We start from the raw sequence: 72,089 nt of genomic DNA, 5'->3' as shown, positions 1-72,089 counted from the left end.
AATGCCAACCAAACAGAGCTTCCAGGGACTAAGCCACCACCCAAAGACTATACATGGACTGACCCTGGACTCTGACCTCATAGGTAGCAATGAATATCCTAGTAAGAGCACCAGTGGAAGGGGAAGCCCTGGGTCCTGCTAAGACTGAACCCCCAGTGAACTAGACTGTTGGGGAGAGGGAAGCAAGGGGGGAGGGTTGGGAGGGAACACCCATAAGGAAGGGGGGGGGGATGTTTGCCGGAACCGGAAAGGAATAACACTTTCGAAATGTATATAAAAATACTCAAGTTAATAATAAAAAAAAAAAAAAGATGTGTGTGCACAAAGGGTGTATTGTATGACACACTGTGACACACTCTGGCTTCTATGACAAGATTTTTTTAATATTGTCTTAATTTTCTTTTCAAGGGGAGGCTGTAAGGGTGGAGGGTGGATATGATGGGATGGGGTACATGTGAAATTCACAAAGAATCAATAAAAAGTAAAAAGGAAAGAGTTAATTTTTTATGAACTAGCAAGAAATGGAATAAAGTCACATTGGATAAGTGTTTTCTTCTTTGGAGCAGCTCAGAAAACTGCCATTGCTCTATGAACGACATCTTATAAACTCTGGGACTCCAAATCCGGGCTGAGGTAAACACAGAAAACTGGAAAAGACAGTCTCTAACTTCAGTGTCCTTTCCTGTCTTACTGTGCAAAGCTGGAATCTCTCCACAAAAGTAAATCAGCTAGCATTTCCTCTAAGCCTCCAGGCTTTCTTTCTGAAGCACTGGGTCTCTTTTCTTATAACAATCCTCAGTCTTACTAGAGAGTCAAAGACGCTAGGGACATTGTATCCGTTCTTCTCTTCCTTTCCTTGCTACAACGATGAAGTATCCAATGAAGACAGCTTTATATATTTAAAACAGGCATTTAGTCACAGTTCAAGAAGCTGAAAGCCCGAGATTGAATGGGCCCATCAGTTTGATCTCTTGGGAGGCCTAGGGACTGTTGGCATCATGACAAGAGTATATGCAGGCACAACGGTTCAGTTCCAAAGACTGAAGCCAGAGACCAAGACTGGGGTCGCTTTTATTCTTGAATGAAGTCATTCCCTTGAGAAGTGACAGGGTGGGTGTCCCATGAGAACTACATTAATCCCTTCTATGGGATTAAACCCTTCATGTTCTCAATGATCAGTTTTATTCTTGTAAGAACTCATTCCCACGAGAACTACATTAATCCCTTCTGTGGGATAAATCCCTTCATACTCTCAATGATCTAAGGGCCATCTTTTAAAACTTCTTTCATTTCTCACATCACTACCCTGGGGACCAAATTACCAGCCCACAGAGGACAAACTGAAAGGCATCCAAACTCTGGCAAACTCTGTGTAAACAAAGGACATGCTGTGCTCCGATCAAGCTTACTTCCACGCATGGATGCAGGACTGATCTGGCCATAGCCTGCTGACTTCCGTTCCAGGGTCTGATCCATCTGCTGCCATCTGCTGAAGCTATGGAAGTTATACTTTAGCTTTAGTTAGTGGTCCTCTGGTTTCTGGCCTTTATAAATCTCTTAATCCATTTCTTTTGTTGTTGTTGTTATAGCAAAAATGCCTAAAACAAGTAAAGAATATAGGTTTACTAGGTTTATGTTCCTGAGGGCTGGTGGTGGAGTAAGTAGAATGGGGAGCAAAATGTTTATCATTCCTCGAGATCCATGGCTAGGATCCATCACCCTAGTGTTATATGAGGACACACCCTATCATCTAGCAGATGTGGAGGAACCTTGTGTAGAGTCTGAGGGGGTCTATCACGTTTTCTTATCCCCTCCCTCCTGAGAGGCCATTCTCTTGTTAACGGAAACCTGATAACATGTGTGTGGTGGTCCTGCTCAGAGGGTTCCATTATGTAGTATCCATGGCTTTTATTCGCAACTGGCTTCATAGGTGCCCATTGTGCAGCTCCTATAAGGATTCTTCATACCTAGCAGGTAAGCATGGATTTGGCACCAGCCACACTGTTTGCAGAGTTTGCGTGCTCTAAGCCAGTTATCCCTTAGGGCACTTTTCAGCTCCCATTTAAAAAAAAATAGTGGCCATTCTTGCATTAAAAATCCTGGACATCCGACTGCCCATTTTATTGGGAAACTTTTGGTCATTCTATTTCACTGATAATGTCACCTATATCGTTCTACTCTTTCTTTTCTGACTCAGAGAATGAAGCGTCCCTCTTGCTGGTGGAGGCTCTGGCTCCCATCTTCGGCCCCTCCTTTACCGTCTCTGCTTGACCTCACTCCATCACTTAATCTCTTCTCCCTTGTTTTCAACCTGTCTTTCCTATGGCTTCTATCTTAGCACAAACACTGCCTGTCTTTCTTATCATTAAAGACCTTGTCACACAAATCGTTCTGGTGCCCTCTTTACTCCATGTCCTTTCTCCTTTTAGTCTCATTCGAACTTCTTGCATGGATTATGTTTATTAGTTATCCACTCCCTTCCAATTCAGTCTTCTTTTATACAGATCGGGCTTGACCTCTAGTCACCCAGCTTCATAGGCGGTGAGAGCCTATGAAACCTAACTGTCAAGCCCAATGGACACGTTCTCTTCATTATTTTCCTTGACCCCTCTGCAAAGTTAAACCCCATGAGCCATTTCTTCCTCTTCCTGGCTTCCATGACAGAGAGATATAAATGTCCTGCTTCCCTTCATTTCATCTGCGGGCCCTGCTTTCTTCATTCTTCACCTTTCTGTTGCTGTAACTCAAGATCAATTGCATCTTTTTCTACTTTCTATGCATAATTTTCTCTGAGAAGTCTAACCCTATCAGGTTACCCATTACTCTCCACCTCGTACCTCCAGCATGAGCGTTTCTCCCTTCCACACATTCACTCACCGCCTGGAAGTTCCAGAGGGGCCTCAGATTCATCATTTTCTCCTCCTGGGATTCGCTATCTCAGGTGTTATCATTCACTGGATATGTACGATAGAAGCCATCCAGCCATCTTAATTTCATATGCTGTTTCTTTCCAGTCACCAAGCTCTATTTCACCCCTAGACATTTTTCTATTTCTGCAACCTGTGCTCTTGTGTTGGTGTTCCCTATTCTTTTTGGGACGATTTCGAAAGCTGCTAATAGGTCTCCCTATGCCCATCTTACCTCCAACAAAACCATTAATTCAACAATGTTTATGAAACATTTATATGTTCTAGGGGGTGGGAATATAGTGAAAAACAAAAGAATGTCTCTATGGTCATAATAAAACCTCACTGTTCCAAAGACAAGATACTGGACTTGAAGGTGACAATGACTGACTAGTGGCCCAAACTTGAATGTTCAGAAGAAAGCTGTCTGAGCAGGTGGATAGGAAAGGGCCAGACCCTGGAAAGCCAGGAGACTGTTCTGGGCAGGAAGGGCAAGTAGATGTCTCTTGGATGGTCTGGGTCCAGTGTGTTGGAAGAATAGCTAAGAGTCCAATACAGCTAGAAGATGTAAGTTGAAGGGGAGAGGCCGCCAAAGCACCAGGATTGTGTTGGACTACATAGGTCATGGAGTGGATTTTACTGGGATTTTACAGTGTTATGAGGAATGAATGGAGGATTTGTATAAGGAGATTTTCTCCATGCATGTCTATAATTCTGGAGTTGAACATATTCCATTCTGTTCATAATTTTATATCCGTACTTGACATCTTGATACTTAAAATTTAGCCTTGGACCAATCACCTAGCCTCACCTGAGAGCTTGTTGGACATAAGAGAGTCTCATGGTAACTTATAACAGATCAATATATGATCTGTAATACAATCTTGGAAGCAAGACTCCTAAGGGATTCATTTGTACTTTATAACCCCCAAATCTGGATACAGTAGGCTGTCATTGAACACTGAATTGCACAGAGATCCCTTGGGCATGCTCTTTTCTCTCCCTCTCTTCTATAAACTACACACACACACACACACACACACACACACACACACACACACACACACACACACATATGTGTGTTTGCTCAAACAAATCCAAGTCATAAAATCAGTTTTACAAGGATGTTTTGAAGATGTCTCCAACCACACAACTGTGCACATAAGCTGTGTAAAAAGGCCACACTTACTTCAGACATGGGAAACAAGGACATCAGTGATGTCAGAATAGAATAGATCTAATGTACTTTTCTTTAAGAATATTCTTTTAATTTTTTGTAAATTCATGCATAAAACATAACACCTAACTTTTTGCTTTGAATAGTGAATGCACTGTTTAATTGAGTGTTAAGAACAAATATCTAAGTATCAAAGGCAGGTTCTCTGCTCACATGTAAACTATTAGCAAGCGATGCCCTCCTGCTCATTAGTTCATTAACACTCTCTGTTAGTTTTTGAGGTGTTTTCAATTTTCCCAGCAAGGATCTATTACTCTCGGTGTTGCTGTGTCTCTCTTAGAAACATGAACAAGGTGCACTCTTTGGTCTGCCACATACTATGGAGTGGGACCAATGGTTCATTACCTTTTCAATTCCTGAGAGCCCTTGTGTTTTATGAAGACCTCAGATTCAGATATTGGGATGCATTCCTAGTTATTGTGATTACTGAGTTGTAAAAGTCTCTTTTATTTCCTCAGATAAAGGGATGAGATGAGAGCCGTACCTAGGCTGTGTGAATATACAGTTTGTGCTGAGCCCAGAGCATTCTTTCTCTGTTCTAACTATCCCTTGGCCTAGGCCAGGAAGTTCTAGCCTCCATATAATCTAATCTTCCTTTAACTGATTTAATCCAGTTTTTCTCGGCTTGCTCTGCCTGGCCTCATACTAACTTTGGCAATATGTTCTAATCTGACTCTTTCTCATTCTCTGGTTCATTCTGTCTTTTTGTGTCTAGCTTGTTCCCTCTGCAACATGTCTCTATAAAATTGTCCTGGTAAAACTCCCATACACACACACCTCCACACCCCTTATCTCTCTTTAATCAGCCTTTGTTTCCTGTCCTGTCCTCCTGTGAGTTGGACGTATCCTCTCTCTGACTCATTCTGTCAAATCTTTCTCTGGTTTGTCACTTTGTCTGCCCCTCAATTAGACATCACTTTCAAACATGGCTGCTTCCTTCTACAAACTAACCTTACTTTCATTGTTAGGGATTAAAGGCGTGCACTAAGGGTGTGTCTGCTTTCCAATCAGGCCATGTCTACATTCTGGCCAGATCACATAAACCTTGAATGTCTTTGGATGTAATTTCTTGCTAGAGCAGCCATGTTGCTGGGTTAAAATTCCTTTATACTGGGTATCCCTTAGACGGATCCACACCAAAGCCTGAGGACACCCATGCCTGGACACGTCTCTGTCAGCCTCTGTCATGCTCAGGGTACCTAGGCTGCTTGAATTCAGAGCCATTCTTTTGATTATGATCTCTCAAGAGTCCAGATGAGTGAAGTGCCCCATCCTCTGAATGCAGACACTTCCATTGCTGGGCATGGGAGCTTCCTACTCAGCACAGCTCCCTGTCCTTCACTGGAAGCCTTGGGAGATGTCAGAAGTAGCTCCTTTCAATGAAGTGTTTGGACCTCCCTCTTCCACAGTGAAGACGGGCTTACACTCGCTAGACAAAAGTACCACCTCAGAACTGTAATCTCCAGCCTGGATCTGGGAAATTCTTGAGGCGCATGTTTTCTCAGGTTGAGAAAATTTCAGCAAAGTGCAGATTTTCAGTTTTCAACATGGCTGAACTTATTCCTGGGGTGATGGAGTAAAAGCAGTCGATCCCTTTGGCTGTTGTAGTTCGTGTAGCATCTGAATGGAGCATTGCAGAATACTGGCCTGAACATAGACACTCCAATGTTTTCCCCCTCTATATTGGGCAGGGAGATATTCCTTTCTCTACTCTCGGTCAAATATTTTCTCCGGGTGAATTTCTGATGTTTGTTCCCCACACTTTTAGATTCCCCATTTCTGCCTTTCTTGATCTTTTCTGGGGGAAGAGTTATGAAGCGCATTGGAGTTGGGTGTGACAGCTCATGCAGGTAGCCAGAGAAATAGGTGACACAGAATATCCCAAATGTGGGCTAGGAATATAACTCCATAGTGGAGCCTTTGCCCAGCACATGAAAGGCTCTACATTCACTTCCCAGTATGGGAATTTCCCAAGTGCTTTATGGAAAAGATCCACTTCCTGCATCCCTCAAGAGTCCCAAGGAAGAATCAGTGCACCCTGTAGGATGCCTCTCAGCAAGGTGGAGTAGCTACCTATAGATGATGACTATTCTGGAGTTTTAAGGGATTACTGTCCAAGTGACACCTCTGAATTCAAGCTGCCAGGGGACTCTGAGCATTGTGGACATGCACAGAAACATGGCCTTAATCACTTTTCTGCTACCAGCTGATCTGTCCTCAAGCTCTGATGTGGGTCTCCAATTCCTGAGGGAGTGATACTTGGAAGACTCAGGAAAGAAGGTCAAATGAATTCGAAGTCAGTTTTGGCTGGGCAGTGCGTTCCACCTTAGCCTGGGAGGCAGTGCGAGATCTGTCTCAGGAAACAAAGCAAGCAAATTGGCTCGTTTGGAACCCTCCTAGAGTTATCTATAAAATCTCAAGTACTCAGTAACGAGTGGGGCATGCTAGTCCATGCTTTACAGCCAGTGCTGATGTGTACAGTCTGACAATTTCCATGGTGCAAATATTTTCAAGTTCTCAGTGAGATAGGACTTTCTTCCCAAAGTTCCTGGAAATCTAGCAGTCAGCTTCTGGGATCTGCTATGAGCTGGTATGAGCTGGCTCCAGCAGGGCTTTGTGAGCAAGCATCCCTGTTCGCTCTTGAGGGAGATGGACCAACACAGAAGGGCACGGATGGTCACTTACCATCTTGGCTCTATGCCCAGCTATTGGGATGTCACTGTAGATATCAGACAATTGCACAAGGGTGGCATTGGGATGTACAGTCCGACCCTGAAAACAAGGATGATTCCCATTTATCAGGAGGTCTGACAACTCTTCAGGGCCCCTTGCCAGCAAATCATCATTCTTTTATGCTTGTAGAAGGGCACACAATGACACTCAGAAATTGGATTGCCAGTAAGAACTGTCACAAGTAGAGAAACAGACTCCGTTCCCATTCGATGGACAGGAAACACTTTGGGAGTAGACTGGTGCTTGATAATGGTGCTTGGTAGCCTTACACTCATTAACTGATGTCAGCTTTTGATTCTGGACTGGTGTCTCCTTTCTGTAGGTAGATATCCATCTCTTGTTGCTACTTCTGTGGAGAAAATACTTTAATTTTTTGGCCTGTGTTAAAAGAAAGAGAAAATCTTTTCATTTCTAAGGCATGCTCAGGGATGAATGCACTCATTTCTCATTCTTATTTAACTGTAATTGAAAGCGTAACGGAGAGCACAGGTTCAATTCTGCAGCAGCAAATGAGCTTTGCTGAGGGTACACTCATCTCCTGGCCACGGGCTGTGTGCTCCTCCAGTGTAAGAACCTCAGGTGGAAAGGTGCTCTCAGAAAATTCTCCTTCTAAAGGGGACATGGGTCAGATGGGGCATGAGTGTACCTCTGTGTGGTTGAGCAATCCCTTAGAGCTCAGCTGATGTGGCAACACAAGCCTACTGTGCAGATCATGGGACCTACTAGGAGGGTTTGGTGATGGGCAGGGACTCTGGCCTAATCCACAGCCCAGCAGTTCCAGAATAGCATTGGGTAGACATCAGGTTCATGGCCAGGGCTTCCTGAAAACCAAGTAGCTGAATCAGGCTTCCCCATCCAGGAAGGACAGTGGCAGGGACCAAGTAGCACTGAGGGCAGATCTGAATCAAACCTCAGGCTTCACCTTGCTTGTGCTACTTGCTTTGACTTACAGCTTTAGAGCTCATACCTTTAGAGGTACATCCCGCCCTTGTACAATTGTCTTATCTATAGTGACATCCCTACAGCCAGGCATAGAGTCAAGACGCTAAGTGAGCATCCATGCTGCGCTAATCCTGTTCCTCTGTCCTGTCTCTTTAGAGCACACTCGTCTCTGTGTCACCATTGGTGACACCTCTGGTGAGCCTGTCATGGAGATAACTGCTGATGTGTTATTTGGCCTGAACTTGGAGGCTACTTCTCTTTATCTCAAAACCAGCTGAAAACACTGACCTTGGGCAGGTATCCCAGGGCTGACCACTGGACATCAGAGGGCTGGAAACTTTACCCTCAGATCACATGAATGCCACCACCATTCTGAACTTTTCCCCATGAAGAGCCATGGAGTTTGATTTCTCATACCCAGGCCATTAGCGCCTTCACATTCACCTTTCTGGTCACCTTGACTCTAGCTACCTTGATGCTTTGTCCCACAAATACCACTAAATCCTCACTGGGGAAGGAGATTTGAGACCTGGGGCTCAAATGTCCTCATATTTGTGTGCTTCACAAATGAGCTTCTTTTAAAAAAAAATTAATGAAAACTCATTCCCTTGATGACTTGCATACTATGTAGTGGTATGGTCCCTCCTTGGTAAATGAGACTCAAAGATGCTCAACATAGCCTTGAGCATCTGTCTTACAGATGAATGCTGTTGAGCTCAGGGGAATTTACCAAGACGAGATGAACAAGATTGGAATATTTCATTTTCTTAGTGGATAGACACACAAGCCCTCCAGAGGTTCAGAACCAGTATGATATATCACCTCCATCATCTGTCTATCTATGCATGCCTCTGTACATCCGTCTGTATACACACAAAAATTTATTATCAAAAATAGCTCAAGGGAATATTGAGACTGAGGAATCCCATGATTTATTGTCTGTTGGCCAGAGCTTCACGGCAGCCAATGGATAATTTAGTCTACGTTGAAGGCCTGGGAACCAGGCAAGATGATAGTATAAATCCCAGATTGAAAGCTAGAGAAGATGGGGGGTGAGATGTCCTAGCTCAAGCAGGAAAAAAGGAGATGAATTCTTTCTTTGCCTTCTGTTTTCTTGGGGCACTAAATGGGCTGAGTGATACCTACCAACACTGTGGAGGATTCTCTGTCTCATATAGATCATGTTTTCAAATGCCAATCTCCTGTAAAATGTCTTCACAGAAATGGCCCCAAATAATATGCGACCTAAACACTCCATGAGCTGGGCCAGTTGACATAGCACGTTCACCCTTGCCAGCAAAAAGAAATCCGTCCTGTCTCTGAAGCATGAGAAAAGATTATGCTGGAAGGCACGCACACTGAAGAGGATTTACCAAAAGATGAAGATGGCAGTTAATTTGTAAAGGAGTGTTTTAATGAGGAAGAGAGATACTACTAAGTGGTATTTAAGTTAGGATGGTGTTTATTATGACTATGTATACATGTGGTTAAAATGTGGAAGAGGATCTAGAGAAATTAAGATAAAGTAATCTGGTAGGCTTAGGAGTGAATATTCTTCAAGCCTTCCTTTCCTGATTTTGCAACGTTGTGAAATGATACTCTTGGCAAGTATCTTTCTACATGAGCTGGAATTTTCCTGGAGAAATTAAAATTCGATTTTAAAAAAAAGTTCAACATGGGCTGATAAAGTTTCAGGGGACCTGGGAAACTGCTATCCAGAGAAGGTACGCGCTGTGCACCCAGAGCAGTTTGGTGCCAGAGGACGTACCTGGGGGGGATCTCTGTGTCATTTGCGTTTCACAGATGGTTTCCTGGTTCACAGCATTAGTTGAGATGGAGAAAATGGCTGGTGTATGTATGGTCAGCAGAGTCAGAAGTATGCAGATTTATGAAGTTGGCTAACTTTAGTGATTGACTCAGGTCTTCTCAAGATACGTTTCTCCATTCCTGAAGCTGAGGCACAGCCTGCCAGCGGTCACATGTCGCCACCAGGCACAGCATTTAGGTACTAGATCCATCCACCCTTTCCCAGGACTCACTCTAGTGAGGCAACCTGGTGGAGACTTCTGAGAAGGGAAAGGGGTCTTGTTGACACCGTGGTGGGGGCACCCCTAGCCACAGATTCTTCCATTCCCAGTTCAATGCTCTCTACACTAACTTCTCTTCTTTCCGGAAACATTGCTGCTGTGACTAAGAGTGCACTCAGGGCACGTCTGATTTGACAGACGTCTCTGAAGTAGGAGCTTTTCCTGGTTTGATAGGCTGGACCCTTCCCACAAGGCTCATCTGTGTACTGGTGAGTTCTTAGGAAAATAGACTCAGGCTGAGAAAAGTCTCCTATTCACCAGCTCTGTGAGGCTGCCTTTTCATTTGTAAGGAACCTACCAGTATCCAACCATCGAGTTAGGGAGATGATGGCTCCTGAAAGGCTCCTGGTCAGATGCCTCACTGACCCTGTTTTCTCCTGAAGCCATTCGTGAGAAGATAAACATTTGTTGTGCCTCCATTGCTTCCCCTCCCACCACCACCACCACCACCACCACCACCACCACCACCACCACCACCACATATCCTCCCTGTTTATTAGTGCACAGAGGTGTCAACCGACAGCCTCACAAGCTCAAAATAGCCATGGTGTTTTGATGACTAACATCCCTCAGGACTGACAGTTCAACTACAGGCATTACCAATGAATATTTCAAAGTAATTTTGGGGTCTGTTTCCCTGTGAAATCCATGAATGTGCCTTCTCCTGTTCCTTCACAGGGACAGCTCAACAAATTTTGGCTAGCTTGATTTTTTTTTCTCTTTCCTTTTTATTAATTCTTCATGAATTTCACATCATGTACCCAAATCTCACTCATCTCCTCATCCCTTTGTATCTGCCCTCTGCCCTTCCATCCTCCCCCACAAACGAAACAACAGCAAAACATCTTGCCACAAAAGTCGCTGTGCGTCATAGTATGTCAGACAGTATATCCTTTTGCCCAAATGGCTGCACTTGTCAATGTTCTTTGCAATGAGTCATTGGTCTGGTTTGAGGCTTTTGGCTACTGCTCTACTATCAATACTGGATCCTTACCAGGACTCCTTTCAGATATTCTGTTGTTATCTTTTGTCAAGGAGATTTGGTTCTGAGGGACTAGCCTCTTTATGCACTCTAGCGATTCATAGACAAGGTAGATGTTGGGTGGGGTTGGCCAACTCAAAGCCCTGGATCTGGACCTGGGTGGTAGTTAAATTGGTCAGCCCCCCTCTCCCACTTTGCCCAGGCAATGGATGGGGCCAGCTCTCTGCCTGCAGCAGCCAGCAAGAGGTAAGACCAGATCTCCTCATGCTCACACCATTGGGGCCAGCTCTCCTGCACTCATGCCACCAGGGCTGGCTCTCCAGCACTGCCTCCGTGAGGGGCAGGGCCACTGGCTAACTTAATCTTGTGTATAGCAATTATAACTACATTCAAGGCACTTGGAGTGTAGGAATAGACATCAACTAACCAACCAACCAACCAACCAACCAACCAACCAACCAACCAACCAACCAAAAACAGTTGAATAAAACAAGAGAGGTGATTGAGTACATGAAAATAAAATTTAATTAAAGAGATAGAAATTCTGAGGAAAACCTAAAAAGAGAATGGAAGTTTCAAAAAGCCCAAACAGGGTTTATAGTATTCCTGTCTAATGTTAGTCATCAAGGCTGGCAAGGTGTAAAAAGCTCTGTCTTCTATAGAGATACATGGAACACCTCTTTGTGCCCAAGACTTGTTAATTTGTGGGACATGGTCTCAGGGTATCCTATCATAGAAGAGTTTCCAAGACAAGAAGCCAGTGGGGTGTGTGTGAAGGCTCCAGGCTGTAGGTGGTGTGCTGGGGTGGCATTATATAATGCTGACTCACATAGACAATTAGTCCTTTCAAGTCATTTTCAATCTTTTTTGATTACATCAAAAAGCATAACAGACTGTGCTGCTCCTTAACACTGACCTCATGAAGGTGAACTTTCTTTTATGATAGGTTCTAGCCTCCTAGCTTTGGGACACCAGCAGAATTCAGCAAAACTTGGTATCATTGCTTCATTTGGTTTTATTCTGTTTATCCCAGTTGATAGCTTTTTTTTTTCTACAATGAATTTTTTTAGCAACCGAAGGATAAAAAGTGACTGAGTTTAATGTGAGTATTAGCTTGTAAGTCTTTGGCAGCTGGGTACAATCTATACAACCACAGAGGTTAGGTAAAGAGTAAGGGATTGGGGGAAGGAAAGGCTCTTCCTAGGAAGGTAGAATAGAAAATATAGCTACGGAGAAGCAGGGTAGTGGGGAACGGAACAGGAGGATTAAATGGAGCGGCAGATGAAGGAGCAGGAAACCCAGGGAACATGGGGAAGGATGGCTAAATCAAAGGGCCATTTGAGGGGTCATAAGGAAACCTACTACAATAGAAGCTTCTTTAAAATAAATACATATATAAAAGAAATCTAAATGGAATCACAAAAGAACAGGGAGTCAAAGCCCTAACTAGACATTTCATGACATCAAATGAAACCTCCAGTGCCAGAAATGAGTTACATCTAAGTGAGATTTTGTTCAAAGGGACCCAGTGGAAACACCCAGGCTATTTCCACGGGTACTGGTTACTCTCCACAAACTGACAGTAGGGTCCCTCTTGCTGAGGACAAAAGCTACTCCATGAGAAGTTGAGCTGGTACACGCCTACAGCCTTTACCCCTCCGTGCTCGTGGCACTGGAAGGTGCTATGCACATTACTGAAGGAGGAAAGTAAGCACCAACCCAGTTACAAACCCTTCCGTCTATAGCGGTGACCTGTCTTCATCATACGCTGGGGCAAGAGCGGCCCAGAGGTGACAGTAACTAAGCACTGTCTGATTGGATCTAAGGCCTACTTTATGAGACGGAAGCCTCCTCAGGTGGCCAAGAACTTGAGACTAGACAGGCCAGGCACCTAGGGGAAAACCAAAGACTACTCTTTTGCTAAAGGAATGTAGCAATAAAATGGCTCCTATTGTCATTCTGTTATACTCATAGATCGGTGTTTTGATCAGCCATCGTCAGGGAAGCTTCTTCCTAACAGTAGATGGGAACACATACCGAGACCTATAACTGGACAGTGTGCAGAGAGTGAGACCTTAGAAAACTTAGTCCTAAATGGGATGTTAACATCAAATCCCTCCCCTCAGGGTTCAGGGAACTCTGGAGAACAGGAGGTAGAGACTGTAAGAACTGGTAGGGATAGAAGACACCAAAAATCCAGGCTCTAGCTACAATAGGGCTGACACACATAGGAACTCATAGAAACTGTGGCAGTGTGCATGGGCTTGCACAGGTCCAAGCCAGATGGGGTTCCTGGTGCTGAGAGGGGACATGGACACAAGCCAAATCCCTAATCCAGAAGCTATCTATAATTGGCAACTCATTAAAAACGAAAAATTAATTTTCTTCAATGAAATTTCACTGGGCATACAAACCACATTTAAAGAAGGCCAACAGAAAACACACACAGAGGGGCTGGAGAGGTGGCTCAGCGGTTAAGAGCACCGACTGCTCTTCCAGAGGTCCTGAGTTCAATTCCCAGCAACCACATGGTGGCTCGCAACCATCTGTAATGGGATCCGATGCCCTCTTCTGGTGTGTCTGAAGACAGCTACAATGTACTTACATATAATCAATCAATCAATCAATCAATCAATAAATCTTTAAAAAAAAGAAAACACACACAGTGGTATTTTTGGAGTTTTGTTATTTCTTTGTTTCATAATATTTTGTCTAGTATTTAAAAAAACCTTACAGGTCATTTGCTTATATATTATGTGTTCCAATTTTGTGTTTTTATGGGATTTCTGTGTGTGCAAGTACGTATATCTCTATACGTCTCTTGTGCTTTTATGTCTTTGTTTTGTTTTATATTCTACTCTGGATTTTCTTTTTTTTCTGTTTAGTTGACTGTTTTCTAATGATAGAGAAAAAGGAAGAATGTGGGGAGTTGGGTGGGAGGATCTGGGAGGAGTTGGGGAAGGGGAAACATGATCAGGATATAGTACATGAAAAAAGTCTATTTATAATTAAAATCTAACATCATGATTTTTTTTTTTTTGTTCTTTTTTTTCGGAGCTGGGGACCGAACCCAGGGCCTTGCGCTTCCTAGGTAAGCGCTCTACCACTGAGCTAAATCCCCAGCCCAACATCATGATTTTTGACAACTGCATATAATGTATAACTTAATGAATATAAATGCTACAATTCTTCTTCCTCCATACATTTATAGAAAAATTCAAAGAATATTTCCACATTTTAAAAATTGCAATATGTACGAAAGACAAATACTAAATACGAAGTGTGAGTGAGACTTTGGGGGAGATTAAGCTGTTGTTTTAGAGAAAAATATTGCTTTAACCAAAAACATGAAATGTAGACTATTTTGGTATGAATATTCTAGGAACTGACCATCAGTCAGTCTGCTGTTAAAGAGTCTATGAGCTTAATTTACTCAGTTCTGCATAAGTGCATAAGCTTAGTAATCTTTAGTCTAACCAGGGTCTATGAAACCAGATCATCAATAAATGCTTCCCGTGACTCAGTTTAATAAGTGAAAATTACTCCGAGTGTTCTGCGGCAATACTGAGCCTCCATGGTGGAGTGTGTATGGTGGATGTTTTAGATAATGGACATGTACATTGCTGCCTTTGGGCATGTGGACTGCATATGCTTTCCAGGTTAGAGATCACTGTCCCTTAGGGATGTGAAAACACTGTTCTATCATCTGTAGGGAGAAGTCAGGAGACTCCCCGACTCCTTTCTTTTCTCTAGAAGTCAGCTGGGTCTTCTGCCAGACCCCGGGCTCTGCAGTCTTGAAAGGATTGTCTACACGTGCCTCCTCTGTGCTTAGCTGGCCCCTTCTCATGAGCATCAGCCCTGGGACAGCCGCTTGCTGCTGCTATCATTATTATTATTATTATTATTATTATTATTATTGTTATTATTATTTCTCGTTCTTTTTGTTGCTGCTGTTTTCTCTCACATCCGTGGCACTTCATGTCCAGATGCCAGGTCTCTTTCCCTTCTCTATTTTTCTTTCCTGTTTCTCATCTTAGCCTTCCTTTATATTTCCCAGGTGACCTTTTTCAATGTTTAGCATTCGTACCTCTTGCGCTGTTCCCTTTTATTTCTGTAAGATTATTTTCTATTCAGCTAATATTTTTTGGTTTCTAGGTATGTTTATTTTTCTGTTTGTTTTAGAGCAAATTCTTATTTCATAAACAGTATTTTTCTTGGGACACACACACACACACACACACACACACACACACACACACCACACACATGTATATACATACTTTGTCATACTTTTTCCCTGCTGGTTAATCTTTGTTTCCTATGGGGTTTTCATCTATTTTTTTTTTCTGTTTGTGTTTTGTTTTCCATTAAAAATGTATTTCTCAAGTGTCCGTTGAGCCCTGGTTTTTACTAGGGGATTGTAAGGAATTAAAAAGTGATTAGAATATCCAAAGAATTGAAGAGGTATTCAGATACCTTCGTGCTCAGATGGGTAATTTCCACTGTCATCTTGAACAGAGTTAAGACCCTAGAGACATACGTCTGGGCGTGTCTGCAAGGGCGTTTCCAGGGAGAATTAAGTAGGTGGACAGTCCATACTGGATGTGGGTGGATCTACCCTGTGGGCCCAGGGCTATTGAATAGAAGAAAAATGAAAACTCCCGATGAGTGTCAGTTTCCCTTGTTCTCTGCTTCCTGTGCCTCTGGGAAACGAGGCCTCTCAGCCTTCTGTCGCTGCTGCCATGGAACCACTTGCTACCGTGCCTTCCCTGTCCAAGTGGATTGTATCCCCTTTAATCATGAGTTTCAATATCCCTTTTTTCTGACATGCATTTCGTCGCAGCAGTGAGAAAATTCACAATGGCCAGAAGTGGAAAGAAGTCTGTCAACTGACGAGCAGATAGTAAAAATATAGCATCGACATTAAAATTCTTTGTAAGTTATAAAAGAAATGGAATCCGATACATGCTACGGCGTGGACGAATCAGGAAACATGCTAAGCAGAATAAGCCAGACACAAAAGGGCAAGCATTGCGTGACCCTGCTTATCTTGTGTAGGAAGAGTCACAGAGGCAGAAAGCGGAATAGGGATTACTGGAGCTGGGGGCAGGGTTATTGCTTAATGGTTTGTTTGGGGTGACAAAAAATTGTGAAAACAGGTAGTGGTAATGATTGCACAACTTTGCGAACATATTTCATGCCAATGAAACATAAGCCTAAAAGTGATCCAGATGTTATATTTTATGCTGTATATCCACAATAGGTAAAATAAACGCACACAATAGAGAGGTCAGGGAAGCCCTGATCTTATGCACGGGTTTATCAACCATAAACTCTGTTTAGACCATTTACCAGAGGAGCCCAGGCTGCAGACTTCTGTACTGATGGTCTCCAGCACAAGCTCCTCTAGGCTCGCCTGAAGCCCACAAGCTTGGTTGTATTCCCAAGTTTCTCTGGAATCTACCATGCTCAGCATGGCTAACACCTCCTTGCCTGGTACTTCCAGTTAAAGAGACTTCTGCTCCTCTCTCCAGATTCACCTGCAGGCTGCCTCCAGGAGAGAAGGAGGCTCCTCAAGGCATTAACTTTCTAACCTGACCTCCATCACCTCTTCTTGGTTTCAGAACAGTCTCCATTTTACTGATTCCTACTGTGTTCAGATCTCTTGGGAGACCTGAAGTGAAAAACTGGCTGCAGCTATGGAATCGGGTCTTATGGACCTGGATTTTTATATATTTTTTATGAGATAATTTCTTTAGCTCCTGACTTATTTATAAGCGCATCCAGTTTGAACCAATTGCAGTTATCTTGTAAGTCTTCTTATTTACTCGTGTCATAGCCGAATGTGTATTCTTGTTCTATTAGTCTCTTAAGCTTCATATGACTTCATCTATAATCCACTGCATGCTGGACTGTGCATTTGACTCTTTTGAAAACGGCATGGAGAGGTTATTATTCCCTACTATGTAAGCAGGTTATCAAGGGCCAAGGCAATTCTAAAAGTCACATAAAATATATATATATATATATATATATATATATATATATATATGCCTTTTCTTGATTAGATTTGTTCTTTGACAATTTCCTATGTGTAATAGTAAATTCTCATTAGTCTAACTACCCTTCCTAGTTCTCTCCCACCCCTATTATCCTCCCTCCCCACCCCTACAAGTCTCTTTTCCTGTCTTCTTGCTTTGTTGTGAGACTCACAGATCTTAACCCAGACCAACTGTGTGGCAATAGGTTTAGAACTATTTATTAGAGTCTGGTGGGCTCCCAGTTTGACAAGTAACTGAAGACTGTTCCTTGCCCAGGATCTATCACTAGTTGACCAGAGGAAGAGTCCCATGAACACATTGCTGGCTACGGTTGGTGATTGGTTGTTGACAGGTTCAACCTTACGCTGGCCCTGTATAAGCCACTACAGCTGCTGTGACGTTAACAATGGCTGTATCATGCCCTAAAGACAGAGTTTCACAGCCTTTCTCCCGTCTGCTAGTTCTTCTGTTCTTTCTGATTCATCTTCTGCAGGGCTCTCTGATCCTTAAGTGGGGGGGGGGGTGTATAAAGGTCCTTTTCAGAACTGCGCATTCATTCGCCTGTCACTCAGCACCACTGAACAGCCACGGGTTTCTGTATTCACTGCATGCACTGAAAAGAGAGGCTTCTCTGACTAAGGCTGAATGCTATCTATGGGCACAAACATAATCAGAAAGCAGTTTGGCGCCACGTCAATTTAGCTAATCAACAATAATGAGTTTCCCTCTGTGGCCTGCAAATTCCCCGGCTATGGATTTTGACCACATTTACAGTACCACGTGTGCATCCCCCTCCTGTGGCCTTAAATCCAATCAGAGTGGTTAACCTCCTAACACTTGTGTGATGATTGCACCATTGTCTGCCATGGTGAGGGCTGAGGCTCTCCATGAGCAACATTCCAGCTACCTCAGAGATAGGCTGTTAGGTCTGGAAGATTACGTAGCTCCTTGTTAAAAGTCTTCTTTAGATTATATGATGTAACATTACCCAACAGCGAGTTATCCATGACAGGGGTTCAGAATGGCCACAGCTAGCAGCCATGACCCAGAGGCCAAAAAGGACTTTGGAGAGGAAGCAAGTGGTCATCAGCAACTGGTTTTTTTTTTTTTAATTACTCATTTTATTTGTTTACATTTCAAATGATATCCGCCTTCCAAGTTACCCTTCTACCCCCCACATGCCATCTGCCTTCTCTCCCCTTCCCTTTGCCTCTATGAGGGTGCTCCTCCATCCACTCACCCACTCCTGCCTCACCACTCTAGTATCCCTCTATGATGGAGCATCAAGCCTCCACAGGACAAAGGGCCTCTCCTCCCATTGATGCCAGATAAGGCCATCCTCTGATACACATGTATCTGGAGTCATGGATCCCTCCATGTATATTCTTTGGTTGGTGGTTTAGACTCTGGGAGCTCTGGGTGGTCTGGTTAGTTGATATTGTTCTCCCTATGGAGTTGCAATCCCCTTCAGTTCCTTTAATCCTTTCATTGGGGTCCTCAGGCTCAGTCTGATGGTTGGCTGTATCTGCATCTGTATTGGTCCAGTGCTGGTAGAAACTCTCAGAGAACAGCTGTATCAGGCTCCTGACAGCAAGGGCTTCTTGGCATCAGCAAGGTGTCTGCAGATGGGATGGATCCCTAGGTAGAGTGGTCTCTGAATGGCCTTTCCTTCAGTCTGTTCCATTTTTGGACAGGAACATTTCTGGGTTAAAAATTTTGAGATGGGTGGGTGGCCCCATCCCACAACTGGGGGCCATGCCTATCTACTTGAGGAGGTCTCTACAGGTTCTATCTCCCTTGTTGCATGTTTCAGCTAAAGTCATCCCTGTTGGGTCCTGGGAGCCTCTCGCTTCCCTGGCATCTGGGACTTTCTAGCTGCTCCAGTTCCTCATCCCCTACTGCTACATTTTTAGTCGATTTCTGGACCCTCTGTCCTTCTCTCCTGTCCCTTCCAATACCTGAATGTCCCCCCACAGGTTCCTCCCTCCTTCTACCTCCTGTGATTATGTTCCCCCTTCTATATGGGATTGAAGCATCTGCACTTTGGCCTTCCTTCTTCTTAAGCTCTTATATGGTTTGTGGGTTGTATTGTGGGTATTCTGAACTTTTTGGCTAATATCCACTTATCAGTGAGTACATACCATGTATGGTGTGTGTGTGTGTGTGTGTGTGTGTGTGTGTGTGTGTTACATCACTCATTTACCTGTGAATTTCATTAAGTCATTGTTTTTAATATCTGAGTAGTACTCCAATGTGTAAATGTACCACATTTTCTGTATCCATTCTTCTGTTGAGGGACATCTGTGTTGTTTCCAGCTTTTGACTATTATAAACAAGGCTGCTATAAATAATGTGGCACATGCATCCTTGTTGTAGGTTGGAGCATCTTTTGGATATATGCCCAGGAGTGGTATAGTTGGGTTTTCAGGTAGCACTATTTCCAATTTTCTCAAGAACTGCCAGATTGATTTCCAAAGTGGTTTAAAGACTACACATTTCCTTAAGGCTGAGCCCATCTTTCATCCCTTCCCTTTACATTCCCAAGTGCACTCTTTTGCTTTTTCTTTTGGGATGGTGAAGAATGTTGAGTATTTTGGATCAGACAGAATATAGGAAAATAAAATCTTGGCTACCCTTGAGAGTTTGAGCCTCCACAGTCCTCAAAAATCACTTAAAAAATGTGCTTCTCTGCAAAACTGAAACAGATTTGGCCTACTCCTATGACTTGTGCCATTAATTGATCCCTACTGTACTCTTCTCCCTTGTTTTAATCATTTATTCGTTCCTTCCTCCCCCATGTGCATCTGTGTATGTACGCACACATGGCAGCACACATGTGGTCAGAGGGTAACTCAAGGATTCAGAACTCTTCTATCCCATGGGTCCAGGGGATTAAACTCAGGCTTGGTGCCATGCGCCTTTAACTGCAACACCAACTTACTGGCCCTGATTGACTATACTCTCTTTTGACAAAACATATTACACTTTTAAAAAATTTAAACATTGCTTTAGTGTGTGCGTGTGTGTCTTTGTGTGTTTCTATGTTAAGTGCATATGTGAGAATGTGCTGAGATCTGAGGATTACTTGTGGGTGTTGGTTCTCTCCTTCAATTAGTTAGGTCCCTGGAACTGAACTGGGACCTTTAGCCTTGTTGTTATGTTGCCGCCCACTGAGACATCTTTCCTTTTGCTTTTAGCTTCGAGGCTAGACTTTCCTATACTATACCTCTTTCCCCCTGTCTCCTCTATTCAGTAAGGGTTGTCTCTTCATTGTTAAGGCAAAAGAAATATCCCAGTAGGAGAATGGCAGGAAGAGGGGTGGGGAAAAACGGTTTTGGAAGTAGTTGGAAGAGCAGCCATCTTCTGGCCTGTTACCTGACTTTGATATATGAGTGGGTGCTAGAATCATGGAGGACGGACTTAACTGATAAGCTAAAGTCCTCTGCCCTGCTAAGAAACTTTGAAAAACAACCTGAATGGCTGTCATATTTGAAGACTTGTCCTGTTTGGTGGTTCTCTGAATCACCAAGCATCTGTGCGAATGGGACAGGGCTCTGTCAGTTGGCTTTTGCAGTAGCAAATCCTGTCTAGGAAGGCTGTGAGAATTCTCAGCACAGACAACCTCCTAGGGTAATGAGACCAGCTGACCATCTTTTATTTATGCCTTCAAAGGACTCTGCAAGCCCAGGTAACAATGGGTGGAAGAACAAGCCTGTCATGTATTAATAAACAGGAAGGCTGATCATGGGAGGTGGGTTCTCTTCCGAGAGGGATCACCGAGGACTAATGGGCTCCCTGGAGCTTCAGGCCAGGACTCTTTCTTCTAATGACTTATTAGTTGAGGTTACCAGGAAAGAAAATTGTATTTCCCCCTCTTTTGTCTGGAGAAACTAAAGTCATTTTATCAGTAAATTCTTTAAAGAAGGCAGGGCTACATCTACCTGGGACGCACCCAGCACATACACTAGGTTCCTGGATTTTTAAATCAACTATTGAGCACTATGAAATGCCAGACACCATGCTAGGCCTGGGGCCACAAAGATGGGGACAGTGGTGGTCCCTGAAGTGTGTAGTTCAGTCTTTCTAGGCCCAGGGAGAGTTTGAAGACTACTACTAGATCAGCTTGCTTACAAGGACTTTTAGAGAACTTGTGTGCTCCCTGGAGACAAGTCTCCAGGTGGCTTATGGGCAGGCAGAAATCAAACAGCGCAGCAGAGACAGTGGCAGGAGGATGTAATGCAAGATCCTTGGGGGGAGGGGGGAGGTTGATCCCGTGGGAATTCGATCCCTAGTGCTAAAGGATGGGATGCAGAAGTCAGGGTATTGGCAGGGCTGGGTTCCCGCTGAGACTCCGGCCTAGAATCCTTCCCCTTCTTCCTCACTTCTAGTGGTGGCTGTCAATCCTTCGCTTTGACAGACAGCTGTGTCACTTAAGCCTGCCTCCACCTTTACTTGGTTAGAGTGTTTTCATGCCTTCGAGTTGTCTTATAATAAGGACCCCAGCTGTTTACAAATAGAGTAACGTTTTGAGGTCCATGAAACAGGGACTTCAATTTCTTTTTTTTTTTTTTCAGATCCTGTTAGGGGTTGCTAAATTCTGAACCCCAAGATCTGGCCCCCCACTCCCACCCCTCCCCTCACCCCTTCCAGACAAGTGCATCCTTGTATACACTGGCCTTTATTGTGTAAACTTTGCTGTCCAATTCAAGGCTATTGGTGAAAAAAAAGGATATAGGCTGCGATTGGGTGATAAAGGCGGGACCTGAGAATTCAGTGAGACATCCTGAAAGGGACAACAGGGATGGGGGGAGGGAAGATGAAGAGAGGAAGAGTGGAGGAGGCTGCCATGAGACTGGACGGATCAGGAGTATGTGGCCAGGAGAGGTGTACCCCGAGGACAGGCTGATGGAGCAGAAACAGTCCAGATGACCGAGACAGCAAGTAATAAAGGGGTTTATAGTTTGGATAATAGCATATTACCTAGGCTTCCAATCTAGGCTTTCTGCTGGGAGCTGGGGCAGTATCACATCCTGCACCAGGGGTAGCAATATGAAAGAGACAGTGGTAGCTTTTTGAGGGAGTCAAGATGAAACACAGGTTTTAAATTTAGTTGATTACAAGAATAGTGAACATAAATTAAGCTTAATAAGCAATTTGGAAGACATGGTTAGTGTGGGTGGCTAGGTGCTGAGTGCCCAGACACACACGGCAGTTGGGGTAAGGGCCCAGAACCTGGCTGAGAAGTGATCTGGAGCACTGTCCCTAGAAATGATGTACCTTTGCAGCCAGCCAGATGGCCTAGCATCCTTGTTTCTGGGACACTGTTCCCATTTCCACACTTTTAGATCCCTCACTTAAGGCTTGAAAGCAAAACGCTCTTAGGTTTCTGAGAATCTACAGCTGCCCTCTCAAAACCGATCACTGTAAACAGCCTCAACACCATTTCCTGTTCTGTACTCCAAACTTGTGAGATCAAGGTTCTCGGATCTTTCTTCTGGCTCAAGGACATTTATCACTTTTTGATCCCCTTAATATAGCTGAAGCCAGAGTCACTGGGAGTAGGGCTGAGCAGAGAGAACTTTAACTTTCGTTGGATGCTTTACGGACACCAGAAACTCGGTCACTGCTGCCAGGATTTCCTCTGTGTCCGATAACAGGAAGGGCTGCTCTCAGGTTGTGGGCTGAGTTTGAAGGCACGTGGTCCACAATCCTGTATTTGGAATCTGTTTCCACAGCTCCCTGACATGATTAGCCCAGAGGCTTATTAAGAAAACCTTTATCCTCTTTCATGAGTAGACAATTTCAAAGAGAAAGAGTGGAGCCAAAACATGCAGTTTTTAGAAAAAAATCCTAAGGGTTGATTCACAGCATGATAAAACGTTGATATCAAGAAACACCAGGCAAACCCTTAACCGGATAGCTCTGGGAAGAAAAAACTAGCAACTACGGTTAGTTTCCTTTTGTTCAATATTATCCTAGCAGGCATGTAAGGATATACCTTTAGTTCACTAATAAAGTGGGCATCTTGAGAGAAGAACATGTACTCCAGATGAGGATTAGATAAAAAACTGTTTAACCAGCTAGACTTCCTCTTAAGTCACGTTAAAGGCAATGTCTCATTTAAAAAGATCTTTCATATCTACTTATTTATATCTTCATGCTTTTCTTTCTTTGAACCGTTGGGTGGAGACATTTAAATGTTTAAGATAATCTGCTTCCATCAGGACTAGTTGTCCGGGGAGGAATTCCTTGTTTCTCTCTGCAGTACTGAAGTTACACCACCACCCTGTTCTGTTGCCTGCGCTAACTGGCCACATTTCCATTGGGGCTTTTATTGATTATTGTCACTAAGGGAAGTGACATGGGACATTTAAAGTTAGAGAAGATGAGATGAATTATAGAATTTATTGAAAAGTACAGTCACAGGAGGGAGAGAAAAAAAGATGAAAACCAATTCTTCATGCCTTCATTTGTTTTGGGGAGGACATACTAGAAAACATTGTCTTCTTGGTGTTTCTATTTGGAGAGCAAGGATGGCCCTGTCCGTGAGTCTAGAGGCATATTAGGCCCCTTGAGTGTTACACTTCTGTCTGATCCCATCAGGACAATGTACCAGTGCTCAGAGCAGAGCTCAGCAGGTCCCTTGCCAGGCTGGGGCTGGTGAGCAGCCATGGCCATGGAGGGCTACGTGGCATATGTTCCATTCTTAGTAGATCAATCTGAGTACTACTCTCAAGTGCACTGAAGCCTGACCAGCAAGTCAGAAGCCACTGCACACAGGCGTGGTAGCCTGCTGTGGGGATGAATGCTGAGCACTACCAGATACCAGGAAGAGGACATGCAATACATAATACCTCTTGAGATTTGTCAGTTCAAAACCTTGGAAATTCTTTTGAAAATGTAGTTCCCTAGTGGCATTCTCAAAACCATCATGTACTAACTAGAACTTGTCTATGTATGATTTTCCTTGGTACAAGATGCTGGTGCATGACTATTCTAACACTGACCCCCTGTGCTATGCAGAACTGTACAAACCAACTGTCCTTACTGTCCCGGCTGCAGCTGGGCCTGTAGAAGCTCTTAGGGTGGGTGTATGGGCCCATTGTTCTGCTGTGTCAGTGACAGCTGTGCTTTCCCATATCCCACAATGGCAGAGCGGCCTGCATCTGACCCAGTAGTCAGCATTTCCATGAAACAGTGTGACTGTTACCAGTCTATTTCCGTCTCACCCATTTCGGGTTTGCACTAGTTTTATTTAGGGGCTCCTTGGTCAGGAGGTCAGGACCACTGACTGTCAGGTAATCTCACAATTCAAACAGCCTGCCTTTCTCTTCAGCAGTACTCAGTGAATCAAAACTCTCATGTGCACTCAGAACAGGGTTTCTTCTTTATCAGCAACTGTATTTCTATGAAGTAAAAAAAGCCTGGAAGAAAGCCGATGTGTGCTGATCTTGCTCTTACCTGGGAAAGATCACTGGGGTGGGAGTGGTGGTGGTGGTGGTGGTGGGTGGTGATGCCATCCAGTAAGGAGGAAAAGACCATTCTGCAGTGTGGGTGAAGGAAGATATTGCATCCTGGAGCCCTTGCCACAAGGGCTTCCTGAGCTAGTGGCAGTGAACCCACAGTAGTGGACTCCACTGAATACACTGCAGGGCAGAACTCAGCCTCAGAGCTCTCCTGCTGGATACAGGTTTGCCGCTAGAGCAACCCCGCCTGCACCCGAGGACAGGAAGCATGGCGCCGGCTCATGATCCCCAAGCACTCCTGGGTATTCCCTTATGGGGACTGGGAGATTTAAAAAAAGGGAGGGGGAGCTTGGGTAAGGCATAGGTCTCAGGAATGCAGCTGTAGAGATTATAACTCTAGGCTTATGAACTAAAAATTCTGTCCAGACAACTAGTATGACATATATTATTACTAAAGAAAACAAAGAATCCTTCACAGCGGATTATATTCTTAGGTTCATAGTTAACCTTTCAACCAAAGGATAATCCTGAAGCTCATTTTATAATCTTCTTGGGTGTCCAGAACTTCATTTTCCAGTGGGCATCTATTCCCTAACCCTGGGGAAACTATGCCTGAAGAATATCCTATTTGATGATTTCTCTCCTTATGGTTATTTTCGGGGTTCTTTCTCTTCAGTGAGCATCAAAATCCCCCAGAAGTCCAGCCCTAAAGTTGACTCAATAGCTCTCAGCTAGGATTTCACAAATTTGCATTTATATCATAACTTTTTAAGTTATGGCAACGTGGCTGGCTAGGCACGACATTCAGAGACCACAGATCCTGAAGACAGGTGGAGAAGTCAGAAGTATGCTATACTGTGCAGTGGGAAAGTTCTGAATAGCTGCTCTCTAAAGACAAAAGAAATCACGTGTTACATTCACTCTTCTTTGCAGGTATGCCTTCCACCCACATCTACCGGTTTGCTCTTTCAGTGTTATATAAAGGGGCTCCATTCCCTTTATATATAGTATATCTACTCAGACTAAAGTATCTTCTTACAGATTTTGATTAAAATGAAAATTTTATCTGAAAAAATTTCTGTGAATACATTTCCTTAAAGCCATATATCAGCTGTTTATACTTTAGTCAACAATAGGGCTTGATATATCTTAGCCCTGACAAGCTTTTGTTTCTTGATTTTGACTAATGAATACCTTTAAAAAGTTTTCTAGTATCCAGAAGACTTCAACAGAATCAAACAAATTTCATCTATAATCAGCTTCAGTTTTGAGATTCAAAGAGATCATTCACCCAGAAAAGTGCACTCTGAAGGGTAGCTCTCCAAGAAACGAGCGGAACCTGAGCAATCAAAGGCACGCCACAAACACAGCCCATGGTCCTATTTCAACATGGAGCAAGACTCTGATGCTCTGTCGCCACGTCTTGCTCCAGTTAATTAGGAGCTTTCCTGGACCTATCTACAGCAACAATGTGTATCAGAAAACTCACACTGAAATTAAAAAAAAAAGCCTCTCTATGAGCAGCACAATCTATTCCTGTTAGATCTTTAATATTTGGTTTCTTTTCCCACTTCTTTCTTCTAGAAGTAGGATAAAATTGTATTAAAATCTCCAGTTGTCAGGGTTTTCATAGAGTTAAGGAAGTCTGGGAAGGGAGGCAACAGTGACTGGGGATAAATATGTTGCTAACATGTTCTCTATAGCACAATTCAAGTTTATTCCATTTGTTCTTGCAACACGAAACTTAAACACAGTATTAGTTAGCATTCGGATGTACATGAACTAGGATACTTATGAGAAACCCAACCGTGTCAAAGGGAATGACATTGTGGAAACATTAACTCAAATATACCAAAAATGCACAAAGCACTAGTCTTCCTCCATACTGCTTAGAAAGATTGTTTCTCCATTTACAAAATAGAATCAGGACAATTTAAATTTTTAAAATTTTGCATGCAAAACACTGCAATTGCTTATTTATGAAGGAGGGCACTCTTACCAGCTTCTTCTATACACAACCAAGTATACAATATTACATGAAGAAAACAGCAGCTCAGCTGAAGTTAATAAAAATCAAGTACACATATATTGAAGCTCCTTTTACCTGGGGAAAGAAAGAACTGAATAGAAGGCTACTTGTTCGAGCTTTCACATGCTGCAGTTACTGCCTTTCTTCTGCGCCCAGCTGGTTCTGCAAAGGTGAGCTTGTGCACAGAACTACATGGGATGCAAGTGCTGTGTTAGAACTCAAATCTACATATGCTGGCATGAAGCTGGGGTGGGTGGGGTGGGTGGGCAGATCTGTTAGTACACTAACCACCGACAGGCAAATTACCTGTTTTTTACTTGATACAGTGCATATGAAATGATGGATTTAATATAAAACTATAGAACATGCAGGTTTTTTTCTGAGATGTTAAATAGTACTTCAGTGGAAAACAAAACTTAACCTTTTATTAATGCGTGTAGTACCAAAAGCAGACATTTTAGCTTCATTTATTCAAAAATATTAACATTAAGTGTCATGAATTTCTCTGCCAAGTGGTTCAGAAATACATTATAAATAACCTAGTTTTTTTGTTTATTTTTCATTTATTATTTTTTAAAGAAACTGTAAACCATCCTGGTCAGTCTATGCTAGTTATGTTTATATGCTATTTTCTCAAGCAATCACTTCATAGCTATGAGTTTACAAAATGGCCAACAACGGGGGGAAAGGCAAAATAGCCTCTACTGCATTACAAGGAACACCGGGATAACCTGTACAAAGTATCATATGGTTTGGGTACCATAATGACGGTAGAAAGCAGACCCAAGTTCAGGAATGATAAAACAATACACACTCTGCAATAGCCAACTATAACAGAACACTTTGAAAGAAAACTTGAAAACCGTGTCAGGGGTGAGACTCAGGCCTTTACAGTAGTAGCCAAGAGGTGACAGCAAAGCCCTCCAAACACCCTGCTGCACCACACGGACTCAGAGTCTGACCGCGTGCCTTCCACTCCCCATCACAATGTCCAACTCTGTAGCTTCTTGGCCTTCCTTTTAGCTAAGATCAGGTGTAGGATGTTCAACTCTAGTAGGCTGCACTAAGACAGCAGAGTTAGCCAAATATATCAAAATATTTAAACTACTGTTTTGTGATTGTTTTCTTGGACATAGAAAAACTACAGGGGCAGGCTAGTTGAAAGTGAAAAAGCCACAGGATAAAAAAGAGTTCATGGGAGAATACACATACACACACGCACGCGCACACACGCACACACACGCACACACGCCCCAAACAATTATCAACTGATTAATAGTTATTAGCCAGGCTGACTGTTCTTGGTAATAGTTTAACCCTGCTATATAATGCTACAATGCCTTAAAAAAAATCATTGTTAGGTTTATTATTATTATTATTCCTAATGTGAATATAAGTCCCTATTCCATCACCTGCCCTTTAAAAATTTGAGGTACATTCAATTATTGCATGATTGGCTAAGGAAAAATTCTAGTTGTTTTTGTAAGCCTGTGTAGATGGCAAATTAAAAGCCAAAGACATCTTAATACTTTAAATGTCGGCCATCAAATTTAAGGTTGTACGTTTTAATTTATTTTATTGTTCATGAAAGAAAAATTTAGAGATAAGTCTCTCTTATCTGCAGATCCTAGAACACCGTTTTAGGGCACTGTATTGTAAGAACACAGAATGCATTTTGAAGTTGTCACATGTATGCAATGAATGATTGTTAAGATAAAAACACCATGCAGGTGCGGTGGTATTGGCCCAGCAAGAGTCTATTACCAGCTCAGGGAAACCTGGTAACAAGAATGTTTTTGAAGGGATGAGATTCCATCTGTCCAAATAGAGTACATCTCACCCCAGTGATACCTTTGGTGCACTACAAAATCAGCATCCACGGTGGGTCTTAGAGAGGCATTCCAAAGAATATTCTTCATTCTCCAAACACAACTAAGGCTGGTTCACTCAAATAGCAAATGAAGAAAATCCATAGGTACTAAGACAACTGTTCTCTCTTTATAGGATACTAACACGCTTATGGCTATGATTTTATTTTTAAATCTCCTTTACTACCAGAAGGAGTCTCAAAGTGTTTCAATGTTATATAAATGTCTGAGTCTAAAGGAGAAAAAAGAAATCAGCCTACTGGAATGGTTCCTCCTTTAGGCTCCTAGAATTTAACATTTTATAAATAAAACTAGTCAGTTTTATCTAAAAGAGACATGAAATTGATGTGAAAGGGGAGAGAAAATCCAAAGTTTAGTCATCCAGCAATTGAGGAGTGCGCTGCTCCTAACCTTATCTAAGCTCTTACATAAAGACTAAAGTCATTCGAGAGAGGTTTTGGTCACTAACTGCAGGCAGCGCTCTTAACCAGCCAGGAGCCCCCAGGAGAGTGCATTCTTAAGGCAGAAGGAAGGCTGGAGCTAATTGCTTATCTCAGCACCCTAAGTTGACAGAACAGCAGCCACTACTGTTCACAGCTAGGGCCACCAAATAGGAAGAGTTGGCCTTGTGTGGCCAGACCTTCAGTACACTAATTAAGAAATCACTAGGGAGCTGAGAAGGTCCAAGGATTCCAGCAGACGGTATTTCTGCTCTCCCTTGGGTATAAGCTGTATATTTTACTGGAAATGAAAAACAGGCTGGTTTGATCAGGAATCCCAGTAAAAGTCTCATCACATTCCCCACTGCTCCTCCAAAACATGTTTAATTCCCCCCTGGCAGTCTGATTTGTTATGAATTTCTCTCTCCCTTCACCCTCTTAAAGTATTTAGCTGAAGAAGCTGGCAGATAGAAAGTGACAGACAGACAGGCAGCAGTGTGAGGCCACAGGAGAGTCATTCTTCCCAAGTTATCAGTCCATCCATCCATCACTGGAGAAGAGCTTTGATTGCCTGGTTGTCAGTGGCTTCAAGGGCGGTCAGTCCATCTGGGCCTTTCACAGTCTTATCAGCACCCTGAAAAAGAGAGGAGAGAGCTTTCCTTAACTGAGCTCGCACTAGGGAACAGCGAGTGCCAGAGGTGGCCATGTGGCATAGGCCTTTGTTTACTCTGATCCTGGAGTTCATGGTGGAAGGCCTGAACCAACTCTGGACAGTTGTCCTCTGTCCTTCACACTGAGCTATGACATGTACATGCCCACACTTACATACATACAATAAGATAAAAAAGAAAATTTAAATGTAGTATTACTTTTTAGGTGTTAGAAATTGTAAGAAACAAAACAACAGCCTTAATTACTCTTCTATTGCTGAGAAGAAACACCAAGGCAATTTTTAGAAGAAAGTATTTAATTGGGGGCTTGCTTAAAGTTTTAGAGTTAGTCAATGACCATTTTGGAGGGAAGCAACAACAGCAGGCATGACACTACAGCAGTAGCTAAAAGCTTACATCTGATCCACAATCCAAAGTAGAGAGCGAGGGACTGGGAATAGTGTAGGCTTTGGAAATCCCAAAGTCCAATTGCAGTGACGTATCTCCTCCAAGGCCACACATCTAATCCTTCTTCCACCAAACAGGGACCAAGCATCAAATATGAGCCTATGGGGGACATTGTCATTTAAACCCCCAACAACTCAGCATCAGCACTGAAAACCAGTGGCTTAGTTTTACTTATCATATTTTGGAAGGTCAGCTACTTTCTAGTAGATGGCCACACACACACACACACACACACACACACACACACACACACACACACACACACACACACACACACACACACACACACACACACACACAGCATGGGGAAGAGTTATGGGGAACAGGGGGGGTGACCACAGAGAGTTGGAGCTCACATAACGGTGGCTTCACCTAGATCAAACAACTGAAAGATTCCAGCTCCTTAAAGTTCCAGCTATCCATCCAGCTTCCACTTCTCAGGCTCTCAATTCTCTCAACAGACCAACAGCTTTTCAAAAAGTTTATATTAGAGCAAATTTCTATTGTCCCAACATTTAGCTGACAAAATAAAAATACTTTTAATGCTATAGGCTAGATACAACAAATATTAGTATTTTACATGACACTAAAAGTCAATCGTATAAGAACAAGAAACAATGAACCCATTTCAACATGGGTGAGAATATTAAGGAAAGTAGTTCTTGAGACAATAAAGTTACCGAGAATTTGGGTATATCTGGCCCCATTCCTTTCTTGAGAAAGCAAGTTGTTCTTGTGAATTCATTTTTAGTTATGTGATCATTTCCATAGCTTTAGATAATATATTCCTGTTACTATTTGAGTTACTAGCTTTGATTTCCTGCTACAGCTGAATCTTAGCTTACCAACACCCTCTTCCTCAGATTCCTACTTTCATATACTTAGTGCATCATTTTCTTTGCAAATTTAAATAGTTATTTGAATCTAGGCTTCTTCATACATTTTCATGACATATCATTTCCCATAAAGTACTATCATTAGATACTTTCCTGGCTTTGCCTGTCATTCTCCCTGGAGATCTTTTAGCTTGACAAATTTTGTGTACTTTAGGATTAACTATTATATACTTGTCTGTAAAAACCGGATGTGGACTCTCCAAGTTAAAACGTACTGACAATGTTTAACTACTTGAGGCGAGTACTGCTTACTGTGGCACTGAGGAACTACTAACCTTAGCTACGTTTCTATTATTCCAATACTGCTACTCTGTGCAGCCCTTACAAACGGAGGGAGTTGTACACAGTGCAGTGCAGTGATATACCTTGGCTAACAGCCTAAGCCTCTCAGTCTTATTCATTCATCTGCAAACAAACTCTTAAACCTCTTCATTACTGTTAGGGTAAACTGGTAAAATAGAATGGAGGACAGATTTGTCTCAGAAGGCTATCTAAAGACATAGGTTCTTTTGTTTGTTGTCCTCCCATGGGTACTTTTTTGTCCCTTTGATGGAAAGATGGTATACATCTATCTACCTCCAGCTTAAGGGATTAGGCATGATGGCAGCTGGGGCAGGGTGGCTGGTTGGCAGCTGGGGTGGGTAGCTGCACAGCTGGCCTACTTCAGGTGATAATTTGTAAAAGCATACACTGTCTGTGCCCATGTCACTAGCCCAAATTAAAAGGATATTCAGCTGTAGTCTCTGAAAGACAAATGAAATATGAGGACTGGTTGGGTTGCTACAAATAGTACTAAAATCTGAGATCCTTTTCCTTTAAAAATAAAAGAGGAAAAATTAATCCAGCATGCAACTGGCAACTGACCCAAGTTGCTCTAAAATTACTTTGAAATATAGTAGTAATGTTCTCTCAATGCTGAGTTCCCTGGGTAACTTCCTAACTTAATACACCATCCTCAACTCAAGCCAGGATCTCTGCCCTGCTGGTCGCCAGCCCTTCCTTCCCTTTTCTAAGCCCGCCACTTTCTGGCTGTGCTGTGTATATACCCGTTCTATATGGATCGCAGCAACACTTGCTCAGATGCTTTCCATGATCGATCTCAAGTATCTCCAACCTTTACTTCCATGCTGGAGAACTTACCCTAAACCAAATCTGTCACCTTCCTCTACAGGCATATTCCTTTTCTGTGTTCTCTCATGGTGAAGAACTCACAAAGAAATGTAAACACACTAAAGCTTTTCTTGTTGACTTTCTACATAAGCACTCCCTACCTCTGCACTGTCTTAACATTTCCCACCCATCCTTGCTTCTCCATTGCAATCATTACTTTCAGGATCTGCACTGAGATGCAACCATTTCCTATCTGGTTTTATTCTTAATCATGCCATCCAGACTACTCATATCCATCTGGGCAATCGTTCTCAAACAATGCAGACAATCTTCACTTTCCTAAGAGCCTTCCACTTATGGCAAGAGCCAGAGAGACAGAAAGCAGTGTCTTTCCGTAGTTTCTGCTACAGTTCCTGCTCTTGAGTCTGCCCTGACACCTCTCAATGATGTACAATGACCTGGAAGTGTAAACTGTAAAATTTTTCCTTCCCTAGGTTGATTTTGGTCATGGTGTTTATCACAGTAACAGAAGCAAACTATAATATTACCTGTTGTTCTTGGTACAGGTAGCTTCTAAAACCCTATTGTACCTCTTGGTGTCTCCATCTTGTACCTGCAACTTCTTTCGTTTAAGCTTCTGCCATGAATGACAATTCCCTTTTACACTTTTAAGAAGACACTCTCTAAGTTTCTGAGCTCCTATTGACTGACTTACAAGTTCTGTTGTGGTACATGGTATTTTAATGCTACCCTTTACTGAACATAGTTCCCTGGACTCCAAGAGAATACTTGACTTCTTTTTTCAGTTCCCTCCTTTCTTACATATTAACTCTTGCCTAAGAAAAATCAATCAAGAATTTCCATCTTTATTCTTACCCCAAATAACCTACCTTAACATTTTAAGCCTCACTCTCCCTCCCTCCCTATCTGCTTTGGAATTTATCTCCATCAAATCTCACAATATCTCCTAAAATAAGCTGACATCTTGCCTTAAAACTTGCTCCTTCGCCCTGTACATACACTGTAGCAGGAGCCAATCCTATTAGCCTCTGCATTCTCATGGCCTAGCAAAAAGTCCCAACAGGATGATATTGATGATAAATCTTCAAAGAAATATTTAAGTATGCTACATTTTGCTTAAGAAAAACATATATAATACCCTCAAAAAGTTTTCTACTCTAATAATGAAAATTTTTAAAAAACATTATAAAGGCATTTTCCATTTTCTCTTTCTGAAGTACTTGTTACTATCTGAAATGAAGGTTTTAGAAAATGAGGTCTCTGAAATCTGAGGATGCACTTCACTTTGTTCTATATATTCCTGATGTTTAACAGTGCATTTTCTTTTATTTGATATTAAATATTCCACCAACTAGAAAATGCAAAGGAACAAAAACTAGTTTGTTCTTCCCTTTAATGGGCTCCTACTCAGTTGTTATGTCTGTGGAGTCTGTCTGGGTCTGGGAGCTGGCTCTTGCTTCTGCTGTCTGTCATGTATTGTTTATCATGTGGTAGCATGTATATTGTGCTGAACACTGCAGGTTGGCTCTCTTGGAGACCAAACTTCTTTATCTCTATTTTTCCTTCACAGAGGTAAAAATGAAATGGAATTCCAAGTCTCCCTTCAAGCTAGAGGTAGCCATTTGGTATAATTTCAGTTTCTCTTATGCCTTTTTTTTTTTTTTTTTTCCAGTAAAAGCCCAGAAGAACATTCTTAATCCCTTTCCCCATCTTTCTTTTCAAATACAGATAATCCCTGCAGGTGTAACATTCACTCTAGAACCATAAGGACCACTGGGTTGGCAGGGTATGGATGGTGGGCTGATGACTGTGTGTGCGTGTGTGTGTGCGTGTGTGTGTGTGTGTGTGTGTGTACATATCACAGAGCCAGTGGCTCAGCCTTGAACTGTAACCACTAGGCATCTTATCTTGAGACAGTGTTGCTCAGAGTCTATTAACAAGGGTGTGGTGGTGGTGGGGGGATGGATTTTGTTACAACTGAGCTCCACTCTTTTTATTCCTCACTGGAGGTAACAGACAACTTTATAGACCCAGGCTGCATTCCATTATGACAGAGTCTTTACTGTAGTCATTTTTATAACATGACACCTTGGACAGTACCTCATATTCACTAATGCTCATATTTGTTTAATGAAAAAAACAGTATGCCTGTCTCATGGTACAACTACATATTTAGGAACAAGTACACCCTTGCTAGTACACGTTACTATGCCGTAGGACACTGAAGAGACAGAGGGAGAGAGAGATGATTTCTCCTAGTTCACAGTCTAGCTGGCACAGAAAAGGATCACATGTACAAATATATCAGGGAGGCAAATACTGTATTAAAAACAGAATGATCACTATACTATATTCTCTGATCCTCAGAGTGTTCAAAGCATGAAGACTATCAACTGGGTTCATGTGTTCATTGATTTACTGGTTTTATGCTATTGATCCAGGTCTTCAATGTATGTCTCTGAACTTTAAGGCTAAGAGTCTCCATTTGTACTACCCTGCCTGTAACAATATACTCACTGTGGAATGGAGAAATGACACACATTAATTACAGTACTGGCTGAAAGGTCACTTTGACCTGGTGGGCTAAGTATTGCTGCTATTGTCTCAGCTGTTCTTTGTCTTCCTACACAATCATCTCTAACAAACTCTAACCCTTTAAAATTTGGTATGTGCATGCCGAATATGTTTACATGTACTGTGTAGATGCCAGAGGTCAATGCTGTATGTTTTCCTTAGCTGTTCTACTTTCTTTTTGGAGACAGGATCTCTCACTAACCCTGGAACTCACCAAATGGCTAGTCTGACTGGCTAACGAGTTCTCCCCAGTGACTGAGATTACACTTGAGCACTGCTATGCCCAGCTTTTACCTGGGTACTAGGGATCTGAACTCAGGTTGTCCTTAGCTTTGCACAGCAGGTACTTTACTAATGTCTCCCTCCAGCTCCAACTTCATTTAGCTTTTAAGAGTCAAGAACTTCAAAAGCTTACCAAGTAGCTACTTATGCCTGTAAGACCCCCACCCCCAAGACACCATTCATAAGAGCAATGTTGCACAATCTTACATTTCATTTTATTTATAATCGACAGAGTGACTATTGTCAATTTACAGTTACAGATATAATGATGTGCATTAATTCTGTTACTTCTTGTGAACTGAGATGTTACTGTCTCTAATGTAAACTTTTTTTGTTAGGAAGAATAAAAAAATTAGAAGGTTTCACATAACTTTTTTTTTTTTTCATGAAAATAGAATGGGATAAGTACAAATGCATCTCTCAGTTGTTTTCTCCAAGGACATTCAGTATTGAGCTCTTTCAGTAGTCTAAGCTCTAGAGAAAATTGTGTTAATCCTTGAAACAAAGTCCTTTCATGTAGTATGCTTCAGGAACCCTCACTCCTGAGAGCAGCAAGTCTTCCCAATTCTGAAAAGTCTATCAATTCCCACTAGTCTTAGTATTTACTGTCAACTCATAGTGCTAGGCACTGCAGCACATAGCTTATATACATGGCACACTGATTAGGCTAACATGTAGTAGAGGAGAACTGGAGGCAAACTGGCCTGGTTACAATGCCCACAGTGTTACAGTTTAAATGCATGGCCCCGTGATGGCTAGTCTTGTTTATCAACTTGATAAAGGATGATGGAGCACAGTGGCTCTTGAAAGTTACTAGTACCATATGCTTATACTTCCCAGCTCCAAAGCCAACAGTCAACTGAATTCCTATTCATTATAAACAAGTTCTGCCATTTTGTTTTAAAACCAGCAGAAAATGAACTAACACACCTTCTTACCAGCTGTGTGAATGTGGGCAAGTTTCCTCACTCCTCTGCCATTTTCTCAACAAAAATATGCGCTCTTTCCATCATTTTTAGTTTGAGGGATGGTTGGAATAAATTAGGTGACCTGATGTATTTTAAACACTCAAAACAGTATTTGCACATTGCGAATGTTATTTAGCTGTGAATTATTATCTCCTCTTATGGGCTGCATGTGATGAGTACTGGGCCTATGCTACAAAAGACAAGACAAAGAGCTGCTAAGGAATTTTCTTTTCTTTTTTTTTTTTTTCAGAGCTGGGGACCGAACCCAAGGCCACTGAGCTAAAGCCCCAACACCCCCCACAGGAATGTTCTTAAAGCCAATCTACTGAGAAATAGAACTGAGAATAGGTGTTACAACACGCAGTACATGTTACCAGCAGAAACCATCTAGAAGAATGATGTACTCCAGCTTGAAAGAGCTAAATGGATGAAAGTAATACATTTATCATGACACATTTGTGTATGAGATTTATAAAGATATCATAGTAGTTCTTCAGTTATTACAGGGTAAATTCTGAAACTAAAGCATGTTACTAGTCTCTTTATGGTGCAACCTCTCCTTAAAATAGGGCAACTGAGAAAGGCATGGTAAGATTGAGAGTCAGTGGTCCTAAAAATTATTTGAAACTAAACATATCTACTGGGTTTGAGTTAGTGAATAATTTGAATAAAAATGGTCCTCCCTTTGGGCTCATCATATATTTGTTTGTGCTACAAGGGTAGATTTCCAGCCCATTCTTATATTGTATATTATCTATTTCTCAGTTCAAGTACCAAAATATACCAGATACTTTCCTGATGATTCAACTATACAGGGACTTGAAATGAACCTAAGTTTCATGCTAAAAAAAAAAAACCAAAAACAAAAAAACCAAAAACCTAAAGGAGCACTACTGATTGAGAAAGAGAGAAACTACAGCATTTAAAAAGCTCTTACAATAATAAAAGCAAAGTAATTAATTTTGAGAAAGCAGAACTAAAATTTTCTCCATTGCTTTACAAAAAAATTCTTTTTTTAAAAAAATATTTATTCATTTATTTTATGTACAATGAGTGCACGGTCTTCAGACACACCAGAAGAGGGCATCGGATTCCATTACAGATGGTTTGGAGCCACCTCGTGGTTGCTGGGAATTGAACTCAGGATCTCTGAAAGAGCAGCCAGTGCTGTTAACCGCTGAGCCATCTCTCCAGCCCCACAAAAAAATTCTTAAGACAACCAGTTCCACACAATTGTAACTAACCCGCCAATACAGACTTCTCTAAAGTCATTTGACAACGAAACAAGGAATACAAAAGAATATAAAATAGCTAGTCAAGATAATTCAGTAACTTTGCAACATGGCACATACTTATAAACATTTATTAGGACACCAAGGTGTGGCCTAATAAGTATGTGAATCAAATTTATCTTTTTTAAGAATTCCCTGTTGTAGAACATTCTTTACCAACAGAAACTTACAAACACACATCTGAGTTGAAGAAGTATATTTGAAATGAAAGAATATGGACCAGAGACTGGCTCCTCTCTAGATAACTATATCTTGCTTTGTTTTCCTATAAAGAAAAACAAGTGTATGGGAAAGAAATTCCCATATTCACCTATTCAAGAAATGGCTAAGAGGAAAGAAAGAACATACTGAATTTAATAAACAATCTTATCTAAAAGGATCCCAGAGGTTTTTCTTTTCAGAGAACAAAACACCCACTTTCTTTAGCTATTTTACTTAGCTAGAAGACCAGAGTAAGCCATGGATAGTCGATGCTGAGGAAGAAAACATGAAAGAAACCATCATGCTTTGTGGTGTCAGTCCAGGACTGAACTTTGCTGAATTGTACAGTTACACAAGCCAGTAATACTTTCCTGAATTTTACCTAAACTGGGTTTAAGTCTCTTCACTATAAACAGTTTAATTACTATTAGAATAAATCTTTCATGAACCTTGATTTGGTATTTGTACCCTTTAGTGGTAAGTCTTTGAAACAGTAAGGAAAAAACCCCCAGGGATGAAACTAGACAATGATAGTGGATGAGAATCTTTGAGCCCACACATTATTACTGATCCTAGATTCATTATAATGGCACAAGGAATACCAATTTTATTTACTTTGGTTTTTCAAGGTCTGAGTTATTCATAGCAAAATATGGTTAAATATTAAAGTGTTTAATAGACATACAGAGTACAAAAGGATGAAAACCACACAATTACAGATACCTAGTTTTTGTTTGATATGGAACTAAGGGTAGAATTCGACACTAATGTTACAAGTCACACTGCAGAGCTCTAAGGAGGTAGTCAGTGTTAAGATAAAAGTACTTTATCATCCCTAATTCTCTGTTATATTAAAACTCTAGCAACAAAAATGTAAAGCTCACCCTCCGCCTAGTTTTAATAAAAATCACTCTTTACTAATAATGTAGATATTTTGTGTCAGGAAATTGGCAAACCTTTATATGCACTTACCAACCTATTTCCTCTTTTTCCTTGCTGCTTTCTTTCGGCAGGCAGTAATATAAGGTCCCATGTATAGTCATGAAATGCAAGCTCGGTAACTTATTCTATAGATATTTCTTCCCTTACAGCATATAACACAGCTAGAGGTTGCTACTAATTAGTTACTCCTAAGCCTGGATCCTATATCACAGTTTATATTAACAGAGATGAGAATATCAGAAAGCTCCTAGACTCATCACCATCTCAATCATGTCAACTAGGTGTATAGAGATTACCTCTGATATCTTTTATAGTGTAGACTACAGAAAATAAAGTGTAAAATCTCAAACCCATGTTACTCAAAGTGGGGTCTATAACCCTGTGTCAGTGTGCAATTGCATTCTTCCACAATGATGGCATTTTTTACATTACTTACTTTAGCTGACTTCTTTGGCCTAGCAAGATTTTCCTATGAAGGAAACTAGTCCAAGCTCCTTAGCCATCACAAAGTGGAAGCCGACAGTCTGTAGCCAGTTATTATAACTAACACTATTCTAGATCTCAATTTTGTATACTGGCTTTAGTTTTCTATCCCTGCAGCCACATTTAGCTTAAATAGTTACAAAGTAGCGAGGGTTTTAAAATAAGCCATAAAAATGAACATTGACCTTACCTTTGACAGAAGCAATTTCACACAGGAAACATGACCCTCATAGACAGCAGACAGAAGAGGGGTGATATGATGTTTATCTGGAGCCTACAGAATATCAAAGAGATAATTTTACCTACTTTTTTTTTTAAGTCTCTGGTTCCTTAAAAAATGATCAAGAAGCCAAAGTATACAAGCAATGCCTTTTTTCAGGAGTCAGGATGGAGTAGAAATCTGACCTAAGCTCAATTCTTTTATCTGTCACTGATGTGACAATTAGTTTCTCTGAAACTATCTTTCCCACTGTTGTAGAAATGCCAGTGTGATCCAGAGAGGAAGAAGAGGGGTCAAAATGCCAATGAGGAGTCAGAGAGGAATGCCAAATTGGGCCCAATCACCTGATGTGGTGGAAAGTCATCTCTTTGACTATCATGATTACCAAAACAATGTCCTAAATCCTTAAATTACAGAGGGCTCAGGCAGGAGATGATTGCTCCTGCTTGATAACTTTCTCACACTTGCCCCATAGAGCAGGCCAGTGTTCAGGGTCCTATGATTTAGTACACGACAGCGTCTACTACCTACAGTGTTAACTTGGCAAGCTTTAGAACTTGAAAAGCAACAGCTAAGAGAGCAAATTGTTCATTAGCTTAAAAAAACGAAATAGTTTGTATAGGACTGTAGTATTAAAAGTAACCATTTTACAAGCCTACAGCAAACAATTTCCAAGAGCATAGGACGAATTTTTCCTAGAATGGCATACATTGTATATATTAAGTATAATGTACGCTTGGTACATACATTAATATCTGCTCCTTTCAGCAGCAGAAATTCCAGGATTTCAAGCTGTCCACAATCTGCGGCATAGTGAAGAGGCTTCCTCCCACCCTCTAGTGTCCGGTTGACATCTTCTCCCTTTAAACAAAAAAGACATTTATAGGAAAATGTTGAGGCATCTGATATTTTTTAACTTCTTAAAAACTTCAAAAAGTTTCAAGAAAACTGCATTTTTTGCAAAGTGAAATGAAAACATGAAGAAGTCACATCCTGCACAATAACATATGGCACTCAAGTCATTAGACAAGCTGAAAACAATGCTAAATGCAATAAACTATAATGAACTACTGTTTGTGTTCCAACACTTCTAATAACGACAGTCAGAATACTGTCACCATGTAACCAAACAAGACTATAAGTTTAAGTACTGAGATTCTGTAATTTTTTATGACCTGTTTCATTATCAGAAATAATACTTATAAAGAATGAATTCACTTCATTCTTTCAGTATTTACTACAGTGGTGTAGTAAGTAGGCACTGGGTAAACAATGATGAACAAAACCAGGCATGGCTTCCAATGCATGTAGCTTACCATGCAGTATGTGGAGATGACCTAATTTGAAAATAATACTTTTTGTAAACAAAAACAAACTCATGGTCACACTGTTACCAGAGACTATGGCTTACCCTCCATAATAGGGGACATAATGTTAAAAAGTTAGTGTTCTAGTGACCAACATGAATTTGTGGTATCAAGGCATATATATAATTTATTTCTAATCTTCAAACTACCCTAGGATAAGGGGTACTTTACACACCAAATGTGAAGCTAAAACAATTATTTTAAAATGTGGTTCAATTAGTAACAAAGTATCGATCGAATGCCACTCTTTTTCTAGAGATGCTTCCAATTCAAATTTGCTTCCTTCTGAAGGGAGATTTCAGGTTTTACATAATAACAAAATGCCTAAAGTTAGCTTTCTCAACAAACACACTTTTCACAATTCAGTCAATTCACCAAACCCAAGTCAGGATAAAGATGTCAAAGCCTTAACATTTCATAGCCATTACAATCTGTGCTTTAAGCCCTCAATTCCCATCCTTTCACTTAGTCCTTTCTGTCCTTCTCAATATATATACTATGGATTCCATCCAAACTCAAGATCTCTCTTAGCATCATCATTTACAGGTATGGTAAGCTTTCCCTCCCGCAAAACCACGGCAGTCATTTAGGTATAGAGTGCTTTTGCCGCTTTTTACATGTACATGCCTTCTTTCTCAATAGGATGAAAATTCTGGGAGCAGAGACCACATTTTTCTTTTTTACCTCTTCCTAGTATGAACTATGAGTTAAAAATATGCATTTTATCAACACTAAACACTAGGCAAGTTACTTGTGTTCTTATGTATGAGTTTTCATAATTAAGGTGGAGATCTAAGTACCTAGCTTTCACAGCACTTGTTGTGGGGGTGAAACTGGATAAGCCAACCAAAGCGCTTAACTCCACATAAAAACTTCAAATATACTGTTGCTAAAGAAGCCTGAGTTTCATCAGAAATTAATTTCCTCTTCTGAGTTAATGGATGATAAAATAACCTTTGTAAGTTAAGACTACAGTTGGAAGCAGTGACTTCTAACAGGGTGTTCTTAAAGTCAATACAGCCAAACAGTTTTGTGATGAGGACATTCCCTGAAAGATGTGTGATTTAAATGCTTTGTAGTTGGATGATTTTGTTGTTGAGCTCACATCAAAGAATATACTTTAAAAATATAAAAAGTATACTTAAAAATCTGGACAGCTACCAACCTCACTGGTGTTTTGTTACAGAACCACCATGTATATATAATCTGTTTTCCAATGGAGCATGTGACACTTAATGTGACATCTGTTAAAATAGGGACTTAAAATATACACATATAAAGATATGTATATAGTATTTTACCCCTGGAGGAGAATGGGTAGTGTTCCAACCTTTCCATGTTATGAGACCAGAGACTACTCACTTCCTAAGTGAGTATTCCTCAATGATAAGATAGAAGTAAGACTGTCTGTACATCCAACAATGTTTAAAATTCAACTATGATAATAAATAAAGAATAGAGCAAAACATTTAGTAAAGGTTAAGTATCATTTTTATGGACCACTGGTGTTGGTTTAACCCATCTGTCTGTCTGTCCACCTGCTTTTCTATCCTATCCATTGAGACAGGGCTTCATGTAGTTCCAACTGACCTTGAACTCACTATACAGCTAAGGATGGTGGGACCACATGTACGTACATACCTGGTTTTATGTGGAAATGAGGACAAAACCTAGGACTTGTGTATGCAGTGTAAGCACTCCACTAACAAATCCAGGTATTAGTGTATACTTGAACTAAGACTATCCAAAACTGGGTTAAAGCTAGTTTCCACAGAACAGCTTGAAAATACAAACACATGCACACAGCTTAACCTAATACATATTGTTTAGAGACAAATTTAAGTAATAAAGGTGATTTGCTGTCCATCTCACATTTCAGTCTACTTACAAATGCAGAAATACAAGTCAACAAGGGATACTGATAAGATCAATCACTGATAAAAGTTTTTCTTCCATTATTATCATTCCCTTTTCATATCAGTATTATATATATGGACTCTTGTAATGAAATATAGTAAATGACCTTATTAAGTACCCAGTAAGGTGCTTTTGTTAAGAAGATACTCATCTGAATCACAATGTTGTATTCTTATTACAAGACTGCATAGTACCTATGAAATAGAGCAGTGTTTTTAAACTTTCTCCTTTATCCCTTCATACTTGTATTACAATTCTTACTTTAGCTGACAAGTAATATCACTGTATGAGTAAACAAAAAGAAAGTCTCTAGATAGACTCTCTGCAAAGCAACACTGAAAAGACATTTATAGCATTAAATGTATTAGAAAGGTGAAAGGCTTTAAGAAAATAGCTTTTCTACATTCACCAAAATAATTAGAAAAAAAGCAACTTAAAGCAAATACGACAAAAGAATAAAGGTCAGAGTAGAAATCAAATAAATTGAAAACAAGATACCATGGAGAGAAATCAAAAGTTTATTCAGGAAGATCAACACACCTGATCACACACTATGAAACATTAACAAGAAAAGGGTAAAGGCACAAATGCCAGTACCAGACTCTACAGATGATCTCACATGGAAACTTCCTGCCCTGTGATAGACTCACTGCTCAATGTGACCATATACTTAAGGGAAGTCTTCATACCTGTTCTACACAATTCTGGAAAACAGAAGGGATGAGACGACTTACCAACTAATTCTGGCATTAGCCATCAGTCTTCCAAAGCAAGACAAAAATACATTATAAGAAAAGAGCCTGCTTTGAGAATCACACTCTCTGAGAAGTTAGGAACCTTCACTATTTAAATCTTACATTTTCATTATCTGCTTACTTCCTATTTTCTGTGAAGAGAGGGTGGAAAAGAGCTCTGGTCAGAAGCTTCAGGTTTCTAGTTAGGCATGTGCTGCTACCTACCACATGGGTACCAATAAGCTTGTGGGGCCTTAGTTGGAGGCTGCACTGATACTCAAGTCCTCCACAGCTACCTTTACATTGGTCTACAACTTCGCTGTTTTCTCACCTCCTAGAGCAGGAAAGGTTCTTCTGCACTCATGGCTATGAAAAGGGTTCTGGAAAGACAAAGCCCTACGGATAGCCATATCCTTACTTACCACCTGATAAACTGTTCAACAAAACATTTAACACAATACTAAATAAAGTAAGGAGAAAAGGAATTACTTTCAAAGTAAGAATGTTGTTTAAAAATGTAGTTATTCTATATTCTACTTATAAAAGTAGGCAAAGGTTAGAAAAGATGAGACTTGGCATCAGAACGAGACATACTATCTTACTTGATTTAACTAGACAAATATTTATGGTAAGAAAGGTACAATTTTACCTCCTTGAGATGAAACAAAGTTCCGACTGGGACAAAAAACTAGCTGCCTTCCGGGAAAAGTAAGCATGTAAGAGGAGTGCCATTAGTTTTGTCCTAAGAAGAGCATAACTTGTAGGGACTGGGTCAAGAGTGATCAAAAACTTACCTCCCTGGCAGTTTATCTTTCACTGTGCCTTATCTTGTTAGACTTTTAAAGGCTCACAGGGATCACAGACTACAACTTCTACTTCTACATTGTGAGTCATGATACTTTCAAGCCTCAACCAGAGTTTATTATGGCTTTGATTATGATAGCATATATTTTAAGGCATATTTAACTACAAAACTAAGACTATTAATAAATGATAAAGGAGAATTCAAAGCAAAAAAGCAGAAACATTAACTTTAAACTTTAAAAATGCTTAGTTATGTATCTTTATGTGGACAAGCAAGAAAACTCAGGGAAAAAACACTGTAACGAGAAGTGAGTGAGCACCCCGTTCTCCAGCAGATGAAGGCAGAGACGCCATTAAAGGATGGCAATATTTACTAGGTCTATTTTCTCAGCCTTCTTCAATCTCTGCCTCTACTATTTTCCTAACTCATCTTATGAAATATAAACATGACTAGAAATCTGTGGCGTGTGTGTGTGTAAAAACTAGTCTAACACAAATGGAAACATCCTACGGTTTAAAAACACCACTCAAATCTTATGTGGCATACGTTTAAGTGCCACAGATTTTCTCCTAAGTCTCAGATCTTGTATGGATCTTAAACTGCCCTAGGTTAGGTTCATGTGAATAATAGAATCACAGATAGGAACACATTCTAAATTAAATGGCCACCTGATTTCTGCTGATAACTTTCTCTAGGTCATTCTTCAGATGAAAAGAAATAAATAATTCTCTTCCTTTGATTCCCAAATGTGCACATTTTGTGAAACCAAGATCTAAGGGGTAAGTTCATAGTGTACTATCACAAGAGACTAAATTAAAGCTACTAAAAAGCAGGCTATGTGTGACTATTTTGTAGGACAGTGTGTAAGTTAACACTGGACACCTGACTGAGTAGAAACCTAGCAGCAAGTGGATTAAATTTACCAATGCCGCAGCTGAGCCAATGTTCCTAGTCATTCAGTTAGTGTTAAGTATTTCCTGTCCTATTTAGACCTTAACATTGGAGTGTTTAATGGTTTTTTAAACAGATCCTTTTGAGAAGGATATTCTGGCCCATCATTTCCTACCCTTTTCCTGTGTGTGCCTCATTCTCCTACTCCATCTACCTTACTAGCTAAAACTTTTACCTTAGGATATAACTTTGCAAAGAATTATATCACTGTACCAGTGATGTTAGCGTGCAGTTCCAGAATTATAAATTTCAGCATAGCAATGGGATCCAATCTACTTTTGAGGGTAAAGCAGTCAAAAGAGGTGAGAAAAGCTTTGATACTTTATGTGAACTTTCTAATATAGAAAAGGTAGCAACAGAAAGTAAAAAAGGTATGATATAGATCTTCTATATTCCTATTCCTTGTTTTGGAAGAAGTAAATTCATATATAAATAAAGTGTGAATCTTAACTCATTTAAAGTAACAAATAGTAATTCTTACAACTATAAATTACTTAATAGGCACAAACTCAATTAATAGAATATATAATAATGTAGCCTCTTAAAATACTTCAAATATTTTTAAGGATAGTTTCTTATTACTAGTTATAATCATAACCACAGTGATCACTTTCTATAGTTGAATAACCCATGAAGTCAAGACCCTCATTGTATCCCCTACTTATGCATTTACTTCAACTTAGGGTGGCTTTTGTTAAAAATAACCAATTAGGTTGGGGATTTAGCTCAGTGGTAGAGCACTTGCCTAGCAAGCGTAAGGCCCTGGGTTCGGTCCCCAGCTCCAAAAAAAAGAAGAAGAAAAAAAAAAAACAATTAAATAATTCAAATTATAGGGGGTTGGGGATTTGGCTCAGTGGTAGAGCGCTTGCCTAGCAAGCGCAAGGTCCTGGGTTCGGTCCCCAGCTTCCAAAAAAGAAAAAAAAGAAAAAAAAATAATTCAAATTATGAAAGATTCTTAAATTTTTATATAGCCAGTTTATTTGCTAAATTGTTAAAATTTCTTCTTTAGATGGTAGAAGGTCTAAAAGTAATTAGTCAAACATACATTTTGTAACTAAAATAGTAATTTGCTTTTAAAACAATTTTTTACTTGTGGTATAAAACTAAGAATTCAATAGCCAAGGGGGTGGGAGTCTGCGTGCGCATGCACACGCACACACACACACACACACACACACACACACACACACACACACACACACACACACACACACACCAAGCAAGCCTTATTAAAGTAAAAGAATTAACACTCAAAATCTCAAAATTCTGTGGTCCTCAGTTTGAAAAAGGAAGTAAAAATGCAGCTTCACTTACAAAAATGAAGGTTCTGCAGCCTGGAAAGTATCTGCTGTTCTGTTTAATGGGTTACAGATCCAAGGTTCTATTTGTAAATAAACCCACAACAAGGGAGGGAAACAAATGGAAAGGAGGAAGAAGACTGCACCCTACCCTCACCATTTGTAGTTCTCAAATGTAGAATACACGGTGGTGGGGAAGAAACAGGAAAGCTCTTTTGGAGTGACTAAATCTGAGCTGAAACCCTCCTGTGAGAGCTAGGGAAAGTTACTCAGTTCCCACTTCTCTGACTATAAGATGAGGGTAAGCCTTACCTACATAGTTAAATGACATGAAAACCTCTGTGTTCACTATTTACATACAACAGGGCACACAAAGAAAATATATTCTTTTCTCATAACTGAAATTCTAATTTGAATCTGTTATTTTACAGTTTTGATTTTTCTATTGGAACCAAATATTAATTTATCATGGATTTTATACATCTATTTTTTAAGAGTTGTATTTTATTAATAAAATGTAAAGCTATTACTTAAGTTTTATCTATATTTCATATATTTAAGAAAAACAGTTTATCTAGAACCCATATAATCATTATATTTGCTGTTTTTCTTGCATACCCAAATAAAACCCCCAAAGAACACATCCTTAGAAGCATTCACTTTTGTTGTGTTCATGTTTACCTAATACAATGGCTGGCACTGTAGGTGCTCAACTGGCATTTGCTGACTTAATTATGAATGAACCAGTGAAATTGTGCTAACTAGCCTTCTCTTTCACTAGGGGAGTTAGAAACCAAACCAGGTCATGGGACTGGCACCAAAGCTGGGGAGAGAATTCTAGAATACTTTCCTATTTTAACAGCAGAAGAGATTCTCTAGAAATTCTGTTCAGTTTAAAAGCTTATGTTAATCTGTTTGTGCATTTATAAAGATTTCTAATGCTCACTTCATAGAATAAACCCACATCTCTTGCCTAAGGTTCACATTTACTAGAGATTATGCCTTTTAGTTTTGATAATTTTAGTTTAATTTCTATCTCTACCCACACATGGTTTTCTATGCTTCAGTTTTCATTACAGTTCAGTATCTTTAACCATAAGGATTTCTGAAATGGATTTTTGAAAACATTCTCAAAGTAAAATTTCTATTTTTATCGTGTCTTATTTATTTTAGATGTCAAAATCTTGAAGATAAAGGAGAAATTTAGTCTATATATATGGATTCATTTTTCTGACTTCAGTCTTATGTAAAGGTAAACAATCTATGGCTAATAGGTCAAATCAAGCCTGCTGCCTATTTCTGGTAAGTAAAGTTTTATTGGAACACAAACAGCATATTCGACTGTTTAGTTGTTTACATGCTATCTATGCCGTCACTGCACAACAGCAGGGATAGAGACATCTGGCTGACAAGTCCTATAATACGGACTAACTGGTCGTTTATGAAAACCAAGGCAAGTTTGCTAGCCTCTTGCCTCAGCCTCCTTTAAGCATCCCCTTAGTAAATAATCTACTCAGACAACACAAATAGCAAACCTTACTGCTGCAATGTGTAGATGCTGCTCTGTTTAGACACATACACTGTCTCTTTAAAAACTGCATGAAACATGTGAGTTGACTTCATCATGATTCTGTTCCAGATGAGAATGCTGAGGCTTGAATGGGTGCATTTTAAAAGATCTATTTGAGCCACCATGTGGTTGCTAGAAATTGAACTCAGGACCTCTGGAAGAGCAGTCAGTGCTCTTAACCTCTGAGCCATTTCTCCAGCCCAGAACAGGTGCTTTTATGTTACTATTAAAAAAGAAACAAAAACAAAAAACCCCAAACAAACACTGATGACTCTTATTTTTCATGAAACATCAAGTGAAAAACTTTACTTCCAAGTTAGGTGGGTGGTTTTGAAAACACTAAATTAAAATTTCAAAATGATGGTTACAAGGCAAAGTCAAAATTTGCCAACTATTGTCACTAAAATCATGGGGACTGCATAAAGTTTGAGTTTAAAACAACCAAGATTTGAACACTAAGGGCTATTCCTAGGAAAAGAAAGCTATCATTTACATGAAGAAGAGGTACAGATAGTAAATCAACTTTGAGAAAAAAGGAAGGAAAAAAGGGATAGCTTCTTCAGATACCAATCCAATCCAAATTTAACTAGACTGTATAATAGATAAGAGAAATGTGACAATAACTGGAAATACAAATATACTTTCCTCCTTTTTAAAATAAAGATAATGTCTATCTTCAGAAAAGTCAGTAAAACAGGAAGAGATAGCAACTAAAAATGAGCAACAGAACTCCATTCAGACTGACTAACAAGTGGAACACACTAAACAAGACATTCATGTATTCTTGGGGCTGTGGAGAAGTGCGTAAGATATAAGGCTTACAGTCAAGAAATAAAAATTAAAATCTGTCAGAAGAACAACATGGACAACAGATGGCCACTACTGTGGTTTTTCTAAACTGAGTGTTTCCTTGTGGCTACTACATCCTTTACTGCCCTTCACTGTGCTTAACCTTTATATTCCACTCTAGCCAGAAGCATCCAATTAGTCATATTTGGGTTTTGAGTTCATTTCCTATGTGGGCAGGAGATCAAGATTCACATCGTACAGCAGGGAACTCCAGAAGACTGGACAGGGGCTCCGCTCGCTGGCAAGCCTGGCCCCATTCCTCCCCATGAGACCAATGCTCCACTAGACATGGAAGATCTCTCTCACATCAAGACTGCCGATTGCTTCTGGTGAAGGAGAGCTGTCTAGTTCTTGGAAGCACTATTTAGATCTATAAATAGTTCTGTCTACTCTACATCTACAAATGCACCTTTTGAGTTTCTTTTTTTTAAGCATCCATTAAGGTAAAACTTGAACTCTCATTTTCTCTTCTACTTCCCCTTTCTCTGTCTACTGTCTACAAGGATTTATTTTACAAAATTAGAATTTATATGTAAACTCTGGCTCCCAAAAGTTAAAAAACAACCAAAACAAAAAACCAAAACCAACCAAACAAACAAAAACCCAACTCCATAGTACAAATACAGCAAACAAACAAACAAACAAACAAAAATAAAAAAAAAAAAAACCACACCTCTGTATGAGACAGTACAAGATGCTGAAATGCCACAGTGGTATAACTGTACAAGTCATGAGATTTGTTTAACAAAACACATAAATAAAATCTTGAATATAAACAGTGATAGGAGCTTGGTTCTCAATACTGTAGTGTGAGAGTTGATGACATTTTAGCTATGTGTATGGTTGCTACTATAAGGCTAGTTGCTGCCCCTGGGAAGGGATTTAGGTAGTTCTCAGAGAGGACCACTATTAAAGCCTGAGTCTGACCTCTTTCAGCTCTTTAGCCTAAGGTAACTGTTATGTGGCTGGTTTGTCACCCCTCCTCCACTCTCAATCTTGCCATGCACTAAGATGTGGCACGGCCAACAGGGACTAAACTACCTCTGAGTCAGTGCCAGCTCCATGCTTTTGAACCTTCAGGACTGTGAACTAACTTACTAATTAAGCTTCATTCTTAATACTAAGCTAGATACTTTATGTAGTTCATTCTAGCAAAGTTAATAAAAAATGATTGAAAAAGCATAACGTTACCAAGCAGAGTAGGACAAAAACAGCCCTAACATTACCATGGGAGTAGCTAATATAAAGTACTCAGTTAGAAAACACAATAGTTGATGAAAGAACACACTCAATTCAGATTGAGGAAAACTGAATAAAGTCCCAATTCTACTAGCAAGACCCTGGGTAAGGCCTTTAATGTCCAAGTTTTCCTTATGTAAGCGTCGAACTAGATGACACCTTTTGCTTTTGCTCTTATTTTAGAGCAATTTAAAACATGTAGCAAAGTAATGAACTTTATCATGGAATTTTCAGACATATGTTATCAATATGCTGTGTTCTAATTGGTCTTTTCTGCATTCCATTCTGTCATTGGTTCCTCTCCTTTATTCAATTACCTCCTCTGCATTCATGTCGTATGGATCGTATTACCCTATCTTTGCCCCATTCCCTTCATATTTTTTTCCCTCTCATGATCTCCCTCCCTTCTTGTTTCATGGCCCACACACAATTTTAAATGTTTTATACCGGGAGAAAATAGTATTTGTCCTTTTAATATTTGCTTACTTCACTTAACATAATGACTTAGTTTCACCTATTTCTTTGCTAAATGTCATTTCATTTTTTTTATGACTGTATAAATTCTATTCTGAACATGTACATTTTCTCAATCTACTAGTAGATATCTAGGCTGACTCTACTCCCTAACTATTGTGAACAGTGAAAACATAAACATGAATGTTCAAGTGAACTAGGTGTCTTTTAGGGAGCTTTGTCTATAACCACAATTGCAATTATTAACAACAGCTAATAAGCACTGAACATCACCATGTATGCTGGTTGATTTTATGTCAACACAGGCAGGCTAAAGTCATTTGAGATGAGGGAACCTCAATTGAGAAAATGATTCCCTAAGATCAAGTTAAGTTATAGGACATTTTCTTAATTAGTTGATTGATGGGGGAGAACCCAGTCCATTGTGGGTGGTGCCATCCCTGGGTTGGTGGTCCCAGATTTTATAAGAAAGCAGGCTGAGTACACTATAAGAAACAAGCTAGTAAGCAGCACCCCTCTATGGTCTGCCTCTGCCTCAGCTCCTGCCTGCTTCTAGGTCCCTACCCTGTCTGGCTTCCCTTAATGGGCTGTGACTGGGACATGTAAACCTTTTCCTCCTCAGGTTGCCTTTGGTCTTGGTGTTTCAACACAGTAATAATAACCCTAATTAAGACAGCATGTCAGGCACAATATTAAATAGTTCAGCAAATTACACTCCTATTTAACTACTCCGAATAAGTAACAGAAAGGCACTAACAACCTAGTCATAAGACTTGTAGAACAAGTAGCTAAAAATCAAGAAATACACCAAGAACAATAGTTACATGACAAGAAAACCTCCCTTAATTTATAGGACACACACAAACCTGTAAATGGGCCAACTACACATTTAAAAAAAATCAACGAAAGGTAAAAATAAGAAATGGGAATAGGATGTTGTGGGATATACCTTTACTGTAGGGCCAGAAAGACTAAGGCAGGAGGAACCTAAGTTCAAGGCCAGCCTAGGCTACAAAGCAAGTTCCTGGACAGACTGAACTAAAAGAACAAGACCCAAATGCAAAGAGGCGAGTGCAGAGCAGGGGAGAAATAGTAAAACAAGCAGGAAAAGACTATGAATGGCTAATACTACTCTAAAATGTTCAATGTTTATTGAAATATGAATTAAAACAACACACAACCAATAGCACACTACCAGCTTTCTAAGAGCAAACCCAAAAATGTTTAGTGACACTTAGGGCTGTTTGTGATGTGTGTCCAAGGGAATCTAAATCCATGATACTCTTTAGGCTCAAAATATGGATCTATTCTTAAAAGTTGTTAAAAATACAAACATGATTACTTCTTTTTTTTTTTAAAGATTTATTTATTTATTTATTATATGTGAGTACACTGTAGCTGTCTTCAGACACACCAGAAAAGGACATCAGAGCTCATTACAGATGGCTGTGAGCCACCATGTGGTTGTGGGATTTGAACTCAGGACCTCTGGAAGAGCAGTCAGTGCTCTTAACCACTGAGCCATCTCTCCAGCTCCCAAACATGATTACTATAATATCATTTAATTGCAAAACTAAACTGAAAATAAAAGGCTTACCATCCATTATACATATTAAACCTATACAATGGAATATCATACATCGTTTCAGAGTAATTAATTTTAATATAAAGCATTTTTTAAGATAAATTAAGAGAGCAAGTATAGAGAGTTTAAAGAACTTTTAAATGGAGGAAATAAATGAGTAAATAAATTTCCAATTATTTCCTGATACTAACTACATGAACCTCTTTGGTCACAGAGACTAGGAGAAGGGGGCGTCATCTTTTAGTTCCAATTGCTGCATATTCAAATCTGTGTCTGAATTAATCTGACTTTGCCCCTTGCTCATGAGTGTATGTTGTACAGTATGCACTTATACCTGTAGCTGAACATGTATGCACACAGGTGCTACTGCATGTGTGTGCATGAGTATGTGAAGGCCAGAAGTTGATGATGGGTGTCTTCCTTGATCATTCTCCACCTTACTCATAGAAGCAGTCTCTTATTTAAACCCAGACTTTGCTGATTCAGCTAATCCAGCTGGCCATATGAGCTCCAGGCTTCAGGATTGGGCATGTTATGCCCACTGGACCATCTCCTTAAGCCCCTAAAATTATTAAGATAGTAGGATTATAAAGTAATTTTTGTCTTCTGTATATTTTTGTTGAACGATCCTTTGTTATTATTTTATCTGAGAAAAAAAAAAGACAACCTATAATAGAAAGATAAGCATTTATACTGTACTAAATTTTCTGAGTTTACTGATAACACCTCCGTTTCTCACAGGCTGATATAAGCTTTCTTACAGCACACCTGGCAGAAAGAACAACAAAGTGATAAAGGAAAACATCCTGCCAGTTTAAAAACGTTTTTAAAAAAGTAAACAAAATGACATAAAACAACAAATGCTGAATCTGAACCACTTTAAAATTGCCTACATTTTTTTTTTTTTTAAGGAAAAAGGGAAAAAAGATCCCAGTAAGCTTGCAATTTCTAAAGATTAAACTTGAAGCTTTCTTGGATTTGACAGATCCTATCCTTTCACATGGTGCACAAGTGTTGCTTTTCAAGCCTGTTAACGTGTCAAGGCAGATGTAATTAGAATGGGGTTGGAGAGAAACCACAGAGAAAGGGAAGTTAGAGGCCTAATGTATAGTATTTCACGGCCAGTGAAACAGAAGGATATGTAAGCAAGAGTACACCTATTAAAGCGGCTGGAGAGTTTAAGGGCTACCCACCAGCACAACTCACAAGCACTCCCCAGAAGGAACCTTGGATCCTCAAAGGCTGTGGTAGGCTTATCTCTACATAGTCAAGGGACCATTATCATCTTGGCCCAATCTGTAATTTTTATATACACAGAAGCAACATACTCCCTTTGTTATCTGAGATTGTTTAGCAATGAGGGCCACCAGTGTGTTGAGTGGTTAATAGCAAGGAATTCGGAAAGTCCTTCATAGCCTGTGAGAGTGAGTTCAAGTTCCTGTCCTACCACCCACTTGAGAGCTTCAAGACCTTGGGCAAAATCATTACCTATTGTCTAAAATTACTCTCATGGGTTGACTTGATAAGAATGAAATAACACCTGAATATTATATTACAATGGCCAAATATATAAAATGTTAAAAACATATTCTTCTTTAAAGCAATTATGAATAGAAATCTCAGTAATTTAGTTGCCCATTTTTTCCCCCCTAAGGGGAACAGACTGACACAATATTTCTTTTTTCTGGATTGTTCTTCAGGATCATAATTACAAACATAAATAACAAGATTATGATTTAAAAAAAATTGCCACAAGCCACCAAATAATTATCTTACAGACCTATACTGAATAAGACAGTTTGGTGAGAATTTAGGTTTACCAGATTTATTTGCCTTTATGCTAATTATATCTAAACTGTCTTCATAGTTTGGACTAAGTTCTTTCAGCAAGTCTCTTATTTTCTTAATGAGTTGACTCTAAGCCTTAGTAAGTCAAGAAAACAGAAAAAAAAACAAAAAAACAAAAAAAAAACAAAAAACAAAAAACCTAACTACTTCAAAGCAGACAGAGACAGCTTTCTTAAAAAAATATATGCTTTAGATTCAGACAATCTTTGGTTTAAATCCAAGTTGGGCTAGTTGGTAACCTTGTCTAACTATAACTCCTCCAAAACTTAATAGCCAGTGAGTGGCAATTACTTTTCCATAACTAGTGAAGTCTACTAAAATCATGGCTAAGAGAAGTTCTTACTAAGAACATATGCTTTTAATGTATTATGGGTTACACTGGAGATACTACGATTTAAAAGAACATAGCATCTACTATCCAAAGGCTCAGGGCCTACCTAATGAAGGACAGATATGCAGGAAAACCACAGTGTGAAACAGGATAAGAAGCTGCGCTCAAGATCATTTAAGGTGAAGCGTTGTTTTTTGGGGGGTGGGGGAAGAGGTGATATTTAGGCTAAGAGGACAAACATGAATTCATGAGCTTGGAGGCTAACTGGTGAAGCTGAGTTGGTCAAAAAGGATGTAAGTACACATGGACAAATCTACAGCAAGAAGTACAAGTCAGGGTCTGGAGTACAGCTCTCAGACAGAGAAGAAAAACAATCTCTCAATACAACACAATGTCCCAGTAGACCAAAAGAAAGAGTTGGAAGTGACGCAGAGTCACAAGATATATAATCTATCAAGTTAGAGAAGGAAGTTTACTGAGAAAAATAATATACTTAAATAAACACTGATCCCTTCAGCGAACTATTGAAGACGATCAGAATGGAGAATGGGCAAACCAAATCAAGAAAATACAGTGGGGGCTAGAACTGCAAGACTGGAGAGCGAAGCAAGGAACAACCCTCAGATATGTAGGACGATTGCCCGATTTCTAGTTTGGATGAATGGTTGGTTCAGTCATGAAGTTGTAAGCTAACACTGCGACAACACAAACAGTCTCATGCATGTTATTTTTTGGTAACATGTAACTTTTTTGTCACTTAAGTCTTTATTAATGTTTTGTATTCTAAATCCCTTAAGTCTGAGCAGGGGCTGGAAAAAACAAGGGCCACTCACTTGGAGAGAATAGTGTGGTGTTCCGCTAGTGGTTGATGTATTTTTCTATAACCCTACATTGAAGAGGTGGTGGTTCAGGTTTCTATCTGCTACTAGCTAAGGCAGTTCAGAAGGCAGCCTGCCTTAAACATCCATTGCAAACAACTAAGCAGAACAAATACATGTGAAAAATCTAAATTATAATTGCATCAAATGGAGAAAAAACTATCAGCCTTGTACAATCCTGTAGTTACAAACAAACAAACAAAGCTGCTTCTGCTTGCTTTCTAACACAGGCCTGAGAGGCAGGATACTACTGCTCACACCTTTTAAGAATTAAAATCTTGACCGCAGGCTCACACTTTTGGAAGAGGACCAAGATGATCGCAGTTGTTGCAAAATTCTACTTTTGGAAAATAATTTAAAAAAAAAATTATGCTAGTTCTCCTTAAAATTACAAAAAGTGCAATTTTAAGACCCAAAGGCAGGCTAGCTTAGAACTTTCCAAGTACCTCACAAAGTGGATTTATTTCTATTAATTAGGGTTCGGCTTTGAATTTGGGCTTCTTAACAATATATATATATATATATATATATATATATATATATTTATACTTTAACCCTAAACATAGCGTGATTAGACTGCAGTACTATTTACTACACACACACGGACTTCAGATGAAATCATGGAGTACCCAAAGTTAAAAGGCTTTTTGGAAACTAATCAGATTTCCTAACACCCCAGCTGCAACCTTATCAGTCGAAGCAAATGATACACACACGTACATATATTGTGTGATGTAGGAGAGAAAAAGGGCCACACCCAAGTTAAGACTTTCACAGTGAAGTGACACCAAGTTTCAGAAATTTAACTATGGCTATTTTGGGCAGCTAATTTCACGGTTAACGAATCCTCTGAATCCTTTCCACCTCCACCAGGCCGCACGTTCAAGAAATCGTCCCTGATTCTAACTGCTTGGGTTACTCCTCAGGAACCCGCAAGGCCTAGATGGAGAAATGCCCCATTCAAAGACTCCAGTAACCGGTGTAGCAGAGGGCCGGCCTGTAACGATCGAGAGAGACTACCAAGGCGCCAGTTAACCGAGGGGGTGAGAGAGGCCACAGCCGCCTTAGCAACACAGCGGTTACCCCGCACAGAAAGGCCACACAGATCCAGGCCCTTCGGCATCAAGGAGTCTTCCCCGCCGGCCCTGTTCCTGGTGCCCCGTGGGCTTCACGATCACCCCACCTCAGCGCATCCCCGCTCACCTTAGCCACATAGTCCTTCACCTCATCCAAGTCTCCGTTTTTCAGGGCCCACATGAACTCCTTGTCGCACATCACTGCAGCGGGATGGGCCGGCGGGTCGGGCAGAAGCGGCGATTACGCCCGACGAAGGACACGAGGAAACGACGTGCCTCAGGCAGCCGAGCGGGCGAGACTGTGGGCCGCGGCTAGCGTTCGGGCAGGAGAAAGTACTTTTGCAGCCGTTGGGCCCAGCAGAGCAGGTTCCGCCTAGCTGAAGAGAAGCAGGACGCTTGCACTTCCGGTTCACGCCCCGCTAGGGCCCGCCTCCGACTTCCTCTTCCTCTTCCTCTCACCAGAAAGCTCTGCTCCAGACCCCGCCCCGACGGCTTACCTCAGGAGGGCCACTTGTGCGCACGCGCATTATCCTAGCAAGCCAAGAAGAGTAGAAGCTGGTCCAGTGGGCGGAGCCGAGAAGCTGAGTAAAATATCCCTGGAGGTCAGGAAAATCAGGGGCTAAACCTGTGGAAGTGTTGGTTGAGTGTAGGACATTCCTGCTCCACTACTGAGGGGAAAGTTAGTTTCGAGGGCTCACTTTCTAATAATTCTAATAATTTGTAATAATAATGTGTTTAGATTATCTCCGTCTTACTTTTCTGCTTTAAACTAATAATTAAGGAAAACAAACAAAAAACCCAACCCACTCTCAAAACATTTTGATTGAGAATTTCATGTATTCATAGATCATGTTTTGAGGTAATCCATTCCTGAGTCCCTTCCCAACCACACTGCCACTTTTCCTTCGCAACTTTATGTGACCTCGCTCCTTACATAAAAAAAGACTTATTTTTACTTATGTGCATGATTGTTTTGACAGAATATATACATTTATGTGCACCAATGTGTGTGGTTGCCGGAGGAGGCAAGAGGAAGCATAAAATCTCAGAAAGCCAGTTACAGACAGCAGTAAGCCTTCTTGTAGGCCATGCTAGGAACCAAGCTGGGGAGCCTCTGTCAGAGCAGCCAGTGCTCTTAACCTCTGAGCCATCTCTCCAGCATGTGGGAATATAAATCTACATGCCCAACAAGGGCACCTTTCTGGAAGGAAACTTTAGTTAAAAAAATTGTGAGGTGAAGTTTGGTTCCTCACAAACCAGGATGTCCGAGTTACGGGACATGGAAAGCTCTTGGTTCATCACTAAGCCAGACTTCCCCTATGTGACCTATTCTTACTGTCAGCATTTCACCTGAAAGTCTTAAGCTTAGTATATTTAGAATAGGATCTTGTCTTATAGATTCTAAACTTAGCTAAGTCTCCATACTCCATGGTTCTGTAAACAGCTTCACCGAATCACAATGGCTCCAGCTATTTCCAACTCTCCCCTAACCCAACCTTCAAAGGCCCTCAACACATCTCAAAATTGGTTGGCTTCTTGTAGAGTTCAGTTGATCCCTACAGTCACCCAAGCAGACAGAGCTAGGCTTTTAGCTAATCTCATTTTTACTTTCACGGTGTTCCAGGTGATTTTTTTCAGTCTTCTGATTTCTTCATTGTTTTAAAGCACAAACAGAGCACCCACTTCTTGTTCTAAGTGTCCAGTAGCTTCCTAGTGTATGTCCTGTTTGTCCATCAGACCAGGACCCTCTGTGACTCCCCTGGACAATCCTAACCCATGATGCTCCCTTAACCATTCTCTCTCGAGTGTCCACATATTTTACCTTCTGTAATTTTCAGAAAAAAACAGCCTAGGGCCTTTATGTATCCTATTTCCTGTTTAGGATTCTATTTTAATTCTTGATGCTGCATTTTCATCTCTGAGATTTACATGCAGAAGCTTCTAAAACTGCTCATTTCAATCCTATAGCCTATTTTTTTTCAGTTTACAGTGTTCAGCCCAAAGATTTTCCATCACTTTTTAAAAATTTACCTATTTTGAAAGATCTTTGTGTTATTCAGTAAATGATTGTTTTTGTCTGTCTGTATGCACGAGAGAATGGCTCTTCCTGGATTCCTTGTAGTTGACTAATTTCATGTAACTAATTTTGGCCGATGAGTACAAGTGACATGAGTCATCACTAGGCTGGCTAGTTCAAGACTCTTTAGAACCCAGTTTTTCCTTTCTGCCGTAGCAATGGACAACATTCAAGGCAATGATGACATAGGCAGTCAGGGGTCCTGAAAGAGCTCGCCCCATCCTATGATGAACATGTGGTATGAATGAGATAGATTGTTGTTTTAACCACCGAGACTTGGATGTTTATTCCTGGAGCAGCGCTGATTCGATCTTGATTAATTAAGAAACAACTTTCAGTTTGGGGAGGGAGTGAATAAAACCAGTGAATGAATCACTTTGACTTAGGGACCAGGTAGAAAAGGAAACGTTAGAAGCTGTGAGGGCGGTGATTCTTGTTCATAGGAACAGAAGCTTGGGAAAGACTCTCTTGAGAACACAGGGAAGTCTAGAGACAATGCAGTCCACATGCTTGTGGCTGTGCGGGAAAGGCTGGGAACGGAAACCCAGTTCTCCGTGTTGGTAAATAGTGACAAATAAATTACCCAAAACAGTAAAGGAAAAGATCAGCTTGGGGAATAACTGTCCAGTTTGCAAATAAACACGCAAGTGAGCCCAAGAGATGCTGCAGCAGTTATGAGCTACTCTTGGAGCAGGGAGTTCGGTTCCCAGCATCCAAGTTGGGCAGCCTAGAACTAACTGCCCGTAACTCCAGCTCCATGGATCTAGTGCGCTCTTCTGTTCATCACTGGCACTGGCACTCATGTGTGCATCCACACACACAGATACAGGCATATGTACACAGTTAAGAATAAAATGTTTGGGAAATGAAATCAACTATAGGGAATCAAAAATGTAGAGATACGAACAACTTAACAAACAAGTGGTTTTCACTTTCAGTTAAAGATATAAAAATATGCAAAAGAGGAGAGAGAGAGAGAGAGAGAGAGAGAGAGATTTCAGTAATGCAAAATAGCACATGTATTGCCTGCCTAATAGGCTGAAAGACATGACTGGGCTGAAGGCACATAGAGCTCACTTGGGTGAACTGTAGAATAGCTGACTGAAGTTCTGAAATTGAGCGTAAAATACCTGTCCATCATAGTTATAGAAAACTGGATAGTCTTGAAATGACTCAGGGCCTCTTCCTCTGGGTACAGAAAAGGCTTGAGAAAGTTGCTTGTCCTCTAAGGACCACATAGTCTCCAATACTTACTCAAGATGACAGGTTAGATCACGGAAAAGAACCCTCCAGGAGGATGTATCTAAGAACTGCCAACAGCCGTGAACTGGAGGAAGAAGGTGCTGTGGGTTCGATCTGGGGCCTAATCAAAGACCATCCCCTCCCCTCAGGGGCTCCTCACAATGCCTGGGCATGATTGCAAAACTGCCATAGACTATAATTGGTGTCTCTGTCCTATTCTTCCTCTTTCTGAATTCGAGTGGTTATTGTGGTTATCGTGTTCCCACACGTATCTGTGTACTAGGTCCAAGGGCAAGGATACTTTGTTAACTCAGGTCATGTGTCTCCAGATCAACAAAAGGCATACACATCCTACTGTGAGACTCTGGACTTCAGCTTCATGCTCTATTGGCCTATACTGTTTGTTTTGTTTTTGTAGTCCTCATGATTTGAATCCATGGGCTAAGCAAACACTCTATTACCGAGCTATACTCCCCAGCAAGCCTGATACTCTAAAACCATAAAACTTCTTGGGTTATTTTCCTTAGAAGAAAATATACATTTATTTTGCATATAGGAAAAAGTAAACCCCAATATCTAAGGCTCAGAAGGGCGAACAAATTAAGAGTTTTTGCCCGTGCTTCCTTCTTTGGGGAGGTTGCTTTGGCACCCAGGCTGAAGTGGAGACTTGCAACTGGTTCTGACAAGTGAGGTGGATGCATAACACCTAACATTTAACAAAACACTCAAGCATTTGATTGCTGTTGTGCGTTCTTTTCTAGTATTCTTTTCCAAATATTGTGACAACCGCCAGCCTCAGTTCTGGAGTAACTGTGTCAACAAGATTCCCTTGTTACTCATAGCAGACATGGAAAATCATCGAGGAGTGTCTCATTGAATGCCACCAAAATTCCAGGCATTGTATGCTATAGTGAAATAATATATCTCATCCTGAATTATACAACTATTTCTCATCTATCTCTTGCATCGTCATGTAAGATGTCATAAAGTGCTACAGGATAGAAGTTTTTAAAAAACGCATTTATTTATCATGGTTCTGAGGGCCAGAAATCCCAAGATCAGATGGAGGTATGATTGCACTCTGATAAGGGTCTGTGATGGTTTGAATAGGTTTGGCTCCCATAGTTTCATGGGTTTGAATGTTTGGCCACAGGGAGTGGTACTGTTAGAAGGTATGGCCTTATTGGGGGAGGTATAGCCTTGTGAGAAGAAGTGTGTCACTGGGGAGGCAGGGCTTTGAGGTCATATATATGCTCAGGCTCTGCCCAGTATAAAAAGAAAACCCAGTATCCTCCTGGCTGCCTTTGGAACAGATGTAGAATGCTTGATTCCTCCAGCACCATGTCTGCCTGACATCTGCCATGCTTCCCGCCATGATGATGATGGACCACTAAACCTCTGAAACTGTAAGCCAGACCCAATGAAATGGTTTCCTTTCTAAAAGTTGCCCTGATTATGATCTTCTCCCAGGATTAAAACCCTAACTAAGACAGAAATTGGTACCAGGAGCTGGGGTGTTGCTGTGATAGGCCTGACCATGCTTTTGTTTGGAGGAATATAAATTTTGTGACTTTGGATTAGAAAGTGGAGTGCTTTAAGTGGAACTTAATGGGCACTGCTAGGAGAAGCATGGAAGACTGTGGTGCTGAGGACGATTTGAACTGTGGGGGTCTGGCTCAAGAGATTTCAGAGGGGAAGAATTTTAGCATGTTGCCTAGAGATCATTCTTGTGATATTCTGGTGAAGAATGTGGCTGCTCTTTGACTTTGTCTGAAGAGTCTGCCCAAAGCTAAGCTGAAGAGATTTAGATTAATTACATTGGCAAAGGAAATCTCAAAACAGCCTAGAATAGACTCTGTCCTGTGGTTCGGTCTAGTTTTCAGTTTCACTTCATTGTAGGGGGAAAAGAGCATTACTATCATGTCAAGTATGATATTCCTAGAATTGTAGACTCGTAGTTGACTTCTTCTTTATGCTTCTATAAACTTCCTAATTGTTATAAAACTTATACTTTCATGTCTATGTAGGGTAGAACATGTCTGATTTAGTTGAAGGACTTTGTAATCATTGTCATGTTTATAAAGATTGAGTGGAAAGAAGCAGTGAAACAGGCCTAACTCCACTAGACAGCCAGCGTAATACGGATTCAGAACAAATAATCTAAATGTTTTCATTCAGTACACAAAATTATTGTAAGAATCAGGAAGGAAGTGGTGATTGAGAATAGAGTTCTATGGTGGTTTGAATGAGAATGGCCACCTCTTAGTTAGGTTTTCCCTACTCTGATGGAAAACCATGACCAGTGCAACTTGGAGAGAAAATAATTTATTTGGTTTAAGCTTCCTCATCACCTTCGTTGATGATTGAAGGAAGGCAGGACTAGAACTCAAAGAAGGCAGGAACCAGGAGACAGAGGATGATGCAGAGGCCATGGAAGAATGCTGTTTATCAGCTTGTTTCCCTGGCTTGCTCAGCAAGCTCTTTTATAGAATCAGGTAATAGCATTGCAAACACATACTTGGCTGATATGCTGTGTAATGTACTTGTTACAGAAGCTTAGATATATTATCCTTAAGGGAGAAGACTATGGACAGGAGGAAGGAAAAGAATAATGATAACAGTATTCTATTGCCTTAAGGACACTGTCATTAGGACAAAATGGCAACCAACAGATTGGGAAAAGATCTTTACCAATTCTACATCCGATAGAGGGCTAATACCCAAAATATACAAAGAACTCAAGAAGTTAAACTCCAGAGAGCCAAATAACTCTATTAAAAAATGGGGTACAGAGCTGAACAAAGAATTCTTAGATGAGGAATATCGAATGACTGAGAAACACGTAAAGAAATGTTCAACATCCTTAGTCATCAGGGAAATGCAAATCAAAACAACACTGAGATTCCACCTCACACCAGTCAGAATGGCTAAGATAAAAAAAAATTCAGGTGATAACAGATGCTGGTGAGGATGTGGAGAAAGGAACACTCCTCCACTGTTGGTGGGATCGCAAACTGGTACAACCACTCTGGAAATCAGTCTGGAGGTTCCTCAGAAAATTGGACATTGAGGACCCTATACCTCTCCTGGGCATATACCCAAAAGGCGCTCCAACATACAACAAAGACACATGCTATGGTCATAGCAGCCTTATTTATAATAGCCAGAAGCCGGAATGAACTCAGATGCCCTTCAACAGAGGAATGGATACAGAAAATGTGGTATATCTACACAATGGAGTACTACTCAGCTATCAAAAACAATGACTTCATGAAATTCACAGGGAAGTGGATGGAACTGGAAAATATCATCCTGAGTGAGATAGCCTGATCACAGAAAAACACACATGGTATGCACTCACTGATAAGTCAATATTAGCCCAAAAGCTCGAAATACCCAAGATGCAATCCACAGACCACATGATGCTCAAGAAGAAGGATGATCAAAGTGTGGATGCTTCACTCTTTCTTAAAAGGGGGAACAAAAATATCCCTAGGAAGGGATATGGAGGCAAAGTTTAGAGCAGTGACTGAAGGAACGGCCATTCAGAGCCTGATTTTATATATAGACATAGATATAGATATATAGATATATAGATATATAGATATCCACTGAAACTAAATAAGATTGATGACCCTAAGAAGTGCATGCTGACAGGAACTGGATATAGATGTCTCCTGAGAGACACAGCCAGAGCATGTCAAATACAGAGGCAAATGCTAGCAGCAACCACTGAACTGAGAATGACACCCCCATTGGAGGAATTAGAGAAAGGATTGAAAGAACTGAAGGGGCTTGCAAACCCATAAGAACAACAATGCCAACCAACCAGAGCTTCCAGGGAGTAAACCACTGCCCAAAGAGTACACATGGACTGACCCTGGGCTCCAACTGCATATGTATCAGAGGATAGCCTTGTAGGGCACCAGTGGAAGGAGAAGCCCTTGGTCCTACCAAGGTTGGACCCCCAGTGCAAGGTAATGAAGGTGGTGATAAGGGGGGGGTGGATGAGGAGGGGAACAACCTTATAGAAGAAGGGGAGGGAGGGAATAGGGGGGCTTATGGACAAGAAAGCAGGAAAGGGAATAACATTTGAAATGTAAAGACATATATCCAACAAAAAAAGAATAAAAAGACAACTAATTTATAGAAATATTTAAAAAATATTCTATTGCCTTAAAGACTGTTCTTATAGTATTTCACCTGAACACCATGCCTGTAGTGCCTGAGGCAGCCTTTGTTCTTATGTTATCTTGCAGGTATGGAGATGATCCTTCTCTGTGCAAAGCTACAGGTGAAAGTGAATGTTCACCTTGGCTTTCAGACAACTGTAGGAAATCTCGGGCCAGACAAGCACAGTGTAGTGGAAACATGGATTGAGTTTGCTGAAATCTCAGGTTCTAGCACACATACCAAATGCAAAAGCTTCAGAATTTTCAGAAGCGACCAGAGTGCTCTCTTACCTCCCCCTCCAGGCTGGAGTGAGGTGTGAGATGAACGCTCAGCATCAATGTGTGTCTTAATAGACCTGAGTGTGTGTAGGTGTGTGTGTGTGTGTGTGTGTGTGTGTGTGTGTGTGTGTGTGTGGTATGTGTGTGGTGTGTTTGTGTGTGTGTGTGGTATGTGTGGTGTGTGTGTGTGTGTGTGAAGAATAGGATCAATTGTGGCCTGAGGAAGTTGAATCTAGAGGCATCATCAGCATTTTAATGGGGATGAATTATTTTGTTGCGAGGAGCTGCTATAGAAATTGCATGGTGTTTAATGACATTGTAGCTCTACTCACTCCTTGTCAAGGGCATTGTCTCTCATCCTCACCAGACATTAGCTATTGTCCTCCAAGAAGCAGAATTACTGGTGGCTGAGAACCATAATTGAAGGCAAACAGAATTGAATTAAGTAATCAAGACAGTATGCCTTGAGTTTACCTGCTGATACCTAGATTGTATCTCAATATCCCTTCAACTATTAGAGTACAGTGCTCAGTAACTATAGGGTATTGGTTTCAAACCTCCTACAGATAACAAAATACAGGCATGCTCCAGTCCTTTATATAAAACTGCCATAACAGTCAGATTTCCCTAGGTGAGTCCCCCCTTTTTTGGCATACCCACGCTTTTGACATCAAACCATGAGATCATCATCTATGAAGTGCATGCTTGAGAACAATGCACAAGTGAGTTACAAAAATTGCAAGCCCTCCCCCAAAATACAAAACAAAAAAAAAAAAACCCACTCCTGTGATGTTTTAATTAAGTTTACAATTTTTGTGTTGGGCCACACTGATACTTAAACCTTTTTTTTCATGTAACTGTTTCTCAGGTTTCACATGCCTGATAGATTACTTATAATAACTAACACAATGAAAATGTGGTCTAATTAGTTTTAAAAAGCATATTGTTAAGAGAATAGTGCAAAGAAATCTGTGCACATATATTACTGTGTGTGTGTGTGTTTCCATGTGTGTATGTTCACAGGTGTATATGCATGCACATGTGTGGAGATCCAAAGTTGGCGTTGGGTTTCTTTCTCCATTGTTCTCTTCTTTGCATATTGAAGCAGTCTCTCTCATTGAACTTGGACTTAATGTTTCAGCCAGAAGATCTACCTAGCTTGTGCTGGAATTACAGACAGGCCACCATGTCTGGCTAGCTTCTATGTGGTTCTGGAGATCAGAACTCAAGTGGTTTACACACTGAGCTGTTTCCTTGGCCCCTCAGTATAGTCACTTTATCTAAAAAATATATTTTGATCAAGAATCAGTTGAATCTGAGGATGTAGGACCATTAGATGTGGAGGTTGAATGTATGCTTTTAAGGCAATGAGATCAAATTGCCAAGGATATACTCATTGGGCAGTCAAGGAATATCAGAAAAGAATTGAGAAACATTATGGCCTCAAAGAAACAGGGTTTGGAGGAAAATCCCAGATTGTTAAAATGCTAGCACTGAAAAAGTAATTGAAGCAGAAAGTCCTCAAGTTCCCATCCTTTGTAAGCAACGTAGCTGTCCCTAGGCTGTACAATGGTGCTGTGAGTTTTGAAAGACCATTTGTCTTTGACGGTGGCATCTGAAGTAATTTCTGTAGCGTCCCGAGGAGATGTTCCTTGATAAGATGTTCCCGGGTGCCACCCACAAAGATTGGGGCCACCCATTCTGAAGTACGTGTTCTCTCAGGAAAGTGAGACAATTAAACACATTCAGATGATAAGATTTCGAACCTCCTTTGAGAAGGACGAAACTGTATATCTCAAAATAACTAGAACAGGGGATTTGAATCTCTTATTGTAATGAAGTAAATGAAGTAAAAACATTTGGGGTTAAAGAAACACTGGTTATATCATTACTCAGTGTAAGCATTACTGAATGTCCCACAAGTATGTATAATTACTATGTAAAGCATAAAAGAGCCTATGGGTGATGCAAAGGCAGGAGGCTTGGAGGAGAAATGGTGTCGCTGTGATTTTCTGGTGAAGGTAATCAGTCCACCAAGCCATATTTTGACCATTCTTTTATTCTAGCTCCATAAGAACCATTTAGACCTAGAAAAGGAATATAGGGATGGATATAAATCTCTGAGAGAACTCTGCAGGGACGTTTAATAAACCATGTTCATCAAGGAGAAATCGTTACTGGCCACTGTGGTGAACATTTGCTATTTCATGTTTTGAGATTATGCTTTTGAAATTTTGAAGTTGAAGGAGGCAAGCTTGTCGGCAGCCAAGGAAGACTAAGGTGCCAACGACTTGCTAGTCCAGCTTCTGTTTGACTTGTGGATCATGTGGGTTTGATGGAGTCAGTGATGTGGGCACTGAGAGAAATGCAATGGGAGGCAGTGGCCACTGGCTGCGTGGCACCAGGGTGTTGGTGGAGAATGTCGTAGGTCTGAGGTTCAGAAATGATGGTGACAAGAGTGGGTGCTTCATCCCCCTCTGTCCAGCTCTCACAGGAGTTCTGAGACCTCCCTGTTTAAAATACACGTCATTTCAATTTATTTGTATGTTTGTTTATTCTTAAGGCAGCCGGAGTTAGGTTGCATTGCTTCTAACTAAGAACCCAGAGGGGTATGACCATGTTTGGAAAAGTTGCTTTAACAGTAACAGAATCAGAAAGAATTGTTTAAAACACTAAATTCAGCCATAGCAGTTGTAATACTAATAATAGTTAACGATCTTTGAGGGCCTGCTATGTGCCAGGCACGATTCAGTGTTTATCACATACATTAACTTACTAAATGTATAGCTGGGAATAAAAGTGTAGTTGAGTTGAAGCATTTGACACCAGGGACCATTCTCCTAATAATCATTAAGTAACGATCTCCCTACTTTGTTAGGAATTGCTCCCCCGCCCCATCTAGTCTTTAGGTTGCATTGGGAAAGATCCTCTGTCTTATTGATTCTGAATGAATGAAAGGATAAAGTGCTACGTGAGCACCACTGCTCATACAGGATAGACTAGGGTATTCCTTTATTAATCCATTCATTTATTCATTCAGCCTGGGTTCTTTCGAACAGCCTGTGCTGAGCAGATTCCTAAAATGAATTCCCTTATGAACATAGCCTCCAGGTAGTCTTGCTTTGAGTGGTTCTCTCATTCAAGATGGAGCTGGCCCAATGACCTGGGAATCCACATACAAGGTAGTCAGAGTGATGAAATGCACTGCCGTAATTGGTTTACTGTCATCTCTGTCCTGTTAGTCAGCCACTTCCTTCCTTTCTCAAACACGCTGACAAGTAAGCTGTCATGAAATAAGCTGCCATGTTGGAGTAGCCAAGAGATGGAGACCGCTCCCAGCCAGGAATAGGGGACCTCATTGGGACAGCGGTTGAAGATCTTAACTCTGTCAACAGCCATGTGAGGTTGGAAGTATGTCCTTCCTCAGTCAAGCTTTCAGATGAAACCTTGGATTTGCCCAACACTGTGGGAACTTGCGAGATGTACTGAAATGACACCTACTAAGCTATCTGTGCCTAGAATTTATGACCCACAGAAAGTGCAAGGTAACACTTGTCTTGCTCTAAGTTTTTGAATTTGTTATAGTTTGTTAAGAAAAAATGGATAATCTATGTAATTCCTTCAATGTGTGCTTCACATTTTCTAGGTAGACCAGGTCCTTATCTTCATGGGACTTAGGCCATAGTAGAACATGGTAACTCCAGGTAGTAATTTTTGTTCTGGGAAGACTGAACATGTGATGTGACTGAGCTGTTCTGCTATCACGCACATGTGCTTACTTAAAATTTAATCAGAATAAACTAAGATAAAATTGAAGTTTTTCAGCAAGCATATCTATAGTTCTGAGGTCTCTGGTTTGGCTCATGGCCACTGTGTAGAACAGGGCTGATTCTGGTACATTTCTGTTATCACAGGAAGTCCTATTGGACAGGGCTACTGCTGAGAATGGTGGGAAAATCATGCTGGGTAGTTTTAGGTCACCTTGACACAAGCTAGAGTCATTTTGGAAGAGTGAACTTATATTGAGAAGATGGCTCTATCATATTGGTCCACGAGCAATGGTGTGTTTTACTGATTGATGATTGGTATGGGAGGGCCCAGCTTCCTGTGGGCAGTACCACTCCTGGGTGCTATAATAAAATGCTGAGCAAGTCATGATGGAACAAGACAATGAACCACACCTCTCCATGGCATCTGCATCAGTTTCTGCCTGCAGGTTCCTGCCCTGCTTGAGTTCTTGTTTTGACTTCCCCCATTAATAGAGTGCTATCTAGAAGCACATGATGAAATAAACCCTTTACTCCCCAAGTTGCTTTTGATCATGGTGTTTTATCACAGCCACAAAAACTCCAACCAACAGAAGAGGTTTATTTAAGTTGAGAAGCTAGGCAAGACTTCTCTAATAGGGAGGTATTTTAGAAATAAGATCGAAAAAGAGCAAATACCTGATCTCCGAAGGCCTAGGGATGGGTGTGCTCTGCTGAGGGTGCTAGATGCATGAAGCAGGAAGGTGGGAACTATTATGATGTGTTTAAAGACAGCGTGTCTGGAATGGAGTCATCCAGGGGTAAAGTTGGAAGGGACCCAGGATAAGGAGTTTAGATTATATCTAGCCATCTCAGATAGAGAGCCCTGTGAAATGAAAAGAAAAAACATTCCATCCAAGTGCAGTTTAACTCACAGGCATCTAGGCCTCTCCAGAGTCCACCGAGTGACTCATGGGCAGCTACACCACTAGAATGTCTCACCCCAGGCAATTGTTTGTCTCTTACGCAGTGTCAATTGAAAGCTCATGGAGAAGAAGGGCCCCATGATGCGCTTGTGTGCTTGTGTGTGTGGGGAAAGTCTCATAAGCCTTGTGAATCCTGTGAGCCTTCCTTCACACTCCATGAGGAAGTGTTGATTAGCCAGGTCTTATAAGGATTTCCTGCTGGTCACTCCAGCTTCTCTGCTTCAAGAAAGCAATGGAGCCATGTTCAACTTAGAAGAAACACGTTAGACAATTAGGTAGCCACGAGAGTGGGGTGGAGCTCATTGGAGTCAGAGTTAGGGACAAGACCTGGATTCACTGGCATATAAATACAACATACAGACATGGTACTAGGGATCATCTTCAGAGAAAGAATAGAGATGGGACAGGGTCTCAGGGTTACCCATAGTTCAAGGGAAGGAAGAAAATTGAAGACCATCCTGTGTAACCTTCCCCATCTCCCCTTTATTGCAAAACAAAATAGTTAAGACTAATTCCTAAATCAGAGATCCAGGCGATTTTTGTAAAGTAACAGTTCTCTGGCATTCAAAACACAAAACCATGTTCTGGAGGTAGTGATAGGAGGGAGAGGAAACCAGATCACAAAGAAATCTCCAAATCACTGACCACGAAGGCCTAGAAAGTTCTCCTTTCCATCTTTACACGTGTCTCTTAGTTCTTGTCTCCTCATGCCCTAGCCACAGTGAGCTTTTCAGCCCTTGGGCATATTATCCCTTCCCATGTCAAGACCTTTGCAAATACCCTTTTGTCTAGCTCCCTCTTTTTCTCTTTCTTTCATGACCACTCAATCTCTCTTCGTTTTCTATCTCATTAATTAGTATCATTTCTTGTACAGCTGCATTGCAACTGTAAATTACTTCTTGGATGGCTTTACCTGTGTATGGTGGTTTGAATGAGAAATGTTCCCCAATGGCTTAGGTGTTTGAACATTTGGTCCCCAGTTGGTGTGCTGTTTGGGGAGGTGAGGCAGCCTTGCTGGAGGAAGTACATGACTACAGGGTGGGCTTTCAGAGTCTGCAGCCTTCTACTTCCAGTTTGCTTCCTGTCATGTCTTCCCGGCCACCATGGACTGTATCTGGAACCATAGTCCGAATAATTTCTTTCCCTATAAGTTACCTTAGTCATGGGATTTTTTTAAATCACAACAAAAGAAAAGTAGCTGATATACAATAAACCTTACCAATGAAGAAATAATTTGTCTTCTTTACTTTGTACACCCAATGCTCGGAGATTATCTTTTGCAAAGATATCGTTAGAACCTGGGAGTAAATATTACTAAATGTATGAATGTATTTATTGAGTCCTAAGATTCTATAAGTTGTTCGAAAGGTTTGATCCTATTTAAGCCTCTCAATGCTACGATACAGATCTTTTGATTTCCTTTTTACTGATGAGCAGGCAAAGACTGAGGGAGGTGGAGTAGCCAGGCAAAGTGGGCACAACTGCATGTAGCAGAGGCTGCTCTGGAAACACCAAAACCCGGATGCAGCTACATAAAAGAACACACTGAGGGCAGGCAGGCAGGCAGGAGAGAGGGACCTCAAGCAATGGGTGACAAAAGACCCAGGGGGCAGACTGCTAGTTTGGAGCAGCCAGGGCAGAGAGTGACTACCCAGGAGCAGTGTTGTGATGCTATCTCAGAATGCGAATCGTTCAACAGAGTATTCAGAAGCAAGAGAGCAGACAGCAGGAACCAGGTCTTTGCTTGGGACTATGCCACAAAAGACCTCTGGTTTACTGACTGGTCACAGAGCCTGCTCCCTCTTTTAATCTAGGAGAAACGTAACCGCAGGCATTCAGGAACCTCGTGGGCCCAAGATGTTTTTTAAATGAGGATAGCCATCTTTTAGGTATTTGTGTCATATTTGTACATGCCTCTCTCTCTTCATACATCAGTGAAATGATCGCCTCATGTAGATGGTAGACTCTGCAGATTCCACGAGGACGTCCTGCGTTCTTTTGCTCAGTGCTCTTCTGTGATGCCTGGCGTCACAGCACTAGCAGAGACCAGTAAATACGTCATGACTAATAAACCAACGACAGCAGCCGTTATAAACAAGAAACACACCGGGCATGCAGTATGTGCCAGACATTTAAAAAATACTTCATGCATGCTAATTCAGCAACTTCTTACAATGATCCTGTAGAACTGATTGATGGTTTTATATATTTTACAGATCTAGAAGCACACAGAAGAGTTAAGACACTGAAGGCAACATTGCTATCGAGAGGCTGAGTTGGGAATGGGAGGGAGTAAATGAATAAATGAACACAAACGTAGATGTTTGCTTACGTGCATCTCTGCTTTTAGACAAGGAGCATACTAAGTCTGTTCTCATGGCCAGATTTTTCTTTTGGTGATGAAGATGGCAGATATCCTTTCTGCATGGCCTTTCCTGAGTGAAGAGATTGATTTGATCTGCAGATAATTGAATGTATGAGGCAAACAACTGGGATGCAGCCAGGATAGAAGTGGACAGACGAGGGGGAAAATACAGCAGATAAAAACATATTTCAGAGTTAAGGAGATTTCAAAACTATCGTTCAGCACCAGAATAAAGGGAAAAAAGATGAAGTGTGACACCCACATATGTGGATCACATATGTATAGAGTCAAGAGCCTCAAATGTATACTTAAATAGTACTTATTAAACATGAGATTTTTAAAAAATATATGAAGATTAAAAAGACACACAGGTGAAAGAATTTAAATTTTAAGTTAGCATCAGTTTGGACACATACATTTTATTTCTTGGTTATATAAAAAAAAGAAAACGGAATTAAATCCTATATTAAAAATAATATAATAACAAGGTCGATCTAATTGCAGATAAAATGCAATGCAATGTGACTGATAATCTTATCTCAGTAATAGTCTTTGTCCTCATTGTGGTTTATAGAAAAATGATAGCATTTAAGGTCCAATGCTTCTAAACATTCATTTTTCTTTTTTCTATAACTATGCTTCTATTACCTAATCTATTACTGATCCTGAGAATTTCACCCGACTAAGGCCATTTAAAATAACATAATTTAGCTCTCCACATTACTCCAGATCCTAAATTGAAAACAAATATTTCTTAAGAAGCAATTACATCTATCGGTGCTTATTACCTGCACCGCACATGCTATAAAAGTTGAGTGCTTTATGCTAGCGAGGTTAACCGGAAATTAGTCTTAGCAAACGTCCTTGTTTGCTGTACTTGTTAGAACAAATAAAATAAAATGGTAGGAACAATATGGTTTAAGCAGTTACAGGTGTATGTTTGACAAACCATAAAAATTTACATCTGAACATCCCTCTACTCTGTTTACATCTGATTATTGCTCAGCCATAGAAAGATGGATTGTTAAGATCTTCCACTCAGCTGCAACTCATTACCAAGGCACACAGAGGAGAAAGGTTGTGTTTTGCAAAGACTTTGAAAACATATTCATATTTTATTCTCATGTGACATTTTATTCTTAAAACAACTCATGGAGTTGATAACATCATTCTTACTTTTATTGTAGCGTTGATAAAGTGGCGTTACAGAGATAACATCCACAGTGGTATATATATAGCCAGTGACATTGATACAGAATCCAATTTTTGGACTTATCAACCTGTACATAATGCTATCTCTGTGCAGGGAAGATAATGGATTTGGATCTCAACATTGAGTGTGATGAGATTTTAGGATTTTTGAAAAACGAGTGTCTTAGTTACTTTTCTAAGTAACTAAGAGTTACTTAGATGTCTAAGTAATAAGACATCAGAACCAAAGTAATTTGTAAATGAAAACATT

The 72,089-nt window shown here is 40.6% G+C and overlaps 1 protein-coding gene across 1 annotated transcript; it reads right to left on the bottom strand.

Annotated features, from left to right (window-relative positions):
- Positions 1 to 26,087: 26,087 nt before the first annotated feature.
- Positions 26,088 to 56,197, bottom strand: Mtpn (myotrophin). Its single transcript, XM_032906759.1, has 4 exons — positions 55,888 to 56,197; positions 39,586 to 39,699; positions 38,809 to 38,892; positions 26,088 to 29,365 (listed from the first exon to the last, which is right to left on the bottom strand). The coding sequence occupies exons 1-4, from the start codon at positions 55,957 to 55,959 to the stop codon at positions 29,279 to 29,281; spliced, it is 357 nt and encodes a 118-aa protein (XP_032762650.1). The 5' UTR covers positions 55,960 to 56,197; the 3' UTR covers positions 26,088 to 29,278.
- Between the last annotated feature and the right edge of the window lie 15,892 nt (positions 56,198 to 72,089).

This window comes from Rattus rattus, chromosome 6 (genome assembly GCF_011064425.1).
Source record: "Rattus rattus isolate New Zealand chromosome 6, Rrattus_CSIRO_v1, whole genome shotgun sequence".
Classification (NCBI taxonomy): domain Eukaryota; kingdom Metazoa; phylum Chordata; class Mammalia; order Rodentia; family Muridae; genus Rattus; species Rattus rattus.
This window is presented reverse-complemented; position numbering and strand designations above follow the sequence as displayed.

Bases quoted from the DNA above. Each gene is read 5' to 3' on its own strand.
- Mtpn (XM_032906759.1), bottom strand. From the start codon at position 55,959: ATGTGCGACAAGGAGTTCATGTGGGCCCTGAAAAACGGAGACTTGGAT. The intron at 39,700-55,887 runs GTGAGCGGGGAT...TTTTGTTTAAAG, and splicing joins TGAAGGACTATGTGGCTAAG to GGAGAAGATGTCAACCGGAC. The intron at 29,366-38,808 runs GTAAGGTCAATG...TCTCTTTTTCAG, and splicing joins TGAAATTGCTTCTGTCAAAG to GGTGCTGATAAGACTGTGAA.